The sequence below is a fragment of the Rosa chinensis genome, chromosome 1, assembly GCF_002994745.2.
Source record: "Rosa chinensis cultivar Old Blush chromosome 1, RchiOBHm-V2, whole genome shotgun sequence".
Taxonomy (NCBI): Eukaryota; Viridiplantae; Streptophyta; class Magnoliopsida; order Rosales; family Rosaceae; genus Rosa; species Rosa chinensis.
The window spans coordinates 36,634,508-36,704,298 of NC_037088.1; the positions used below are offsets into that span (position 1 = coordinate 36,634,508).

At 38.5% G+C, this 69,791-nt stretch overlaps 8 protein-coding genes, 1 long non-coding RNA gene and 1 pseudogene across 15 annotated transcripts; 6 read left to right on the top strand and 4 right to left on the bottom strand.

Annotated features, from left to right (window-relative positions):
- The first annotated feature begins 7,551 nt into the window (after window positions 1-7,551).
- On the top strand, window positions 7,552-12,170 carry LOC112182822 (probable dolichyl pyrophosphate Glc1Man9GlcNAc2 alpha-1,3-glucosyltransferase). The gene is made up of 4 exons (XM_024321369.2): window positions 7,552-8,403; window positions 9,663-9,869; window positions 10,459-10,696; window positions 11,571-12,170. The coding sequence occupies exons 1-4, from the start codon at window positions 7,648-7,650 to the stop codon at window positions 11,969-11,971; spliced, it is 1,602 nt and encodes a 533-aa protein (XP_024177137.1). The 5' UTR covers window positions 7,552-7,647; the 3' UTR covers window positions 11,972-12,170.
- A 2,465-nt stretch (window positions 12,171-14,635) lies between these two features.
- Window positions 14,636-17,075, bottom strand: LOC112181580 (metacaspase-1). Its single transcript, XM_024319960.2, has 5 exons — window positions 16,440-17,075; window positions 15,548-15,878; window positions 15,307-15,427; window positions 15,013-15,207; window positions 14,636-14,795 (listed from the first exon to the last, which is right to left on the bottom strand). Exons 1-5 carry the CDS (start codon window positions 16,846-16,848, stop codon window positions 14,736-14,738), a joined length of 1,116 nt encoding a protein of 371 aa, XP_024175728.1. The 5' UTR covers window positions 16,849-17,075; the 3' UTR covers window positions 14,636-14,735.
- Window positions 17,076-20,854: 3,779 nt separating this feature from the next.
- LOC112176120 lies at window positions 20,855-23,826 on the top strand. Of its 4 annotated transcripts, none has more exons than XM_024313950.2 (2): window positions 20,855-22,335; window positions 22,784-23,826. In XM_024313950.2, the coding sequence occupies exon 2, from the start codon at window positions 22,788-22,790 to the stop codon at window positions 23,799-23,801; it is 1,014 nt and encodes a 337-aa protein (XP_024169718.1). In that variant the 5' UTR covers window positions 20,855-22,335; window positions 22,784-22,787; the 3' UTR covers window positions 23,802-23,826. The 4 variants fall into 4 exon arrangements, with proteins under 4 accessions (XP_024169718.1, XP_024169727.1, XP_024169714.1 ...); XM_024313959.2 differs by having other exon boundaries at window positions 20,855-21,703; XM_024313946.2 differs by having other exon boundaries at window positions 20,855-21,309; window positions 21,417-23,826.
- A 3,764-nt stretch (window positions 23,827-27,590) lies between these two features.
- LOC112174231 (ATP synthase subunit delta', mitochondrial) lies at window positions 27,591-31,440 on the top strand. Its single transcript, XM_024311975.2, has 2 exons — window positions 27,591-27,970; window positions 30,712-31,440. The coding sequence occupies exons 1-2, from the start codon at window positions 27,710-27,712 to the stop codon at window positions 31,054-31,056; spliced, it is 606 nt and encodes a 201-aa protein (XP_024167743.1). The 5' UTR covers window positions 27,591-27,709; the 3' UTR covers window positions 31,057-31,440.
- A 4,359-nt stretch (window positions 31,441-35,799) lies between these two features.
- On the top strand, window positions 35,800-36,769 carry LOC112182437 (FCS-Like Zinc finger 3). Its single transcript, XM_024320959.2, has 2 exons — window positions 35,800-36,112; window positions 36,240-36,769. Exons 1-2 carry the CDS (start codon window positions 35,988-35,990, stop codon window positions 36,457-36,459), a joined length of 345 nt encoding a protein of 114 aa, XP_024176727.1. The 5' UTR covers window positions 35,800-35,987; the 3' UTR covers window positions 36,460-36,769.
- A 166-nt stretch (window positions 36,770-36,935) lies between these two features.
- Window positions 36,936-38,853, top strand: LOC112182303. Of its 4 annotated transcripts, none has more exons than XM_040507559.1 (4): window positions 36,936-37,582; window positions 37,726-38,114; window positions 38,225-38,445; window positions 38,526-38,853. In XM_040507559.1, exons 2-4 carry the CDS (start codon window positions 37,938-37,940, stop codon window positions 38,737-38,739), a joined length of 612 nt encoding a protein of 203 aa, XP_040363493.1. In that variant the 5' UTR covers window positions 36,936-37,582; window positions 37,726-37,937; the 3' UTR covers window positions 38,740-38,853. The 4 variants fall into 4 exon arrangements, with proteins under 4 accessions (XP_040363493.1, XP_024176567.1, XP_024176638.1 ...); XM_024320799.2 differs by having other exon boundaries at window positions 37,729-38,114; XM_024320870.2 differs by having other exon boundaries at window positions 37,954-38,114.
- Window positions 38,854-39,342: 489 nt separating this feature from the next.
- On the bottom strand, window positions 39,343-42,006 carry LOC112182959 (protein FAR1-RELATED SEQUENCE 4-like). Its single transcript, XM_040506304.1, has 3 exons — window positions 41,106-42,006; window positions 40,914-41,024; window positions 39,343-40,394 (listed from the first exon to the last, which is right to left on the bottom strand). Exons 1-3 carry the CDS (start codon window positions 42,004-42,006, stop codon window positions 39,343-39,345), a joined length of 2,064 nt encoding a protein of 687 aa, XP_040362238.1.
- An 8,596-nt stretch (window positions 42,007-50,602) lies between these two features.
- On the bottom strand, window positions 50,603-52,454 carry LOC112181466. The gene is made up of 3 exons (XR_005805767.1): window positions 52,295-52,454; window positions 51,193-51,793; window positions 50,603-50,741 (listed from the first exon to the last, which is right to left on the bottom strand). It is a non-coding gene; the product is annotated as an uncharacterized LOC112181466 (long non-coding RNA).
- Window positions 52,455-52,924: 470 nt separating this feature from the next.
- On the bottom strand, window positions 52,925-55,963 carry LOC112182174 (annotated as a pseudogene).
- A 7,864-nt stretch (window positions 55,964-63,827) lies between these two features.
- On the top strand, window positions 63,828-64,538 carry LOC112165959 (uncharacterized mitochondrial protein AtMg00310-like). The gene has a single exon (XM_024302687.1). It carries the CDS (start codon window positions 63,828-63,830, stop codon window positions 64,536-64,538), a length of 711 nt encoding a protein of 236 aa, XP_024158455.1.
- Window positions 64,539-69,791: the final 5,253 nt, after the last annotated feature.

Here is a 69,791-nt window from a genome sequence, read left to right on the forward strand (position 1 = left end):
TGTATGTCGAGATAGAAGCGCTAGCTGTCCAGAGGAGTGATGAGGTCGGGTTTGTATCAAGAGAAGATTTGGTTTTGATTTTGCTATTTTGTTATTTTTTTTGTTTAAGTGTTAGGGTTTCAAGCCTCTTTGGACATGCCCTATCAATTTAGACAAGGACTCGATCACACAACAGAAATTAAAAACAATGTGGTTTGAATGCATGAGTTTTAAATTTGGGATTTGTCTGGTGTTAACTTGACTTCCCCATTTGGCGAGTTGGAGAAAACTGGTGGTGGTAAATCTCCCTCCTTTTTGTCAAACTATTTGATCAGACCACAGTTATATAATTTCTCATCGTCTGATCATACATGTTGGAGAAAATTTTGGGTTTCATATGGGGTTTGGCACCACTAACACGGTGGGAAACTTGCCGCTCAATTTTTATCTTAAACATCTTCTGAACTAATTTCTAAGTTGTAACGTCCCGAACCTAAATTCACCTGTTTACTAGTCATTTGGACGGTAAACGACAATTACTTTCACTTTTTATTCTGTTTCGATACTTTTAGTGGCCCTAAAAGTTGACTTTTTGTTCGGGTCAAAATTTGAGAAAATGTTCTTCATGGAAGTTGTAGAGGACGTTAAACCGAGCGCGTGCATATGTGGTACGTAAAAATCGGAGCTCGTATGCGAAAGTTATAAGCGAAAATGTAGAAATTACTGTTCATGGTAAGTTATATATATATATGGAAATTTACTGTTGGTAGATTTCTATTTTCAGAAACCTACCCAACCGGGTAAGTTCTCTCTTTCTCTCTCCCCGACTCTTTCTCCCCTCTCGGCTGATTTCTTCCCCCTCCCGTTTCTTCCTCCTCCGGCCGACCCAGGACACGATCCGGCCACCCCCAAGCTCGGTTTCTTCCCCTTGTCACGTCTGTGGAGGTATTTCACAACGATTTGGCCGGAAAAGCTCGGATCGAAACCAAATTCTCCCCGGCTGCAGTTTGAAGTTTTTGCCGATTTCCGGCGATTCCGGTCACCTTCGGTCCCCATCTCGCCGTCGAAGGTTCGGTTTTCATCACTGTTCATTTCCCCTATGGCCTTGTATCACGATTTGTTGTGTAGATGCCGAATCGACGAATTGAAATTCTAGGGTTCTTGAGGATTTTTGGGTTTTTGTTCATTGATCGATTTCGGCCGTTTTTAATTGTTATTTGGGAATGTTGTAGTTGAGAAGTTGAATCAGTGTGTTGAGAAGGTGCTACTGTCAAATTTTGGTGGCCATCGGAGATGGTGGCGGCGGCGCCGCCACTGTGGGCGGCGGTAGCGGCGGCTAGGGTAGTTTATAAATTTCAATTTTTAGCTAGTTAAATTCTATAATTATCATAGAGCTTATATGTGAAGTTTGGTGAATTTTGGAGGAGTTTGGAATTGTTTGTGAATTTTCGAAGTTTGGAGTTTTGTGGTGGAATTATGGGAAATCCGGCCGTCGGATTTCCCTCGTTTTCTTTTTGGAATATGTAATTGAGGAATTAGAATTGTGGAAGAGATTTGGGTTGAATTTGAGAAGTATTGGAGATAGGGATTTTCGGATTTCGTTTAAGTTCGTAATTATTATATCGGATTACCGTTTATGGAAATATAATTGTGTACAGGGCAATGTCGCGAGCTACGGTTAGATGAAGGAACTCGTCTGCGTGGTTGCCCAATAGTACTGTGAGTGGACGTTTGTTTTAAATAAGTGATGCATGCATTTATTTATTAAAGCTTGTTCTATTTTATTAACGTATTTTCCGAGCATATAAAGATAATTGCGAATTATCTCATGGATTTACTTTTAAATAATGATTCTCATGAAGTATTTATGTTTTGTTACCGGTTGTGAGTTTTGGTTATGAAGATGTTATGCTCGGATTCGAAATTATAAATGATGTTGATTTTCGACGAATTGATTTTCGATGTGATTTTCGAGATTTATACTGTTTATATTATCTTTATAATCGTCGATTTGAGATTTCTGAAAGATTTTCGAAATGGGATTTCGATGGAATAAATTCTTGTTTATTTATTCGATTTTTTGGCATTGGGAATGCCTCATTGACAATCTACTTATTTCTTTAGCGTGTGGGACACGCTGTTAATTTATACGACTCTTTGAGTATTTCCGAGTACGGTTGGGAATCGTACCCGTGTTTTCTTTATACGTGGGACATGGGGAAGCTTTATTGAGTTATCGGTTTTTTTTTAACCACCATACCCAGGGTCGTTATATATACATATTATATTACTGGCTAGCCTATTAGTACTCCTCCCTACTTACTATGTGTTCGTAGGCGAGTAGAGGAGAGCATGGGATGCTCTAGAGTGTGGGACACTCCGACCCGAGCCAATAAGGCTCCCTTCTTTTGTATGGTGAAACTTCTTCCCCATATTTTATCGTTGCTTGACTAGCGGGGCTAGTCCGATTTTCACTGTAGCCAGCGGGGCTGGTCGTATTTTCTTGAGAAATGAGACTTCGGTTTTACGATATAGTTTTCGAATGTGGTGACTAGCGAGGCTAGTCAATTTATCGTTTTGGAATTCTTGGATTTAAAGCTAAATGTATTTTTTTCTAATTGTTGCATGCATCGATTATTAAAGAGAATAAATGTGGGAAAGTATGAAATCCTTTTTCCTTTAAATTGTTTATTTTTGTCCACTCACGCTAACGTTTTTCGTCTACTTTCCCCTGGGCCTTTCGGTTTCTAATGCCCAGTTTGCAGGCAAATTAGTGGAGGTCGGGCGTACATGACATTTGAGGCATAGTTGTCACTACTTCCGCAGTGTAGGATCGCTTGATCCTTTACTCTTCTTTTATATCCCTGTGTATAGTAGTATTGCTCTGCATAACCTTGGGATTAGTATTTTGAGTTTGTGTTTTGTGAAAGTGGAGTTGTTGGTAATTGGGAGCAGGGTGGCTCCAGGAGTATAAGGTTGGTTTGCTTGAAGTGTTTAGTGTGTTTTACAGGTTTTTGGGTAGTCCATTTTAGAGGTGACTCTGCCAAATTTTTGGTAGAGTTATCCCTAACGTGGGCCCCACAGGGCCACCTCGGATTTCAGGGTGAAAGTCGGGGCGGGTCCTGTCATAAGTCCCTATCACACAACAGCTCTTACAGAAACAACGTCTGAAAAAAAAAATTTCAATCACACGACAGAAAATTGCATATTGTCGTCTGAATCAATTTCTATAGTAGTGCATGCTAGCTGCCATAGCCATTTCTGTGATCAAAGCATATTGTGGGATTTTGTTGATCCCAAGATGCATGCAGTTTAAATCAACAAAACTTTGATAAGCATCATAGCTATATTTGCCATCATAACCATAAAATTGATCTTGGCCATATTGGCCATTGTAATTATTTATTGAAATAGAGCCGTGTAATTATTGAGTGAAAATACATAATATTTAATGTCTCACTAAATGGTCTAATAATATTCACCAAATGTGTTCCCACTGGGCGTGCCAAAAGATGTTCGCTAAAAAATCGTCTCGGCCACGTGTCATTCAACTGAGGTCTTCTTGACTTACACGTGTCCTTCTGGCTTGGTGACGTGTGTGCGGCCGTGCCAACTCGCCGCCAAGAGGCCAAGCAAGGTTTTGATCTAAGTTACTGAGTTTGCACTGATCTACCTTCTTATCAATTGATTGTGGGCCGAGGAAGGATCAATCTCGGCCGTGGGGTTCTCTTTGCCTTGGATGCAAGGACTTTACACGAGTCGGCCTTGCTAGCCGGAGTGTTCATGTTGTGCAACTCGGTAAGTGAATGTGAAAGTGCGAGTGACAATTGATAAATCTATGGGATGCAGATACTCACAAGTCATAGTAAAAACAAAATCAAAATATAAGGTGTTACCCTGATTCCTTGATTCAATATGGGTGCGGACGAAGAAACGCATGAACCCTATAAACATGTTTATATAATTTTTTTAATATGATTTGTGAAAAAGTAAATGCAGGAAGTAGATGCAAAGAAATTAAATGTAGGAAAAATAATGAGCAAGAGATATAAAGAACGACAAAATAAATTTGCAAGAATGTAAAGTGCAAGAAAAACAAGAACAATACCAGTAAATAAAATAATTCACGAGAGATAGTGTAAATTGATAGAGTATAGAGATGCGATAGAGAATTTGAGAATGTTGAATTTGTTTTGAGCTGTTGTGTTTTTGGTCGTGGACCTTTAACAAAGATGTCTATGGCCCCTTTTATAGTATAAAACAAATACAATCTCAGATTTAATTGTTGAGACTGGATTGATTACAAATTACATTCTAAGAATATAATTCCTTTAATATGCATAACTGGCGATCAACCATCATGACTCTTTAATGCTTATTTTTGTAACAGCCACACTTAGTGCTGTAATGTCTCTGAACGTAGAATTTGGCATTTAGTAGCTTTTATCTGCTCATAATGTCTCGTCTCTGACTAACTGAAACGAGCATTGGATAGGACTTTCTCAGCCACAAGTAAACCAGACCCCGACTCAGGTGAGCCGGACCTCGGATGAGGTGAAGTGAGCCAGGCCATAGTTGAGGTGATGTAAGCAAGACCTCGGGTAAAGTGAAGTGAGCTGGACCTTGGCTGAAGTGAGCTGGGCCTTGACTAAATACTTATTATATCACGGCCCACCATGATCCAATCCTGCCTCCTGTGGCCCTAACTTAATTATCTGCTACGTGGGCCTTGTCAAATTTAGGTTCAAACACCCCCCCCCCCCCCCCCCTCTAAGCTTAAACAATATATATGCTAGTAATTTTAGGATATGATGATGCCACCTTTTGGTGTCAAGAATGGAGTTGGACCGCAGAAAGATGGTGGCGGCGACGAACCTGGGGAAAGGCGGTGGATGGCAACAACGACGGTCTAAGGGCTCCCATGAATCAACTTTTGATCGTTGCTTCTTGTAACTTGAAATAATGGATGTCCTTGTGAAGTCTGTAGTATGCGGATCAACATATCACGACTGGGATGTCCTAATCAATTGTGCTAAAGCCAATGTGTTTGAATTCCATAGGTCATCTCTTATGACATTGTTAGATTTGATAGCTCGAATAGTGGTGACATAAAGTTCACTAGAGAGACACATAAGTCTTTCTAAGATGCATTTACGTTTGCAATCATTAGAGCTGATGCAAACAAATTCATTCCCATTTTCATGTTGTGTTTTTGCATGAAATCTATTGGCTCGAATATCTCTAAAGCTCAAAAGAGTTCTTTCGGCTCTTGGAGAGTAGAGAGCTTCGATGACTTTTATCAAGGTGCCATTGGGCAAGAGGAATATGCCATTCCATGGCATTGAATTAAATTGAATGAAACTGCCATTGTAGTCACAGATGAATGTGTAGGCAACATCTCCAAAGATAATTGCCTATTTTGAAGTGTCATGTACGTAGTTGCACTATCTGCAAGACGTTATAGTTTGCTGAAATCCTTTCCTAAAAATAAAAGCTTGAATGAATAAATAGAATCAAGAGATGGAATAAAACATCAATTTTATTCATTACTAAAGTCAATCATTACATTAAAGTTTCTGACCAAAGAAAATCTAATCCAGAGAGAAAATAAATACAATCAAAGTTCAGTACTCAATACTTTCGATAACTTTAATTAGCTACGACCAGGTAAGATAAGGTGAAATTTTGATGGAGCTAAACTCACTTGAAAACACTTCTATCGTCCAAATCTTTCCTAGCCATCATATTTAATTAGATGAGCCTAATCGTAAAAGGTTGTAACCAATGATTTACTAATAAATCTATGGCAAATGACATTATAATAATCCTTGGAAAATAAAAAGGTTCTAGTCATAATCACCAACATCCATGTTGTTGACATTGACAAAATTGAAATCTGCAACCATGAGCTCGACATCTTCAGCAGTTCGATGTGATGGGATTCTCTTGCGTTTTTCACTATCTTGTATGTGCTAGCCACCACTTTTGGTGCTCTATATACATTTGTCCAATAATCAAATGCTCCACATCAAAAACGCACCTCATTATTCATCGAATTTTGGCACGGGACACGCATGTTTGCCTTGACCCCTATGGCCGGTTGGTGGCAAATTCTCTCTATCTATGGCGGGCCTCCTCATCTGAGGCAATTGTCATGTTGGTTGTTCGATGGTTTCCTTCTTACGCTAACCGATCACACAGACAAATCGTCCGGATCTTTTGCCCTTGGTTTTAGGATTTTTCTCAAGACGACCTCCATTCGGGGCATTATTATAATTCTCTTCTGGAGTAGCCTTAGTTCCAACGAGTAGGGAATTGTAATTCTTCACGAGAATATTGAAGTGCTTTTCAGCAATGGACAGTGTTGAAATCGGCTGATGATGAAATCTCGTGATTCATCCAACTTATATATCAATGTGATATTGCTTAGCTATCATTATAGCAGAGGTAGGGAAGGTAGGAGAGTTTTCTCAATCAATTTCTCTTTTGATTAAATTTGATTACAAAATTGCATCAATGATCTTATGTGAAGGGCTTTCGAATTGTAATCAAGCACGGACTTAAAGTCAACGAAGCGGAGATTGTTTCACTTTTCATGGCGTTAGGGGAGTTAGGAGTCTTGGACATTCCCAAAGCACTCTTCAAGCACAACCTATAAATTTCTAGGGTTATTTTCAACCATATACTCGAGTAGTGTCCAATGGGCTGAAGTTGAGCTAGTATTTTGGAGCCTTAAATGCTTTCATGAAAATATATTAAATTTCTAAACGCAAAGCGCTACCAAGAAATTAATTTCCAAGAGTTTTGGATTAGACCGAAACAATGATGTTCTAATGGTCGATCATTTTTAATGTCTCTATGAACCTCTTGTTCATAGTGGCACCCCTACAGTTCGGCTTAATTATCCCACTTTATAAGAAAGGTGGGGAGGTAGAAGAAGTGATATTATAATCCCCGAATATAGAAAGTGGATATTAAATTGAAAGTAGCAACGTTTAATAAAAACTCACTTGGAATAAAGTTGCTTGATTAATTGCTTTTGAAAGGGTAGCTTGATGTAACAGTGCAGTAGCTTTCGGCGGTGGAGCAGCGGTGTACGGTGGTGCTGTGGTGGCACAAACGCTGACGCACAGTGGTAACGCTCACAGAGGGTATAAGTCGCAGTAGGGGTTCTAGAATTTTTCTAGGATTTTGGTTATTTGATTCAGGATTAGAACTTCTTGTTGATAACATGTTGTAGAACAATTGCAAAGAGAAGAGAGATTCAAGATAAGTTGTATTGTTGTATTCCATTATATTTCAATATTGTTCTGACGGTATAAAGAGACTGACTGATTCACCGGTATCCACTCCGTAGACCTGTACATGAAAGAAGTAGGTCAGAAGAGAGACTAGGGGGTGCACCGGAACCAGAGACTTCGATGGTTGGTGAATTTGGGATTACGAGTTTCACTCTGTTAGACTGTGCGTCCATCAGTCCATGACGTTAAATTTGGGGTATGTTCTAGTGTCAATAACCATAGGATAAGTTAATACACACAGTAAAATCTTTAAATGAATAATTTTAGAACTAGGGAAAATTATTACTTTAAAAGTTATTGTATGGCACCGTGGGGAAAATTGGTCCTGAATTGAAATCTCTGGTTCCCCTTGAGATTTTCCAAGTCCATGGAATCACAAAGCACCCAGAAGCTGAAAAACCCTCCAAAACCCCACAATCCCATCTCCGAGCTATGGTGGTTCTTCGCCGCAGCCACCTGCGTAAAGCTGCTTCTGATACCAGCCTACAGGAGCACAGACTTCGAGGTCCATCGCCATTGGCTTGCCATAACTCACTCTCTTCCTCTCTCTCAATGGTACTTGGACGAGACCAGCCCTTGGACTTTGGACTACCCTCCATTCTTTGCCTACTTCGAGCGCTTCCTCTCCATTTTCGCAAACCTCATTGACCCACAAATGGTCCACCTCCAGAATGGCCTCAACTACAGCTCAGACACTGTGGTTTACTTTCAAAGAGTTTCGGTTTGTGTTTCGGATTTGTGTCTTTTGTATGGGGTTTATAGGTTGACTAGGAATTTGGATCCGGTGAGGCGAAAATTGATCTGGGTTTTGGTTGTTTGGTCTCCGATGCTTGTGGTCGTGGACCATTTGCATTTTCAGTACAATGGGTTTTTGCTTGGGGTTTTGCTGATTTCGCTTTCGTATTTGGAGGAAGGGAGGGACTTGATGGGTGGGCTTGTCTTTGCTGTTTTGTTGTGTTTCAAGCATTTGTTCGCGGTGGCGGCGCCGGTTTATTTTGTGTACCTGTTGAGGCATTATTGCTGGAAAGGATTGGTGAGGGGTTTTGGGCGTCTTTTGATTTTGGGGACTCTGGTTGTGGCTGTTTTTGCAGTGGCGTATGGCCCATTTGTCTATCATGGGCAGGTAATCTCTCTGGCTATGGTATTTTGTTTTGAAGATAGTTGTTGGTGTTTGACTTCGATTTGTTTCTGGTTGATCAGATAGACTACTGTCTTTCCTTTGTTAACGTAGTTTGTCTATGTCCATATTTTTCGTATTAGCATTGTAAAGGCATTGAGTCCTAACAAATAGTTCAAAAGTTTACAGTCACTTGTTGTCCAAAAAATGTCATTTAGAGAGTCAGATACTCCGTTTAAAATAGTGACTTGAAGAGGAGTAATGTCAGAAAACACACGCATTGCTGTTTGAAGAGGAAGGGTGGATTCTTTCTGCAATGAGAAAGCATATTAAATGTCCGAGATGAGCAGCTTGATAAGACTGTTAAGTAGTTGGCTGCTGGCTTGGCAAGTTAGAATCTTCAAATGGTTCAGGAGATTGTGAGCCACCTCCGTTTGACCTAGAACTTGGTTTCGTCGGTGATTTTTTAGTTGAGTAGATAAACTGTAATGATGGAATGTGAGCTACTATATTAGCAATCAAGCAACAGGAAACTAACTTTTATTCTTTTCTTTTTGAGAGTGGGTTTGAGTCGCTTAGATTATATCACAAAAATGATGTTAAGGCAAAGACAATCTTGCAATGGGCTTTCTTGGTTTTTTGGTACCTCAAATACATTATGTTTCTTTAGAGTTCATGACTGAATTCTTCAATAGAAAATTTATGCATCATGCATTATAGATCCATGATTTACAGTCTATTCCTTATTTCTGGTATAGTTGCTTCTGTGATAGTCTTCTCAAATACTATACCACTAAAAGCTAGTGTAACTTTTTCTATGAGCATGTTGGCTGCGTATATCCTTCTGTTGACATTTCTATGTGATAGGTTAGAATGCATGCTGTAGTAGAAAAGGCCTTATAAATCCTCCCATCCCCCTCCCTCTTTCCCTACTTTTCTTGAATTACCCTTTGTTCCATGTTATGAAGTATATAGAATTAGAAAGGAGCAGGCTGAACACTGAAACATCTGCTGTGAAAATCCTTGCCTCAGATCGTTGACGAAAGATTAACTTTGGTTACACAGATATTCCACGCATTCTACAATAACTCATATTTAACAAAATGAAGCAACTACTGAATAAATAAGCTAGATCAATATAGCTGTTTATTAGTGTTGCTCCCTGGTCTTTTAATAATATGGCATTTGGAACAGGCCACTTGCATCTTCAGCAAATCATCTTATATTCAGGCATAATGAATTGATTATTCAACATTATCTTGCAGATAAAACAAGTCATCCACCGCATGTTTCCTTTTGGTAGGGGACTTTGTCATGCATATTGGGCACCAAATTTTTGGGTGTTTTATATCTTACTGGATAAAGTTATAGCTTTCTTGCTTGGAAGACTTGGATTTAAAATTCAGGCACCAGCAGCTTCATTTACTGGCGGACTAGTTGGTGATTCGTCCCCTTTTGCTGTATTGCCTCAGGTAGTTCTCAATCTTAAACCCAAAGGGAGTATATATATATATTAACATGTTAATATTTTATGTAACATGATTCTGTAGTTTATTAAAAAAGAAAAAGTGTTTGTTTGGATGCTACTGCTTGTTTGATGGTGCACAAGATCAGCCTCAGTCCAACTGCACTGTGTCTTGATTGTGGTTTTACCACAACATTATGATCTAGTAGGTGACTGCTTGTACTTACAATTATGTGGTAGGTATGGGATTTGAGGCTGGTTTGGTTCTTGCAGTAGATCTACCAGAGCTATTGATTAGTTAAGAATGCCCAACTCAATTGGGTGGCACTGTTTATCTAAATCGCCACCAATCACCCTGAGTCTAATGCAGGGTGTCATTTTCGAGTTTAAGCTTGAACATATGACTGAAAGGTAGGATGTATGCTTTCTAACCCCCTGTTTCTAAGTGGAGTGATGTTAATTAGAAGTTGGATGTTTCCATTTATGGTACAACAGACTAGGTTAATTCTCTTGATAAATACAGTTTTTGATTTCTTTAGTTTCATCTTTTTTAATGTTTGTTGGACCTAATTGTACTTTAATTGATGAAATGATAGATTACACCGGCGATAACCTTTATCATGGTTCTGCTTGCATTATCTCCTTGTCTCATCAAGGCATGGAGAGATCCAAGACCAATGATGATTACAAGATGGGTAGCCTATGCTTACACATGTGGTTTTTTGTTTGGGTGGCACGTTCATGAGAAGGCATCACTCCACTTTGTCATCCCCCTTGCTATTGTTGCAGTACAGAATTTGGATACTGCGAGGCATTACTTCTTTCTATCAATTGGTATGATTCTACCTCCATTGTCATTTATTCACAGAGCAACTAAGTGGTTGTCTAGAGGGGATTTTCTTTTCTGTGAGGGGTAATATGTGTGGGATACATTTTGAGCTTGTGTCTTATTTTTTTTTTCTCCCCTGTTCACCCCCCTTTTCTTATGCCTGCGTTTTTCTTTTCTCAGATTTCCAATTTTATTTATCTTTGTTTTACTTAATCTGTGTATTTCTCACCTCTCAGGTTTGCATTGTGCTTCTGTTAGACTAGATTTTGCAACTGATATGTATCCTAGATGACCTAGACTTAAGAGGTCAGAAGTTTAAGCCAGCTGAAGACTTTGTTAAAGAAAATTCTTTTCCATTCTTTCAGCATTGGATATTTGTAGCTATTGTCAGCACTAAATTTTTCCCTCAGAAATACAGCAGATGTGCAACATCAGTTTTGAGCGCAAAAAGACTACTCGAGATTGAATCTTATTATACATATAAAACTTGTTTGGGTTCCATTTGGGATCCACTAGGAAACCTTGTTTCAATGTTTTTTTAGGTCTCAATTCAAAGATCATCACTGCTAGGATCAAATAAATAGACCTATGAGTCCAGTATTAATGTTTTATTATCATATTGATAATTCCCATTTATTAATGTATGGTTTTTGATTCAGCTGAATTTTTGTAAATATGATCTTTAAATCGAAACCTTAAAAACTGAAATGGAATGGATGCTATAATGAAGACCTCATATGGGATATCTCAAATAGAACCAAAGAAAAATGCATTAATTTATGTGGTATATATATATTTCCCCCTTTTATCTGTATTCTTGATTCTTAATTTCCTTATACACATTGTACTAACGTATTGTATACCATGTTTGTTGTGCAGTGTCATGCTATTCACTGTTCCCGCTTCTATTTGAATCCCAGGAATATCCAATAAAGGTGCTGTTGTTATTACTACACTCCATGCTAATGTGGTTGGGTTTCTCTGCACAATTTACTAAGGATAAAACACTGGAAATGGCACCATCTGGAAAGAACAAAGATAGTCATTTGGGATTAAACAGATCCGTTACAGCTGCCCAGAAAGGAGGCTTTGATATTGGGTGGGTGGTCTGGAGCTATCTGGTTGGTCTGTTGCTTGTTGAGATTTGGGGCCAGTTTCTGCATCCTATTTTTCTTGGTGCTGAGCTTCCTTTTTTACCCCTTATGCTGATCTCTGTATACTGTTCAGTAGGGGTCATGTACTCTTTCCTTTGGCAGTTAAAACATATCCTTGTTTCATAATTTTTCAGGTTTTTACCTAATCCCCTTCATAGTAGTCTGAAGTGAACTTTGCGTTAATCGTCGACATTGTTCTCTATCTTTGACCGGAGTTTGTGAAAGTACTGCATATCTATAGGTACAGAAATACACGTGTATACCCTGACAAATTGTAAGGTACTCTGACTGGATAGTTGTGGCAACATATTCATTTATGATTTCACTTGCTGATATTCTTATTTGACTGTTTCACAACATAATCCCCCAGATTTTTTAACACGAGAATTATATTTACATCGATGATCTATTCATGGTGAGCTTTTGGTGCTACTGACTTAGTATGGTAGAAATTCTTTTGATACATACATATGAAAGAGTCTGTAATGATGATCTATTCATGGTGAGCTTTTGGTGCTACTGACTTAGTATGGTAGAAATTCTTTTGATACATACATATGAAAGAGTGTAATGATGACCTTTAAAATAAAGACTTTATGAGGATTTTTGAATCAACAGCTGTGAGATTCACTTTTTGATAATATTTTCGATAAATCAACGGTTAGATGTTTAGATATGTTGTAGATAATTTTTGAAAATTTTCTTCTAAATTACTAATCATTAAGAAGTAAGAATATTTCACCAACCAAAACCCTCTCTCTCTCTCTCTCTCTCCCCGACCCTGTGAGACTGGAGCAACCCCCTCTCTCAGCGACCATGTTGTGCTGTGCCACCGCCCTCTTGACCCGACCCACATCCTCACTCTGGGCAGCCCGAGCCTTCTCCACTGATGTCGCCGAAACTCTCGTAGGCAACCCTGCTTTCAACGAGGCCTGGAAGAAGGTCGTCCCTCACATCAAGCCCCACAAGACTCCTTTGACCGTCATGAAGCCCAGCCCCACCCCCCCCCCCCCCCCCCCCCCCCCCCCCCCCAATCCTCGATCCCCACTAAGCTCACCGTCAACTTTGTGCTCCTTACGCATCTGAGCTCTTGGCCAAAGAGGTCAGTTTCGAAGCGATTTGTTCTTAGTTTGTGGGAATTTATAATATGTTCTTCTTAGTTTGGTTTTGTATGGGACTCCATAGATTAGTTTCAAAATCAATCGCATATAAGCAAACCACTCCATTATGATTTAATTTTGATCATAAAAACCTGTATCTCTGAAAAATTGGCAAATGTATCGGCACAGAAGAGTGACAAGAACTTTGTATCCATCCTACGCCCTAGTTTGGATAAGCAAATGATCATGAGTACTTTTCATGGAAGTCCTTTCTAGATGGACATTAATGAAAAGAACTTTGTATCCATCCTACGCTCCCTAGTTTGGATAAGCAAACGATCATGAGTACTTTTCATGGAAGTCCTTTCTAGGTGGACATTAATGAAATCTGGGGTACTAATCAGAGTCTTCGAATATCTGCAAACACATCTGAACTTTAATAGAGATTTCATAGGTAATCTTGCAAGGATTTCAAACAAGATTTCTTGAGGTATGCCTATGAACACTAAAGCATCTCTTCATCGTTACATTTTGTTTTGGCGGGTCAACATGTTCAAATCAAAATTGCATACAGAACTCAGCTGATTGATTTCATAGGCAGAAACCCACTTCAACAAAAGCTCAAGAAACACAAAGAACTGGTAGTCTGCTACTAAGAAACAAAATCAGATATCTGAGATATGAAGCCTACCTCATTTGTTCCCGTATTAAAGAGCCATTGACGCCTCTCAATCAATGAGCTCGAGTCCATCGACGAAGACGAATAAGACCAATTTACTCGTTTTGTGAATAGTTCTCTGGTATTTAACAATAGCAAGATTGCAGTTTTGGTTTGCACACCAGGTGTTTAAAGAAATGACTCTCAGAGAGAGAGAGAGAGAGAGTCGTTTCTTTATGAAAAGTATTTGTCCATTGAAGACGGGTCTGCCATATTCTGTCCATCGAACTTTAAATACATAATGGTTTGTGTCCCCGAATTTTTTATTTGATCATATGTGCCCTTGTACACTCTAATTTAATCAATCATAGCCAACTCTCATCTAATCCATCAATTTTTTAACAAAATTGTTAACATGACGAGCTCGTCAAACCAATACCATGGGATCAAGTAGAAAAGCTTGACGAGCAGTTTATATTATTACGATCAAGTAGAAATCACACACTTTTTATGATATTCAATTTTCAACATCATTTGTGAAACTTGGCCAGGCAAGATTTGCAGGCACATTAGAAACTTCAATGTAATCTAAAGTTCTCAAAGCGTCAAAGCGATATGAACCACATCGATAATCTAGACTATTGGTCCATTGAGGCATTGAACTGAAAAGACTCAATAGAGAGACACGAAACATGAGCAAATTTCGGTAAAACTAGATCATTGGACTTGGCCCAACTAGAGAATAAAAGTGTGAAATGAGTTCAAGGAATCATTCATTTTATAAGTAAACACATTGTAATTTCCGTTTTTATGGATTTTCAGGCATAAAAGCTCTTCTTTGTATGTTCCTCGTCAGCTATCATTTTGTTAAGACCAGAAAAGTTACAAGTAACAAGGTACTTATTCACAATTTCATACACTGGGGATTTCAGATGCATATCCGGTTTCAACACAAACATCTTAGGAACAGAGGACATTTATACCAAAGGAAGGGAGCAGTACAGACAAGAGTAATCCTATCGATAGCAAACATAAATTTATTACTCACCAAGTAGTTTCACAATTATTTAAAGCCTAAAATACATTGAGAGATATAATCATGAAGTGTTGATCTGTGTTAACAGATAAAAGATCATAGGGCAAAAGGTTTCGTGTACACATCGAACAGCTCGCAGCCAGTTAATTGAGGCTTCTGTAACAAGCAAAACAAAATGATGCATCAATGACAAGAAATTGCAATTGTTAAGGAAAAATAAGTATATGAGAATTTAAATTTAACCGGATGCTTTATAAACTAATGAGACTCATTTGCAGATGAAGCTTGTTTTATATAGAAAGCCCATAGTGATGTAACGACGACTATCATTAAACTTCAATACCAATACAAAGAATGTTGTGCAAGCCAATACCTGTCTTAGCCTACCACCACCAACACTTCCGCCTGTTAGAAGCATGCCGGCAAGAGATGTACCACCACCACCACCACCAGAACCCATACTTCGAATGGTATTACTCATAGATATGAGTAAGCTCCCATATGTGGCTGCCTGTCCACGCTCGATTGCTTGGATGAAAGAGAAAGTCATGGCACCTGTTGATGTGATCTTGGATAACCCCAAAAAGCATTAATCAGATGTTGCGGAAATTGAAGCTATAAACATTAGTGAACTCGAGACATTTTTTTTTGTTGTTGTCAAACTTACTGATGTCTCTGCAGAGGTTTGATGGTCATCACAACCGCTGATAGATATAACTTGTCCACCACTTGTTCCTTTCCATACGCCTGATGGAGGTCGATGATCCTCCCATACATATTTTCCACCCCTAAATTAACAATGGATATCCACATATAGAAATCTTATTTTAGACAAGCACTATTCAAGTAGGTAGACATACAAAGCGAAGCAAGAAATGCATAACTTCATATTACACCCGGCCACTAACCTGTCCATTCTGCAAAGGCATGGCAAATCCAGTATGGTGCCACTATGACAAGAATCTATAATTGCATGAAGCTTGACCCCATGGGGAATGGGCCTAACAATTGCTGCATTTATCTCATCATCAACAATCATACCCTGGGTTTCAAAGTCAAGGGGACAAAGGGTTTCATCATATCCATCAACTTCATCACCATCATAATTCCTCTGCCGTGAACCATGACCGGAGAAGTAAAACAGAAGGGAGTCCCCCGATTGACATCCTTGTACAAGCCAACATAATGCCCTTCTAATGTTGTTTTTATATGGAATCTTATGTGGGTGAGTTTCTTCTTCTGCGGTACAAAATATGTAAAGAATTAACAGTATAAATGTTAGAAAATAAGAATACAACCATGCAATTTGCCAAAGGCTATTACTTTGCTTCATATTTGCCAAATGATTCCCATCAAGACAAATATGCAAGCATTTTTTTTTTGAGATGGCCGGATATATAATTTTTCTGTGTCATTTGGTTACCAGAAAAGGATGATTTCATGCTAGAAGGGGAAAGGTTATTAGGAAGCTTCTCCGTTTCCTAATTAGCTACATTTAGGCACTGGTAATTAGCTTACCAAATATGATGAAAATCACCCAAATATTCATCATACTACTACGTACTATTATCTTCTCCGATAACTAAACCATTAGCTTTCCTATATACAACATCTACTTAACAAGATATCCAACTGCATTTCCCATCTAAATTAACTGTCTCCTCATAAAAACTACCCTAAAGCTTCGAACACCTCCATTTCTCAAGTCTGAGCCTTTATATGGTCTAAAGAGTCCAATATAACACTTAAATGTAAAATTATATATAACAAGCACTATTCATGAACATGATCGATCCATACCAGTGAGCATGAGAATGGAATCTTCTGGAAACTTGAACTTGGTGATGAGGAGATACCGCATGCATTTGGCGTCATTGATGCAACAATTGAGCTCATCCCTCGAGTTTCTATACGATATCCCGCAGATGACCGCCTTCTTCCGCCCATGCACGTTCGGCGGAGGTCCTGGTGATGTATGGGGGAAGCAGGCATGTGGTGGTGGGTTTATAAGGGCATAGTAGGGTACGGCACTATGGGGGGAGCGGGGGAAGCCCGGAGAGGCGACGCGGGTACTGGCATAGCAGCGGCCGCAGCGGACGGATGTGCCGACGATGTATATCGGACTCACAGAAGGCAGCTGGATTTGGGTTTGGCAATAGCAACAGTCGACCACTAGAAGTCGTTGGCCTCCATAATTGCTCATCATCATGGAATCTGGAGGAGAAGTGCATGTATGAGTTGAAGGGGAGTGAATTTAAGGAGTTTTGAGACGAACAGAGAGAGATGGCTCCTGGGGACATGCATGAACTGGTGCATGTGGTGCTGGGAATCAAATTCTTCTATATAATGAAACTGACAACAACTGCGATGCGGGGCTGTATCTATTAAAGCTCAATCTTTGGTTTACATATTGCGTCCAAAATCGTTGGATCTTATGAAATTCTTTAAGGGTAAGGTGTTTTGCCCGACCAAGCTCCATTACAAGGCATAGAATATGATATCTATAGTTGTCTACAGCCTACTGTGAAGCTCAATGTTTTTATTTTTCACGTGCCTAAATGATTACTTTTCAATGAAATTGTTTTGTATTTGCAAGCTGCCGAACAAACTGACAAGTGTCCTCGTTGAAAAAACAGGTTTAATTAATCAACTTGTTTGTGAGTAGAGGTGGCAAACGGGCCGGGCTGGCCGGCCCGACCCATTTTAAGCGGGCCTAGTAGTGCTTCGTGCTTCGTGCCGTGCTTGAGCCGGCCCATTTATTATCGTGCCGGGCTCGTGCCGGCCCATTTACTTAAACATTAAGCCCGGCCCGGCCCATGGCCCGAGCCCATATCGTGTCGGGCCGTGCTCGTACCGAGTCAATAACGGGCCGTGCTCGTACCTACCCACTATAAAGCACGAATTTAAAATCTTAATTTGAACAAATAAAAATTCATTTTATTTAACTATTTAGAAAATTAAAATAAATTAAGTTCTACAACGTTGTTCTTAATCATAGCCTTTTAAGATTAGATTTCTAATAACTTTTTATATTTCACTATAAGAAAGAAAGGAAAAAAAAAACTCAAAATATATTGTTTTAGTATATTATTGTGAGATTAATCTTTATTAATATAATGAAGATTTAGTATTAATCTTTATTAATATAATGAAGATTTAGTATCTATTATTCTTTCCTTCATTCTATAGTTGTATTATTATGAGATTAGTCTTTATTAATAAACATATATTTAATATTTAGAAAAAATACTTATGTCAAAACAAGGATATAATGTTTTGTTTTATTATTTTGACAATATAAAAGAAAGTATTGGTGGAATTGTCATGAGATTTTAGATAAAAATGTCTCATATTCAAATCTCATCATTGTAGTTTTTTAATATATATTTTTTTTAAAATGAAATTTTGTGTTTGTAACGGGCCGGCCCACAATATGTCGTGCTCGGGCCGTGCCGGGCCCATTACGGGCTAGGGCCGGGCCGGGCCAATGGGCCAATATTCTTAGGCCCAGCCCGACCCGTTATTCTAACGTGCTCGGGTCGTGCCGGGCCACTAACGGGCTTGGGCGGTGCCGGGCCGCTTTTAATCGTGCCGAGCCCGTGCCGTGCTCGTGCTTTGTGGCCCGTTTGCCACCTCTATTTGTGAGCCTACTAAAGCACTAGAATCTTAATTAACCTATCCCTCATAACAGTAAAATTAGTCGCCTAGAGACCTCAATTGATGTAAAACTAGAGAAACTAGAATCAAGAGACAAATGGCAAAAGTCAATTTAATAGGCAAATAAAACTAAGGGAGGATCAGGATAGTTTTATGGCTCTTAAGTTGGATTTCAGCAAAGCTTATGATCGTATAGAGTGGGCCTTCTTGCTCAAAGTACGTACTGGTAAGATTTGGCATTGCACAAGAGTGGATTGATGTTGTTTTGCAATATGTTAATTCTGTTAGATACTCCTTTTTGTTTGGTGGCAATCTGAGAGGATATGTGCGTTATTCCTTGTAGAGGCCTACGATAAGGTGATCCACTGTCACCATATCTATTCCTGCTAGGGCTGAAGGTTTTTGTGCTTTACTTAAGCAGAAGCAGAGGTTGGATTTATTACCTAGAATTGTAATCTGTCAAGGAGCTCCTTTTGTTAAACAATTGTTGTTTACAGACGGCAGCATGCTTTATGCTCAAGCTTCTGTCCTGCAGCTTGTTTTCAAATCCATAATGTCATTGAAATTTATGGGAGAGCTTCTGGTCAAGTTGTGAATTTCCACAAGAGCTCTTTTTGTTTTGCGTTAGAATGTTTGTGACGCTAAACAGCTTGTGGTGACTAACTTATTAGGTGTGATCGTGTGACTAACTTATTAGGTGTTGAGATAGTGGGTTCACATGAGCATTACTTGGGATTGCCGATGTTTGTGGGTCGGAAAAACACTGCCACTTTTGAATACATCAAGGAAAGGTTGATTGAAAAAATGAAGCACTGGCAAGGCAAATTGCTTAGTGGTGCAGGTAAGGATATTTTGATCACATGTGATATTAGATGAGTATATAAATTTTCTCTCTGTTTTTTTTTTTTTTTTTTAACATTCTCTTCAATATATGTATATAAAGGGAACATTTGGCCATTTTCTTGGTTTCAAATATGTTTTTTTATATTTTTTATTCTCAAAATTTTTTTTTTTTTTTTTTGGGACATATGTTCTTAAATATATATGTACGTCTTTCTTATGTAAATATGTACCTAAGCCCACAAGAGTAATATAAATTGCAAAATAAAAAGAATGCACAAAAGAAAAAAAAAGTTGAGAAACTAAAATTAATTACTTAATTAAATGCATGTGAAATTAAATAAGGGTAAAGAGGGAAGTGAAAACTTGTCTTTTAATTATATTAATTATTTGAATTTTTATCTTAGTAGAATACACATGGCATGCAATGAATAATGAAGGTAGAAAGGAAAAGGTTGGAGGGGAAGGTTGCTAACATTCCTCCTCTGCACAATTTACTAAGGATAAAACATTGGAAATGGCACCATTAGGAAAGAAAAAAGATCGTCATTTGGGATTATACACAGGGGCGGAGCCACATGGGGATCCAGTGGGTCCCGTGCCCCACTGACTTTTATATTTTTTTTGAATTTTTGTATATGAAAATCAGAATAAGTAGCTGAGAGTTTGTTAGCTACACAACAAGCCAACTTGGTGTAGTGGCAAGGTGTGCGGTAATTGTTCAATTGTCCCAGGTTCGAATCACGCATGGTAGGAAGATTAGGTTTTTAATTTTCTTTTGCTTTTTTTTGGACATTAACACAATTTTTTCTTATAATTTTAAACTTAAAAATAAATTATGTCTCCATAACAAAAAAAAAAAAAACTTGTCTAATATCTAAAAGCAATAAAATTTACTAATAAAATATGTAATTTAAAAAATATTAATCTTACCGTAATTTTATCTAATTTTTATTTTTTATTAAAATTTTAGTATATATTTTTAATTTTTTTTTCTTTAAATTTCTGAGTGCCCCAGTTGATAGGAAATTCTGGCTCCGCCACTGATTATACATATCCGTTACAGCTACCCAGAAAGGAGGCTTTAATATTGGGTGGGTGGTCCGGAGCTATCTAGTTGGTCTGTTGCTTGTTGAGATTTGGGGCCAGTTTCTGCATCATATTTTTCTTGGTGTTAAGGTCATCTCCAGTAGGAGAGGGCTATATTGGGGCCAGGACTATAATTTAGCCTCAGAAATATTATTTTTTATTCATGAAATAGTGAACCATCTCCAGTAAGGCAGGGCTAAATTTTAGCCCTTTCAAGTGTTTTATAGTTTTAAATTATGTTTTTCAAATTTATCATTTTATTGTATTATAATAATATTTTAATTTAGACCAAAATTAATTTTTGAGACAAAAATTAATTTTTTTAAAGTATATGTTTGGATGAGGTATCTATGTGGTATTTTTTATAACATTTTCGGATAGGATTTTTTAGTGCCACATGCCCCTTCGCAAGTAAATCTCTAGATTCCCGATTAGATATAGTGTCAACGTGGCAAAACTAATCATTGTAGACCTTATCAAATTTTCGGATAGTATTTGTGAATGCCACGTGTCGCATTGTGATCAACTCCCTAGATTTTCGATTAGATTTTATGCATACGTAGCTATTCTATCTTCAGCTTCAAACCTCAATAAAAAGAGTAGTTTCGATTGCATATATCACTATCTCATCTCTAATTGTTTGTTCAGTTTATAACTTTTCCTTATATTTTGCAATGAATTCCAACTGGTTTTTTCAGTGGAATGAGAGGCAACGTGAAGACGAGGAAGATGACGAAGAAGATGAAGAATATGATGCCCCCCTTTGGTCTTCTTCTAGTAGCCCATTTTCTCCACGTTTGGGTCTTTTGCTGGGACCACCAATTTGGACTAAGCCAGCCAAATGGCTAAACTTAGCCCTCTTACCAACCCGATAGCCCTGGCTCTTTGACCATTTTAAAATTTGTTGTTGGAGATGAAATAAGGGCTACATTTTAGCCTTTGGCCCTTTGGACCTCCTTATTGAAGATGGCCTAAGCTTCCTTTTTTACCCCTTATGTTGATCTCTATATATTGTTCATTGGGGGTCATGTACTCTTTCCTTTGGCAATTAAAACGGATCCTTAATTGTTTCATGATTGTTCAGGTTTTTACCGAATCTCATTTCTATTAGTCTGAAGTGAACTTTGTGGTAATTTTCAACATTGTTCTCTATTTTTAATGAGGGTTGCTGAAAGTATTGCAAATCTATAGGCAATGGCGGATCCAGAAATTTTTTTCAGGTAAGGCAAGACAATGGCAGGTTGAAGGAAAAGGGGAATGGAGGAAAATTAGAGGGAAGCTATAGATTTTGGAGGCAATTGTGAAGATTTTGGAGAGATTTTGCCCTATTTCTGCCATTTTCTTCAACAATTCACTTGACTTTGCCCTATTTCTGTCAATTTCACATACCTTGCTTATACCAAACTTGTATAGACTCAAAAATCCAGTCTAGGCAACTGCCTAAGCTAGCCTCTATGTGGATCCGCCGGTGTCTATAGGTACAGATATACACATGTATACTCAAACAAATTGTGAGATAGTCTTACGTATTATGTTGCTAGACTCGATGGTTATGGCAACAAATTCAGATATGATGTCACTTGCTGATCTCTTATTTGACTGTTTCACAACATAATCTACTAGATTATTAACTAGGGATGTAAATGAGCCGAGCCGGAGGGAATAGCAGGGTGATCATGTTCGGCTAATTTATTTTTTATTAAGCTCGAGTCGGGCTAAAGCTTGAATTATTTTTTCTATGCTCAAGCTCGGCTCGACTTGAATATTTTTCTTAAGCTCGAGCTAGGCTTGGTTGGGCTCGATTTATTGGACGAGTTCGAGCTTGAATAGGCTCGGCTAAGTTCATTTGACTTTAAATTTAAAAAATAAAAAAGGAAGAAAGAAAAATTAAAATAATAATCCAAAATTTGATGTCTAACCATCACACAAATCTCTTTTTGTTATAAATATAATAAATATGTGGATTGTCCACGTAAATTCTCATATTTCATGTCCTTATGATGTAAACTTAACTCCTATATAAAGGAGTCTATGAGAATGAATAAGATACACACTTCTACCTCCTCCTATATTCTGTTTCTCTATTCTATATTCTCTATTTCCTACAAACGTAAGTTTCTAGTTTATAACATGTTATCAGCACGAATTTGCTCTAATTTTTCTTCTTCCTTGAACTCCATGATGATCTACAAGTCTTATGTTGCAACATAGTTGCTTATACCAAGGCAAATGATCTATGAGTTCCCTTTTTCCTATAGATAAATATCAATTTTTTTTATGCTTTCATATAATTGTTGACAATTTATATTTTCTATATGACAATAAGAACTACATGTTCCATTGCTGAAGACTCGAGTCCTCTGACCGAGTAGTCTTAGAACCTATGGTTCTATAGACATCACACGAATGTTTTTCTCGTGTGTTCCCTTTGGGATCCATTGTTCATATTTATGAACATTTTAAAACTCTGTTTCATACATGATTTTTATATCATTGTTCATAGAACATACAGTTCTAATATTATGGATCCTGATATATCTCGTCTTTTCTCTATGTAGGAAGATGACGCATCTGACAAAATTGGAATTTGATCCTCTTGAAATTTCTGGCAAGAACTATTTGAGCTGGGTTCTTGATGCTGAAATTCACCTTATGGCCAACAACCTTGGAGATACCATTAAAGTTGGCAATAAGTCATCTGTGCAAGATCGAGCCAAGGCTATGATTTTCTTGCGTCATCATCTTGACAAGAGCCTAAAAGATGAGTATCTTACGGTGAAAGACCCGCTTGAGCTTTGGGAAGCATTGGCTGATCGATTTGCTCATCAAAAAACCATTGTTCTACCTAGAGCACGGTATGAATGGACGCACTTGCGCCTTCAAGACTTCAACTCTGTCATTGATTTCAATTCTGCCATGCATCGGATTACCTCCCAACTAAAATTATGTGGAGAACCTGTCAGTGAAGATAGCAAGCTCGAAAAGACTTTTTCGACTTTTCATGCCACAAACATGGTTCTGCAACAACAGTATCGAGAGCGAGGATTCAAAAAATATGCAGACCTCATCTCATGTCTTTTAGTGGCGGAGCAAAATAATGAGCTTCTAATGAAAAACCATCAGTCTCGCCCTACCGGGTCTCAACCCATACCTGAGGTGAATGCTATTTTCACTGGTGGTCATGCCAATAGACATGGCAACAAGCATGGCAATAATAGTGCTCGTGTTAAGGGACGTGATCGTCAAAGACCTAATGGTCAAGGCCGTGGAAGCATTAACCAACGATTGGGTCCAAAGAAAAATGCCAAAATCCACAAAGGCAAGGGTCAGATGAACAAAGTCCCCAAGAACAATGAAAGCTTTTGCACCAGATGTGGTTGCAATGGCCATTTTTGGAAAACTTGTCGCATGCCAGATCATTTAGTGGCGCTTTACCAAGCCTCTATCAAAGGCAACAAAGCTGAAATTAACTATATTGATCAGTCAGATCCTTGGGATTCATCTATTGTAATATATTTTATTTTTAAATTCTCAGATTCTCTTCCAATTGAAAAGGAAAGTAATAAAAAGAATTAAAGATTTGAGATTAGAAAAATTATATTTTTATTTATGCTATAAATTCTCATGAGTTGAGTTTTAACAAATGCCAAGCTTTAACAAGCTTGAGCTACTCATGAGCTAGAAGAGCTGAATATATCATTGTTCAAGCTCAACTCATTTTTTTGTCGAGCCTAATAATGAGCTCAAACTCGGCTCATTTATCTTATGAACACAAGTCGAATGAGCTAAAATCGAGCCGAATACGAGTCGAACACAAGCTGTATTAAGCCTATTTACAGCCGTATTTTTAATGAGAGAATTATATTTACGTAGATTATCTATGAGTGTTGCTATTGGGACCTCCAAATCTGCTCATTTGACTTCACTCTATTATAAATTATTAAATGACATATATATCCTACTATAAAATGACTATTAAGGAAAATAATTATACCAAAAAAATATTATATTGATTTTCTCTGGACTTTCCAATTCAATAATATTAGATTGCATTGTTTATTATTTTCCTTATCTATTTTTATTTTCCAATTTCACTACATACTCAAATCTCAATAAAGCATTCATATTGAGTATGACTCAAACTCCAAAGAGGTGAACATAATTGATTATGTTCATCTATACCACGGAGAGAGAGAGAAACCCTAAAAACACAAAACCCGGTTTTCTTCCGTGAGATTTCGACCTCGTCTGGCGGCGCCCGGCAGGTGTTGGCCTCTGGCCTCGTAGACGTCTTGAGGTCTGCTGCCGGACGGGTATTTCGATCCAATAAGGTTCGAGGGTTTCCTTAGATGGCTGCGCTCGCTGTAGTTGCAGAGAGCCTCGACTTGGTTTTTTTGATCGCATCTCGTCCAGTGACGTGATGGTGCTGTGCAAGGCCGACGGCATGAGTTCTGCTTCGATGGTGGATCGGCATGCTTCAGGTAGGCCTGTGTTGCGGCGGGCTTGGGTCGAAGTGGCAGGTGGTCGCAGAGGCGTAGATCAGGGCGGGAGGAGCAGAGCGGGTCGGGCTGGGCTTGTGTGTACGACATGTCGTCTTGGGCGGATGGGCTGAAACCAGGTGGTCTTGATGGGCTCTGGTGGTGGACCACTCTTTGTATGCTCTTGGGCTGACTATTTTGGGCTAGGGTTTTTGCCCTAGGCCTTTACTATGTTTTAGCTTGTCTTTTACAATAAATTCCTTGTATTTAGGAACCTAAGCACTGATGTTCACCCATTGTGTCTCTAGCGTCTCTAGAGTAGTATCGAATAAGGATATCCGCTAGCTCTACGTATTTGAATGTAAAATGAGTAGGACTATATGTACGTACCACTTGTGGGTACTACCACTAGCTTCTTGTCTGTCTATGCCCTTAAATGACAGCGGAAGGGTATGTAACGGCCTATTCTGGCTTGTGATTAATATATTATCTCGCCCCGTGGGCATATTCAAAAATAAAATAAAATAAAGCATTCATATATATATATATATATATATTTAATAAGATTTAAAACTACGATTAAGATCACGTGACATAAAAATATATGATATACATGTTGAACACATATTGGTGAAGGAAAACAAAATAAATCATATTATGACTAAATCTAAGTCTATCCATTATATTTGTAGAAAAAAAATTGAGCTAGCAATTAAAAAAATTAAACAAATATTTAAATAATTAATCATGAGGTACAAAAAAATAGAGAAAATAAAATAAACAATAAGAAAAAAATGATTAATTTTCATTTTTTCTTTTGCATAGCTAAAGCAAAACAAAAAAAGTAAACAAAAAAACCACTGTTGTGGCTAGGCCCACAGCTCCTGCCAAGAAGCGCGGGAGACTCATAGGTTCGATGGATTCTCGCCCAACGAAGAAAGCGAGTTTGGCACAAAATAATCCATTAATCATTGATGTAAATAATCCATCTCATGAAGTCTATCAGAAGCAAATAGTTCATGTTATTTTCTTGTTAATTAGAAATTTAAAAAAAAAAATTAGAAATTAATTTTTAAAACTCAATACCTTGTATTTTATTTTTTTTTATTGAAAAAGATATTTATGTTGTCTGTTTAAAGAATGGATATGTGATTAAGATTTATAGAATAATTAAATCATTGAAATAACTTAGTTTTTTTATTTTAAAGATAATAGCTTGTTTGCAATTTTTATAAGTGAGGTTATTAGAGGAACTTTAGTGAGGTTTAATGAGAAATACTATATTTGAAAATTTGATAGGATGTGTAAAAAGCATAGGAGGTCAAGTGAGTAAATTTGGAGGTTCCAATAGAAAAACTCATTATCTATTCATGTTGAGCTTTTGCAACAAAAAAGAGATTTGATGGTATTGTTGACTTGTTGTACATACAATCCTTTCTACTGCTGATAATGGTTTGCTAATTGATTGTGAATGCAACTTGCTTTAGAGCAAGTCCAGCGGTTTGCTCCTGACCGGCCTCCACATAGGAAAAGCTGAGGTGGGTGACCATGAAAGCCAAAAACCCACTTCCATCAATGGGCCTATGACCGGCCAAAACTTGACATTTCATGACCCAGGCCAAGAAAAATGTCATGCTCTTGACATTTTTCTTGACCCAGTGTGACCGGTTGCCAAGCTGACCCAAGCCCAGTCGGGCCTACGTCATGGCTGATGAAGGGAGAGTTGACGCGAGCTGCATGGCGCGTTGGAAGTAATTTCTTATCGTTTAGCTCTGCACGGTGGGGACGCGAGTTGGCTGACGCGTTTGTCCCATAGTGGCGTGGTCTGCTGCTGAAATGGGACACGTGGAAGGTAGCCACGTGGTTTTTTGGAAGTTTGAAAGCAACGGTCCTTTAATCTGGACCTTTCATTTCAATTAATGAAGCAATCTAACGGGTTATAATTAATCTATGTGTGTGTGTATATATATCTCCCAAATTTTTTAATATCCAAACCGGATTTTCCATTTTCACGATCAAGCTATTCTTCGATCCTTGTTGTCATCCGTTCTACATCATTATCCATAAATGTCCATTATTACCATCTATTTACATCAAATATATTTTAATTTTACAATAAACAATTTTTTTAAAAAAATCAGTGAACAGTAACTAACCGGTCAAGAAACAAAACGGGTGGAAACCCTTATCTAGTGGCAGTGAACAGTTTTTTGACTAGTTGACCGAGTGACTTTTTGACCTTGACATTTACCTCCAACGGGTGGACTTGCTCTTACCTCCACCTCAGGCTGTCATCATCTTGGGCTTTGAATTCTTCTTTTTTTTAAATTGTTTGTTAATTCTGGTAAAATAGAAGAATATAATGAGCATTTAAAATTTTACAAAAAAGAGAGATGTATAGTAAATATATAGGGTCAAACATATAAAATTTCTTATAGAGAATTAAGCTCTAGATCGCTATAGAAAATTCGTCATTTCTACTGCTTTTGGATAATTTTTTCCTCTACGTGTGTTATTGCTTGAGCCTTCCAAACTCACGCAACTTTTGATAGGAAGCTAACACAAATAATTCAATACATTTTAGTTGTTTATGACTGTCAATGTTACTACTAATCATGGATTCAAAAAAGCAAATGCAACTTTGGCAACCGCCACCAAATTTTTGCATGATTTAACATGGGATTGTGTTGAAACTATTTTTTTTTTTCCCTCTTTTGTTTGATCCCTCTTGAGAAATTTAAAAAGCCAGAAGTAAGAACAATTCACCCTTTACATGGTGGGCTTCGCTTGTTGAATGCAAAGTCCAGTGGGTAAAAGCCCAAACCAAAACATTTCAAAACCCGGACTAACCGATTCCCCATCTCCTCCATTTCCCCAAATCGAACCATCGCACCCTAAAAAAAGCACCAACCAAAAAAAACCCTCCCCTCCAAACTCGACACACTCTCTCTCTCTCTCTATCTCTCCGACCCTGCGAGAACCGAGCGACCCCCTCTCTCCGCGACCATGCTGCGCCGCGCCACCGCTCTCTTGACCCGACCCGCCTCCTCGCTCCGGGCCGCCCGAGCCTTCTCCACCGATGTCGCCGAAGCTCCCGTAGGCAACCCCTCTTTCAACGAGGCCTGGAAGAAGGTCATCCCTCACATCGATCCCCCCAAGACTCCTCTGTCCTTCATGAAGCCCCGCCCTCCGACCCCGTCCTCGATCCCTACCAAGCTCACCGTCAACTTCGTGCTGCCTTACGCATCTGAGCTCTCGGCCAAAGAGGTCAGTTTCGAAGCGATTTCGTGGATTTATGAGCTTTTAATTTGTTCGTATTAGCTTGGTTTTGGTATGAGTTAGTTGCTAATCGTGGTTTTGACTTGAGTTGATTGGTGATTTTGAGACTGATTTGACGGTTTGATTGCGTTTTGACTTTAGTTGACTGGCTGGTTTTGGATTCTCGATTGATTTGGAGTTTATCTGTAAGCATGCAAGTAGAGATGAACTGATCAATGTAGGGGCATTGGATGAAAAATTGTTCGTGTACATCCGCGGCATTGAAACATTGGAAAACGGCTAATAGATTTATCGGGAAAGTAATGCAATGCTAGTTAGAAGTGATCCTCTATTTTGTGTTCTGTGTGCTTTCTAGCTTGAGGATCTGTGTTTTGTGCTTTTCTGTGAATGTACAACTTCTCGTAGAAGCCTTGTGATGGTATTGTTAGCTGAGAAAGTCATTCAATCTTTACTGAACTGATTTACTGATTTTAATAGTTTCAGAATTTGAATGGCGAATTTCTGGATACTCTGTTTTCCTAAGTGATTCTTTCATACTGCTTTTGTATATACTGATTTTAATAGTTTCAGAATTTGAATGGCGAATTTCTGGATACTCTGTTTTCCTAAGTGATTCTTTCATACTGCTTTTGTATATCATTAGCACATTGTTCAACATCATTGTTGATGTTTTCCCTTTGGTGTGTTTTGGCGAATTTGTGATTGAGAAACATTGGAAGAAAGTGAAACGTCATGCCTCGAGAGGTTCAAACTGCACTTAACTAGTCTTAGGCTCTTAGCACAATCCTGTCTTAATTGACTTTTTAATTTTTTATATCCTGTAAGAGTCCAAGGAAACATGAGATGTTTTTTTTTTCTTTTCTTTTTCCTATCTGGTATCTGGGCTTCTATGCAGAAACTTTCTGGGTCTTCAGTCATCTATTGCTTGGTCTGACAAACTATCTAGATATTTTGATATTTTTACCATGCTTCCGTTCATGTGTCACACCGACTTTTGCAACTGACATATATGTGGTTTTGACATACACCGCATGCCCATTTGGATGGAGTGATTCCAAATCTATGGTTGCAGCATTCAGTTTGATTATATGGTTGAATTTCTTTTTCATACTATTGCAAATCTATATATGTAACTTTTGATTTAGAAGGAGAAGGAGAAAACAGATCAACTTTTTAATGAGTCCTTGGATAAGCCATTCTGCATGTATTGCAACTAGTCATGCTAATCCATTCAATCTAATCTATTGTATTTTACTTTAACAAAAATAACAGTGTCAATTATAACTTGTACCATCCAAATTGATCCTTGATTTCATTATAACTTGATGTTGGTGAAAATTCCTGTCAATTTTCTTGCAAGGATGCTCTGAATTATTATATATAATATTTAAGTTTTGGGTTATATAAATTTCATAGTCATCCTTGATTTCATTCTAACTCAGTGTTGGCAATAGTTCATATCGGTTTCTTGTAAGGATGCTTTGAATTATGATTTAGTGTGTGTTTTCAAGTTTTGGGTAATGTAAAATTCAGTCTATCCTGTTTGCCGTGTAATTCGACTGTACTTTGAATTATGATTTAGTTTGTGTTTGTGTGTGTGTTTTCAAGTTTTGGGTAATGTAAAATTCATAGTCTATCCTGTTTACCTTATAATTCGACTGCACATTGAAAAGTTCCAGGACCTTTGACTGGTTAACTTCATGAGAAACAGATGTTGCTTTCATGATTTTATGAAACCAAATACCATTTTCTCGTCAGTATTGTTGCTCGGTGATTGCTTTAGTTTTTGTCAATACTAAATGGGTCAACGTGAGGCAGGTTTTTGATATTGTCAGAGTTAAACTTGAATAACATAGTTGGGTGAATATGTTCGTGGATGTATGCAAAATGAGTGTGACGGTCCTGTTTTTTGTTGTGTCAAGGTCCAGTTTGCCATTCTAACGGCCCTTTGTAGTGTCAAGCATCTAAGTTCTTACCGATATGCCATTCTGTCAGCTCTTTGAAAGGCAATACGCTAAACTTTGCTTCTCATATCTGGGTAGTCTTATGGTCAGGTTGGCAGGTTCTCAACCTTTTGATTCATTGGCACACTTGAAGAAGAAAATCCTAAGAGTAACAAAAAATTTGTAGGATTGATTTTGTTTTTCCACATTGAATCCTATCCTGCCTCAAATTGTAATGCATTACTTCTATGCATAAGATGTTGTGGGAATTTCAGAGAACTGAAAATTAGATTTCTCGTTTGTCTATCTTTTATTCTACATATGTCTTGTGATAAACCAATGCTAAGTAGTACACTGACAGTTGATGCCAACCATCCAAAAGCGCAGTCTTATCTCCCACCCCACCACACACACACACAAAAATTGCATGTCTTGGCGGATGCAGAGAGTGATACTTCAATGGGCTGCAATGACTGTGATTCAAGTTATGAAAATATATGGCTTGGTGAAATAGATGACAATATTAGTGAAGTATAGGATCCAAGTTCTTATATCCAGTACCATGCTTGTTTGACATAGTAGTTGCATGTATACATGATTAAATACAAGTGTACATATTCGTTGCATGTGCACACGTGCTCACTTTTCTAGAAATTAGACTTTTTGCATCTATGCATTCTGATTTGGATATATACTATTTCTGCAAGTTTAAATGAAATACTGAGTAGAAATTTTTCTCGTGAATTAAGTACTATGCCTTACATGGTTTGAACCATATCTCAACAGGTGGACATGGTCATAATTCCGGCAAGCACTGGGCAGATGGGTGTTCTTCCGGGACATGTGGCAACAATTGCAGAATTGAAACCTGGGGTCCTATCAGTACATGAAGGAAATGATGTGACAAAGTACTTCGTCAGCAGTGGTTTTGCATTCATCCATGCGAACTCTTATGCAGATATAATTGCTGTTGAGGCTGTCCCTATCGATCGAGTTGATCCAAGTCTTGTCCAGAAAGGGCTTGCGGAGTTCACTCAGAAGCTAAACTCAGCCTCAACTGACTTGGAGAAAGCTGAAGCCCAGATTGGAGTTGACGTGCATAGTGCCCTCAATGCTGCTCTCACAGGCTAGTTTTACTGGTCTTTGTGCTCCCCTGTTAAATTAGTCCATTTCTACATAAAGTTCTGCACTTTGACAAATTTGATCGGTCTCGTGGAGCCAAATATTTCTGGACGTGTACTTTTCTTGTAGTTCTGTGTTGAATGTGGGAATGACTGGAAAAATAATATGTGATGCATCATCTGGCTTACAGAGTTGAGCAAAAGCTTAAAGAAATGAGAGATTAGCAACATTGTATCATCCAAAAGAAAAAACAAAAGGTTTTTAATTAGGTCATCCCCAAGTTTTCACGCTACAATTTGCCCATCTAGCCTCTGTGATGATGTTCTATATATGTATGATGTATTTATGATGAGTGATTCACCGAGTGAATTTTGAAATAATACTCCATCATTTCAAAGTTGTCTCAGTTAAATCAAATTTAAATGTGGGCTTTCTTTTGAAAATCAATACCGTCAGATGTGTTTTCAGAATTTATCAATTCTATTGCAAGGGCTGTGAATCTGACATCCTGTTAACCCCATTGCGAGTTTTTTGTAAGGACAGAAACAAACTTACAAGCAAAAGGAAAAATCTCTAACAACTCCCCTTTCTAGCTAATCCAAATGGAATGTTGGGAATACAGAAAAGGGAAAACAATAAAATCAGATCTTAGGGTCTGATGACTTAGCCGGCTAAATGATCAGCAATAAAATTAGCTTCTCTAAAAACATGCCTGAAAATTATGGCTTGAACAGCTTAATATCTCTTACTAACAATCTGATTATCCAAGGTACTGAAGCATTGCCCAAAATGCATTCAATCAAGAGCTTTGAATCACCTTCCACAATTACATGAGAAAGCTTTTGAAGAGCAGCAGGGGAAGGTCTTCACATTGGGGCAGTAGCCTCTGCAACTAAGATTTTAGTAGATCCAATAGTCCTGCAAGAAGCAACTACAGGATTTCCATCAGAGTTCCTAATAACAAAACCAATCAAGCCTTACCATTCTTAACAACACCATCAAAGCTCAGCTTAACAAAATTATTTAAAGGAGGTTGCCATTTTATTTGGAAAAACTTAAGACAGTTTAGGATTATATCTTGAAGCATTAGCATTAGAATGTAACTGGTGTAAGATCATAGCTTCATATCTAGTTCTATCAGGAGAGAGTCTTTTTTTGTATTTAGGGTTTAGAAAGAACAGGGGAATTGAAACTAATTGTTAGTTGTTTTTGTATGCAGGGTTTAGTGAGAATGGGCATGTTTCATTACCTAAACTGAAAGTTAGTTTAGGGTTTAGTGGTAATAGGAAGTTTCATTACCGAAAACAAAAGGTTAGTCGTCCTTGTATTTAGGGTTTAGTGAGAATGGGGAAGTTCTAAAAGTCGGTTGACAATGTCGCAGAATTGACTTGATGAAATGCTAATGAAAGCTGTGAACCCAGAAAAATAGTTATATAATGAAGGCTCCTCGAGGCATTCCTTCCTGTTCTTTTCCTAGAATAACACGAGCTTGAAACGTGTATAATGAAACTAATTAAATATGATTAACAATGAAATCATAGATTACAAGAAGATTAAACAAGTGAAGAACCTCCTAGAATTATCAGACTTTGTATACGCAGCCACCAAACTGTCAAATTGTCACCTTGCCAAAAAAAAAAAAAAAAACTGTCAAATTGTCATGTCAAGGACCCGGAGGCCATTCATGGGGATATGGGGGAAGAAAGCCGCTTTCGTTGAGTTGCTTGCCTATTAGAAAATGTATAATTAGGTTACCTCGTGTAGGGTCTTATAGTTTTTGTTTCAGATCAAATGGGGAGAAGTTATTCTGTGATCCAGGACCACCATGTGGCACCATGTCAGCATGTGGTGGTCCAGGACCACGTAATAATTTCTCTCAAATGGGACTATGCAGCATAACGAGTAGTCGCATATGATAAGGCTTCAGAGTAAATATTGTATCAAAATCTTTTTATTAGTTGTCAATTAATTTTGAGGAGTCAAATTTACACAATTTTTGGTAAATCACACTCCATTTACTTTTTATTTCAAAAATAGTTATTAGTTCTTCATCTCACTCTTTTTTTTATCATATCTTTTCTTTAGTACCTTGTTTTGATTCAAGCTTCCTCAGAGGCTTCCTCTGCATTCATAATCAATTCAAGCTTCCCATTCTCTCTCCAGCCCCAAATCCAACGTCAGCGAGCCCACCGTCGACCGCCTGCTCTCTAATTACTTTGAGCAGAGCGTTAAGGAACTCGATGTTTGCAATGTGATTCACGATGGGATTGAGTAGATGAGGCAATGGCAGATGTTGTTGGAGATTGTGCTTTGCACTCTGGACCGGGACTGACCTCTCAACGAACATTAATTCCAGCCAGCAAAGAAATCCCTAATCGATTTGGCAACAACAATGCTAGAAAAAAAGGACAACTCTAACAACACAACCGTCGCCCACTGCAAACTGTCCTTTGGCCATCATTGGGCTCACATAAGTTGTATTCACCATGAATTTTGTTATGTTATTAGTAATGTGGGCTCTTGTGGCGTCGATTCTATGCCAGGACCGCGATCTCCAGGTCCACTGCACGATTCCGAGAGGACTTTTAGATTGGCGGAGGTGTTGCTTTCACTGCATGAGAGGATAATGGAGGAGTTGAAGCGCTAGGAAGATGATATGGGAGGAGACATAAGATGATACAGAAAGAGGAGCGCTGGTTGTTCTGTGAAACGCAATTAGTGGCAAGGAAAATATAGGAAGATGGTAGGGGTAATTTGAGAATTATAATGAATAAAATAGAAAATCGTAGTGTGGTTTATGAAAATGAGAGTATAGATTTCACTCCACTTAATTCTCGCTTTAACAATCCTATTTTTGCAAGTTATGTATGTCTGTGTATATGCCCAGGCATTGGTCGGTCGATCCTAAAGCCGACTGTAGTACAATTTGGATAAGTTCTTTTCCTACGTGGAAGACAATTATTTCTAATCACATAATTATTTCTAATCATTTTTTCGGTTTTCAGAGTGAGGGAATTTACGAACTATATAGCGTGAAGACACTACAGAATGTCTTGACACAATTGACAAGATTTGACCAAATCCAAATTGAGACAATCTTTCCATCTTTATCGATATATTATCCTACAAAAAAATTTCAAATTTAGAACCAGAAAAAAGAAAAATTTGAGCGCAGCCTCTCAAAAATTCTATGTGAGATTATGGTCCCATATAAAAACATTTTGCAAGTTGCAACGTCTCACATGAGCTTCCATTAGTTGACAAATATAATTTCAAGAATAATTGTTAAAAACAATAATAAAAAGAGACAAATATAATAAAGCGATAAAAAAAAAAAACCAAAAACCCTATAGACAACTCATCCAATAGTATGGTCCACGTGGAAAGAAACCACAAAACGCAACGACCCAAATAATTGGAACACTCCCTCCGAGCGTGGCACAGATTCCAACCGTCGATCTCCCACCTCGATCATCGTGGCCGTTCCAAGAACATGGTGGCGGGCAATTTTGTCTCCCGTCAACATCAACTTGCCACGTATCACGTGCTGCAATTACGAGCTGGTGCGCTGTCACGCCCGCTCGGGTCGCACGTGTAAGAGCGAAACGAAGCAGCTTGCCCGTCGGGCACGGGCGGTGGGTCCGTGGGCCCCATTGGGGACAAGGACCTCGATAGTAAAGCCAGCATGGTCCTGAGTCAGGTGGGCCCTACGTTCTCGATGATTTTGTTGGGGTGCGGGCCCTACTCCGAGTCAGCTCCACGGTTGGGGCACCATTTTTTTATTGGTTTCTGTTGGGCCGCGGGCCCCAGTGTTCCGCAAGTGGTCCGGGATCCAGAATCTAGAGAGATCAGTGTTTGGTCTTATATGCACCCAGGTATTCTCATATTTACGAGAAGTTATTTGAGGCTGTTTGTTATTCTATGATTCTGTTAGGGGTGTTATGGTCATTGGACGCATACAACTGTTGTATGGAAAATTTAAGAAGATTGCTTCTTGAAATGTGCCCATAACTTTTAGTAAATTCTATTATAAACCCACAATTTTATATATTTGAACCAAAAAGTTGTATGCTAGTTGTTACTCCAAAAAGGAACACATAAATACAAGCAGATCCAGATTGTCACAAGCAAACCAGTAAATGGCATTAATCTTTAGAAGGAATCAAAGAACAAAGAAGGAAATAATATTAAAAGCACCTATCCACATTTTTACCATAGTCCAAGGAAAAGAACCCTACATTAAAATAGCAATTGGCATAAATCTTAGGAAAAACAGAGAAGAGGAAACTGATTTTTTACCATAGTCCAGGGGAGGAGAACCTGCAAACAAAAATATTGGGGGTGGAGAACCCAAGATTAAAAAGAAACTGAAATTTATGGATGTATTAAAAAAAAGACCCCAACACAAAAGGACCAAGTGCAAAAGAGAAAAGGAACTAGAGACAACTCACAACTACTCAACTAGTGCATCAAAAAGGAAATTAATAAAAGTGAAAGCCATTTAGGAAAAAGAGAGATGCTGATGCATTGCACTAGAGTTTACAGAGGCCAATAGATTGATTGAAACTTCCCATGGAATCTTGAAAACCATCCCCACTTACCCACTGTTTTATTAAAATCGCTCATCATGTAAGAGGGCTATATTCACCTATTCCTTGAACACAAGTATCTCATGCTCCCTACCAATAGAAACCACTTCTTCTGCATAACCATCCAGAAGTTGACTCTAGCAATGATTTGATTGGTGTGGAATAGTTGCAGAAATAAACCTACAAATAGCAGCTTAGCTTTGCAAGTCCCACCCAGCAAAGTCCTTATATATAGGGCAGCTTGCACCTCATTCTCCTCTCCTCCTCTTCTTCACTTTGTAGCATAAAGCCCTCACCTTTAGCAAAACCAGTCCCTTAAAGCATCAAGCTTTTTTAGTTTTTCATTTCAATATGAAGAAAGGAATGTTCTCCTACACCTCTTATGAGGATCATTTCCAGAATGAGCCTCACTTCCTTGATGCCTGCTTTCTTTGCAGAAAGTCACTTGGAAACAACTCAGACATCTTCATGTACAGGTACTTGATTGTCTAGCTCTTCATGACCCAGTTCTTGAAATTTCATTAGCTTCAAAACCCAGTTTACAAGTTTTTATATTTTTACTTTTGGTCAAATTCTGATGGGAATTGAAATTCTTTTTTACAGGGGAAATACACCATTCTGCAGCAAAGATTGCAGACAAGAACAAATAGAGTTTGATGAGGCGAAAGAGAAGAGCTGGAAAGTGTCATCTTCTTCTTCTTCTTCTTCTTCTTCTTCTTCTTCTTCCTCATCTTCAAGCAGAGCATCCATCAGAAAATCAGATGCCAACAAGAACTCTACCACCAACAAAACTGTACGGACAGGCACAGTTGCTGTAGCCTGATGATCGACCCTGAACCAAAAATTAATTTTTGTAAATTATGTAAATCTTTTCTCGTTCCACGTGGCAAGATCATGGAGGTGAATTTTGATCCGGGGTGTGTGATCTGTAAAAAGTGAGATGGAGAGGGGAAGTACATATGAAATTTGGGGAAGAATTTTGTTCAAGTTTTTGTTGAAGGGAAAGGAAAACCATCATATCTCCTATGTAATGGTAGGGATGTGTTGTAAAATTTTGTTAATGATCTTTGTTTGCTTCTCAAAGGATTTTGAGACATTGAAAAGTTTCGAAGAGAAACTTAATTGATATCAAATCACTGATGTTCTTTTTTTTTTTTTTTTAATTCTTTTTCTCCTCCCCTTCTCCCTTGTTTTTAGCTTTGAAATGTCTTCATGGTGCACGTTGCAAAGTTATTCTCATAACTAGATGGGCCAGTCTAGCTCTCCTCTTGGTATACCATATGGCTGAGATCTGGAATATAATCACTTTTTTTCCTTTAGTAGCTGGAAAGAATTTATAGCTTTCCTTTAGTGGTAGTCCATATGAATGATGGACATGAAATCAAAATAGAAAGAAAAGAGAGGAGATGCTAGAACAGCAGAAAGTAAAGGGTGAATGGAGAAAGAGAAGGTTCTTTTTAAAATAAGAGTTTTTTTACTAATAACTACAAATAACTACGTATATTTACCATTAGCAAACTACAAACTCAATAACCCGTGCGGCCTACAATCGTAACGGTCCGTTAGCCCATTGTAAATAAAAAAACACTCAAATATTATGAAAATTACGAAAGATGCCACTGAGACTCACCTGAGCTATTTCTCCCAAAATCAAAGCAGTTTCAAATTGAAACCGTCCTAAATCCAAAATCCTCACTAAATCGACATCTCGGACTCCGGCGAAGTAGGCGGCGAAGTCAGGCAGCGAAGCAGGCGGTGACTCCGGCGACGAAGAGGAACTGCTGAGTGTCAGTAGTATACTGACCCCCAAAACGAAGCCCCAGGTCTCTTCCGGCGAAGCCCTATCCAATTCCGAGGAGGAGGAGCCGATCAACGACGAGGACAACTCCCTCGGCTCCGATGACGAGGCCGCGCCGGCCGAGAACGACCATGACTTTAAAGAAGAGGTATATTTTCGATTAGGAGAGAATTCGGTTTGTTTACGGATTTATTAGGTTTGCCTGTTGTTCTTGGGAGTTTTTTGATTGATTTTTTCTGCATGTTCCGTTTTCGGAAGCTAGAACTGAGTGTTGTCCTTTCCACCTTGAAGCAGTGATGCTCTGGTTCATGGATGTTATACCAGCAAGCTTTAGGATTAGGAGGCTTCAGATATGGAGGAGCTAGTGAGATAGAAAGCTGGATTTCAGTATAAATTTTGTGCTGTCCTCTATTGTTGTGAATGTTGACGTTCAAGTATTGTGGTGCTAATACGAATTTAATGCTACATTGGCATTGTTGAAGTATAATAATGTCTTTGAACCCATGATGACTCTCTTAGGACACTGCGACAACATATTCATCCCATTGATCACGACTGAAGACTACCACTACACAATGCTTAGGTTGAACAAGAAGGCAAAAGAATGGATTCATTACAATCCAATGCGCAAAAGAACAAATCCTGAAAAAAGCAAAGGCTACGAGAATGCCAAAGAAGTGGTAAGTTTGATGGGTTATTTGATATTTGTTATGTGTATTGACCCTCAGTAGCTTGATGGGTTGTTTGAGATTTGTTCACTCCTATGGGTTAATTGCACTTTTATATACAGGTAGAAGCAGTGACAATGTGGATGCTTGATGTGAAAAAGTTGCACAAGCAGAACAAGGAGAGGAGGCTAAAATTTGTCAGAGTGGAAAAGAAGACAACAATATATGAGGAAATACAGATTGATGAAAATGCAGAGAAAACAATCGCTTGGATAAACAAAACTGATGTGGATAACTTAAAGCTGGTTGAAGACATGTATTGTGCACAGCAACCTGATAATTCGTAAGTGAAACAACAACGTTACTGAGTGTCAATACTGTTAAGTACATTGAGTGTCTTACATTTCTTTTTTCATTTTGTAGGTTGGACTGCGGACCTTATATCCTACACTATATAGAGAATATAGCAAAGAACAGGCTGCAGATAAGCAAAGCAGATAGAGGCGTTTTGGTTGACAAGGTTTTGGGATTAGAAAGAGAAATCAAAGAAAGCTTGAAGAACATGAGAAGAACCATGGTGGAGAGGTTTCTTAACCATGACGAGGGCTGGTATTCGAAAGTAGGTTACACTCAGTAAAATGATAGATGAGGATTAGGATTTTTGTGGATGTGGATTTTTGTTTATGAGTTGAATGGATTTTGACGAAAGTAAATTGACAGAAGCGGGCTTTTTGAAGTCTTCTTTACCGGTTAATGTTAATGGAATTCAATTTTGCTAATTTACTTTCAACTTTAATGGATCCATATACAATGGAAAGAACTGCAAGTCGTGCCTGTTAGAATGATACTGAAGCTCAGTAATAAATCTACGAACCTTCAGAATGATACTGAAGCTCAATACATTAAATCTATTGTACCCTTCAGCATGATACTGAAGCTCAGTACATTAAATCTAGTGTACCTCAGCATGTAATCCTAGATATGGTCTTCAAGTCTTGCTTTGAACGAAATCAATACTACAACTCAAGAATAATAATAAGAAAGTATAAAATGGATTATAACCGGCAAAAAAAATTCCTTAACATAAATCTTTAGAAAGCTACTGAACATCAGTAGACAGTCAATAGTCATAATCCTGTTGTATCTCAGCAGTAAATGAAAGAAAACTAAAGTTACTTGTGAAACTTTAGAAGTTCAATGAATCAAAAATCAGCAACAATTGCACCTATTTTCGACAAAATCATATTGGAACATTGCATGTCTTCCTATTATGCCTCCCCAATTGGCCACAACGGCCACACGTCCTCTCCTTTGAAGACACCTCGCCAACAGACTTGATACGTTTAGTCTTGGGCCTTCCTGGAGGTCTTCTGGTCAGTGGAGGTTTGACAGATGTGCTATCAGAGCATTGGACATAGCTCTGCTCAATATTGGGAATGGGCTTAATACCAAAGGAATAGCTCTTGAAATACTCCTCTTTAAAGTAATATCGTTCGATAAACGGGTAAACCACATATCCCGCTCGCTGGATGGCAGCAAGAGCGTGAGAGCAAGGAAATGATTTAATCTGCCACTGACGACATGCACAAGTCTGGACCATTATGTCAACAGATGTTGAGCGTTCGGAGTGAACCTCATAAACAAACTCATCCGACCTAATAACTGTCCAATCTCTCCCTATTTCCATATTTTTAACAAGTTCAGCTTGCATTACAGGACAAAGAGGAAGACTCCACTTGCTTACCAATAGCTTCCTCTCAACCATCTTTGCCATCATCATCACGCGGATCTTCTCTAACATAGGAAAAATTGGGAGTTCCCGAGCCTTGAGAGTCCAACTATTAAAAGATTCCGCTGTACTATTGACCATCTCACCAAATCTATTACCTCGAAAGAAGGCATTACACCATTTTTCAATAGGTAGACCTCTAAGGAATTGCGCAACAAGATCCTTCCCCTCATCAAGAAGCTCCCTCAGGTTATAGTGATATTGACGCTCAGTAGATGAGTATGCAACCTTGTAAAACTTATCGACAATGGTGACACGGAGTGCACTGTTGTTATTACCCTTAAACAAGTTTTGGAGATTATTCTTCAAGTGATACAGGCAAAAGGAATGAGGAGACTCCGGAAAAACTCTAGCCAAGGAATTCATCAACCCTTGTTGTCGATCAGAAACAAAAGTAATGACTCTGCCTTGCGGGTCTAGAATTGTCTTCAAGATCCCAAAATACCAATTCCAATTGGCATCAGTTTCGGCATCAACAACGGCAATGGCAAAAGGGAAAAAACCTGAGGGAAAAAGAAACAAATATATCGCATCAAACGCTAAATTATGGAGGACAAAGAAAGCAGAAACATAAGACAATACTACTGAACCTCAATAACAAAGCTTAGATGACATTGTTTTGCGGGAAACCCTAAACCCTAAACCCTAAACCCTAAACCCTAAACCCTAAATCCTAAACCCTAAACCCTATTATGAAGGACAAAGAAAGAGGGAACATAAGACAATACTACTGAACCTCAATAACAAAGCTTAGATAGGCATGACATTGTTTTGACGGAAACCCTAAACCCTAAACCCTATTATGAAGGACAAAGAAAGAGGGAACATAAGACAATACTACTGAACCTCAATAACAAAGCTTAGATAGGCATGACATTGTTTTGACGGAAACCCTAAACCCTAAACCCCTAAACCCTAAACCCTAATACTTTCATGACAAAAGTACTGTTCGTCAATAGCATTAGTCTACCATCCTTTCCACAATATGAATCACAAAAATAAAACGAAAATCATAATCATACCTTGATTACCATCCTTTCCTGTAGCAGAAAGAAGCTGACCCTTATACTTGCTCTTCAGATGTGCACCATCCACGAACAATAGAGGTATGCAAGACTTGAAACCCTCAATAACTCCACCAAAACAAAGGAAAAGCCTCTAAAAACGACCAGTGGATTCATCACACTCCAAAATAAAGCAAGACCCTGGATTACTCTCCATCACGGCATCACGATACCAAGTTAACATTGAATAGGAGTCCTCATCTGAACCGTGCAACTCTTTCATTGCTTTTTCTTTACCTTTCCATGCAACACGGTATGTAATATCAAGACCATAGTTGTTCTTTAACCTATCCATAATATCATGTGCCTTGAGAGAGGGATTTCCACGAAATTCATCATTAATGAGTGTCTTCACAATAGTAGAACTCAAAAGCTTATGCTTCTGCTGCCTCAGAACACCAGAACAAGTATGCACATTATTAAGCTGCCTAATATAGAAGAAATTATTAGCAGGGCATAGTGACGCATTGATGTACCATTTGCATCCCTCAGATAGCTTGTTGAAACATTCAGCAATTACCCTCCATTTGTCATTTCTCACATAGACAAAGACAAACCCAACCTCAATTGCATACATACACAACTTTTGCCGAAACTCCACAGCTCCACCTCTAAATTTTTGGTCCCCACACTTAATATACTCCCTCCACTGCTTAGACATGTAAACTTTGGGATCTTCAGGCCTAAAATCACCCAAATAATCAGGCTCATCAATCACCGTCGATACCACTGACACACAAGAAGAAGCAGCAGCAGCGGCAGAACATTGAACTCCATCAGCAACACAATTTGCACCAAAATCACAAATCCTCACCAAAATGTCAACTGAAGTTCTCTTAAACTCAGCTAAAGACCTAAACATCAACCTCATATCTAAATCAGAATCGAGAGCACAAGAAGGGTAATCCGGAAGGGAATACTTCAACTCAAACAAGCCTGGCTTCAAACCCTTAAACCGCATGCAAATTTCATTGAAAAAATCGGCGAACCTTGTCGTACCATCAAGGAAGACCATCACAGTCTCTGACATGTAAGTGCACCTAGCTGTCATCTCTGAATACATATCTCCTAGCACAAATGCACTACAAAAAGTAAGAACAACACATATAATTGCATATATTTACCAAACCTTCTGAATGTTAATAACATTAAGCACTCAACTAGCCCTTCTTCTAATCTGCTGAATGAAACTAACTGAAATGAAACATTTACGAGTAGTTGAACACAAACCTAACCAGATTAATCGAAGAACAAAGCTATTAACAACTAAATCAAAAAAAAAAAAAATCAAATACAATGTAAACAAATTGAAACTGATCAAATAGAAGGAAACTCATCAAATTCACTATATACAACTAATTGAAGCAAATGCAAAACACGAATCGAAGAAGAGGGAAGCTAATCACTAAATCAACAAGATAGAAATTCACAATTAAGCTCGAACCTGAGCTTGTGTTTGGATTTAAATTCTCCATGATGAACGGAGGCTTCGATTACATTTAGACGCACAGAGCACTCAGACCTCCACCAGAATCAGAGCTCCGATGTACTCCGGCGGCTTCAATGACGCAGAGGTTGAACCAGCTTTGAAAATCACGATAACTTTGTGGTCTGAAGCCTTCGTATCTGTTTAGGAGTTCGTTGAGGTTATTTTGGTAATATCCTCATTAACAGAACAATTCAAAAAATGGAAGGAAAATGGCCGCATGGGCTTGGACTTTGCTATTGGTTCAGCTACAGTACCGCAAGGGAATTGGCAAAAAATAGGCCTGCTATTGGTAATAAATGGGATGAGATTGTAGGTATTGGTAATTTGCTATTAAAATAAAAACTTGGATTTGTTAAAAGCAAAAAAAATAAAAAATAAAAAATAAAAATTATAGTAATGCTAACTCGCTAACGTAACCGGGGTAGAGTTGGCTTGCTACTTCACTCCCGATAAAAAAAATATAGAAATAAATGTTTTTCCTTAAGAACCCCTGTGCGATTTTTATGTATCAATAAAGAAATGGGATTCCATTTCAAAATTAGCTAAAGATATTTTTAATTGCTAGGGTTTTTGAGAGCGCCGGCCATGGCCAAGCTTCTCTGCACCTGCCTCCATCTTCGATGGAGAAAAATTCTGGCCCTTCCCATGGGGTCGCAGCTATCGAGCACGGCTCAGTCCGTCCCTCTTGTCTCTTTGTTTCTCTCATTGACGTCGAAATCGGGGGTTCTTTCTCCTTCTCTATTTGGTTCGCTTCGAGGTTTGAGGCGGAACTCCGTTCGGCTGCCAACTGAACTGGTGGTTGCTGGTGGTTGGAAGATTTGGGATCTAGGGTGGTTCACGGATTCGACTGAGCCAGGATTGGATCGGGTTCGGCTGGAGTCCGTCCCCTACGGATGGTAGCGAGGGCGCTTTCAAAGGGACCAGGTTGTTGGGACGGCGCTGAGGTGGTTGGGCGAGGAACTCGTGTTCGCCCATCGTGGTGGCGCGGATCTGCTAGCATGGGGCTTGTCGGGTTGAGGCTTGGCTAGTCAGAGCCCCTTCGATCTGAGAGGGAGTTGGGTATGGCGGAGCATCTCCACAATCCTGTTTTGAAATAGGATCAGGGCCATGGAGGGCAGCGCCGGTGAAAGTGTTTGGCGTCGTGGTGACGAGGGTGGGATCGGCCTTCTCTGGTGGATTTCGGGTGGGGATATCGATGCGGCCCCTAGGATCAGTGGTGTTTGGGTGCGGAGGCTCTCGGGTGCCCGGAGAAGAGCTGCTGCTAGGGTGCCCATGAGCTTGGGTGCCCTTATCAGATTCACATGGGCTTGGGCCTTTGTCAAGGGTGCTTTGGCAGACTTGACTTTGGGCTCGGGCCGGATTTGGATCCGTATTTGGGATCCTGGTCGTTTACAAATCCAGATCTTGGATCCGAGACAGTTGCTCCTATTGATATGGTATTGGTTCTGGTTCTTAGGAGTTCGTTTGCTAATTTTCAAGTTTCTGACACCCTCGGTTACTTTCGAACTCCTGGTGGGTGAATCACCTCTTCTAGGTGATCATATCACCGGTTACGGTTACTGTTACGATTACTGTTACATTTACACTGCTTTTGTGACATGTGCAGTGCAGCGATGTCGTTCGACATCGAGTCACATCCTGGTTACCTTTCACTCTAGATGCGTCTGTGCATCTTATTATCCTTTATTGTTTTTTTCTTTATTATAGATGAGTCTGTGCATCTCGTTTTTCTTTATTGTTTTATTTCGATGCTTTTGCATCGCTCCATGTAACCTTCTGTTATCATTTAATATAGTCTGTCGTCTTTCCTTCAAAAAAAAAAAAAACAAAGAAATGGAAAATGAAAAATGATTTTTAATTTTTAAATCCCAAATCATTTAGGCCAAACTGTCCACAACGAACCTTTCATGGGGGAGAATGTTAAATCATTTGTTGGAATAATTAGGTGCAATATCTAAATGTCCAAGCATTTCCAATTGAATTATTGAAATTTGATTGGTAGACACCGAAGTGCTCGTTGACAAGCACTTTTGTTGGTTTCTGTAGAGTGACAGATATGAGAATTTACTTCGAATAGGAAGATCAAGTTTCTCAAATAAATTGACATTTCCACTCCTCGCTCTTTAGTAATCCTAGTATTAGTGAACTTGGTATATTATCGATCAAATATATCATCTTTAACTTTTAAAAAGAAGAAATTACAAACAAAAATTTAAAAAAGCGAAGACTATAAGCGATAATAAGATAATTGACATCGTCTAATCAATAAAACACTTTTACTCCGATAATGTGTAGAAGCTACAATGTGGCTAACTGCTTATGCAAGAAGTATTATCAACTGAATAGGAAGAACTACTTGAGGTTTAATAAAACTTCTTTATATTCTTATGTCAAAGGTATATTATATAGGTAGAATTGCCTAATGTATTTATACTACTCTCAAGCAGGTGATATACCAAAACCTCAGAGAACTTGATCATCTAATAAGATATAAGTTAACAACATCAACAAACAAGACTATAGTTTCCATACCAGAAGCCCTTAAAATCTGGTGGTATCAATCATACCTAGAAGGTATGGATCTAGGTATGGACAAGATGGTTGGAAGGACAAAATTTTGAGTAACTCATTAAGCAAGCCACACCAACCAGAAATAGAGAAAAGAGGAGAGATTCAGAGCAGGTGAGGCAGATGTCAAGGTGAGTTTTTTTTTTTTGAGAATGATGTCAAGGTCAACACAGTTGTAAGAAAAAAGATTTCTTCTATACCTAAAAACCACCCAAATGAAGGATCATGATTGCTCACCTTCTCAAAACTAAAGATCTAGCCATGCAAAACCCCAACTGTAATGCATATTTCATTTGTTAAAATCCACCCTCAAACATCATTGGCTCTTGCTGATCACACTCAATTCCATCCTTGATCTTGTGGCAACTTTGAACGAAGGGGTAGGGCACTTTCTCTGATGAAGAGTTTCCAAAGTTTACAAAGAGAATCACATTCTGAGTCCACATATTTAAAGATTCAAATCCAATTCTATAGCTACTCTCACCTACCCATTACCCACATTAACCTCTTGACTTGGATTGGTAGTTAACACTTCCTACATAGTTGATTATTTGTACCCAACTATATGTCTGGGGTGAAAGAAGTGGTGACCAAATTCAACTATAATACTGTCAGCTGGAAAAAGAGGAAGAAATACACCTTGGTCCTTTCCTGTGTTGTCTTAGAAATTAACAAACACAAAAATTAAGAAATAGGTGCCTTTATTTTAGCTGGAGATAACAAAGCCATCCAAACTCATACCAACATCTCCTGGAGGGAACTCAATGTAAGTTTGTTTAATTAGTACAAAAAAATATTGAATGAAATAGAAAGAATGATTTGCCCTCAGAATATGCAACTGCAAATAGTAATAACAATCCCAAAAGTTGATCATCACTCATAACTCGGTGTCTAGCAAAACTCGAAATCTCTGTAAACATTGATGTAGGAACTTCCACCATAGTTGAACCTAATCTCCTGAACTTGTTGCAATTTAGTCACAGGAAACCAAAAAATCTTCTTTCCATCATTCACCTGGTGTCACAATATGAACTACACCATCTTCCATCTTAGTCCTTTACCTGTTTACCATTTGAGAGGTAAACAGGTAAAGGACTAAAGGGAAAAAGGCAATTTATCAAAAACAACAAAACCTATTGTTTAATTTTATTTTATGTTATTTTTGTGACAAAGTCAGCATTCTACACTTCCCTACTTCTTTATCATCATAAGAGTTAAAGTTTCTTGAGTCACATTCTAAGTCCACCTCCAAAGATTTCAGCCTACCTCTATTGCCAAAAGAAAATAAAAGATTTCAACTCTCACCCATCCATCACTCACATTAACCCCATGATTTAGGTAGTTAGTTGACATTTCCTATTAGGAAACCATTAGCCCCATAAAAGGTTTTGTAAATAGAGTAGAAAAGGCAACATCTCGTTCAAAATTTTCTGAGACATTGCTTTTGATGGGAAGGAAATAATTTATTTTATTTTATTTAATTTTAATCATAATGCATGTGAGTAAATGTGAGGACCAAATTCAACCATAATGTTATTCTCACTGCAATCGAAAATCCAATGTGAGTCTTAGGAAAAAAAAAAAAAAAAAAAAAAAAAAAAAAAAAAATATATATATATATATATATATATACAGATCCGATCCAGAGCGGAGCTCCGCTTTGGAATTAACGTGTGAAGTTCGAGTTTTGGGTCACTTTTCGGTCGCATATCCACATCTCGACCGTTCAGTTTTTAGGTACTAGTGTATAGATCATCTCTGCAAATTTTCAACCAAATTGATGATCGTTAAGGTATCTAACTCGCTTAAACCAATGGACGGACTGAATCTGTCAACCTGAACCGTACTAGCTTTAAGGCAGTTATCAATGCCTTAACGATCATCATTTTGGCTGAAAATTTGCAGAGACGATCTATACACTAGTACCTAAAAACTGAACGGTCGAGATGTGGATATGCGACCGAAAAGTGACCCAAAACTCGAACTTCACACGTTAATTTTCAAAGCGGAGCTCCGCTCTGGATAGGATCTGTATATATATATATATCAAACATATTGTGACTTTGTTAAAGCTCAGGGGAAAAAGAGGAAGAAAGACACTTTGGTTTTCTTGTGTTGTCTTGGAAACAAAAAGGAAACTAAAGAAATAGTTGCCTTTGATTTCAGCTGGAGATAACTTCAAAGCCATCCAATATCAATGAACAAACCAGCATTTCTGAAACAATTTAGTACTGAGACAATTTAGAGGGAGGGAGAATTTAGTACTGAAACTTAGACCATGTTAAAATATATATCAGCAAATAGAAATAACTTATAAAATGTTGGACTGCTTTTATAGACTCCAAAACAAAATGTTGCTGCAACATGTGCATGTCGAGCCAGCACCAGCAGGATAATAGGATTACAGATTCAACTTACGAATTCAGGATGCAAGCTGCAAGGTTTTGGCACACTTGTCAAAGTTATTACTATACAACTTCACCACCAACATGACAATCAAATGGATCAAGAACAACAAAACCTTCAAGAAATTTAAAAAAAAAAAAAAAAAAATTCTAATATTTACCACATATTTTTCCTCAATTCATGCATTTCCACCAGGTCCTGCCCATCATCGAGTTGTTTCAATCTTTTCCGACAAGGTTCTTGTTCTTGATGAATACAAGCACTTCCTGCACTACTAGGCCCTGCTTCTCCATCAGAACCATAATGTTCAAGGGCTCGCTTGGTAATAATGCCACCTGAGACAGCTGCAGTTATTACTGCTGCATTCTGAAAATCGCATTCAGGGAATTCTAAAGTCTCCTCAGAAATGCTAGCATTGCCCTGCCAGTATCTTTGCTTAAGCTTTTCCACATTTTTTTGTATACCATATAGATTCCGCATTTCTTCACTTCCCCCATTTCCAGAGCCTCACAGCCTTGGGCAAAATGCTTGAACCAAAATGAAAACTCAAGCTTATAGTAGATATCCTGCCAGTCATTTTTGAAGTATCTATCCGCAGGCACATAAAGTAACCAAAGGTGATCTGACACAACTTGGCCCCACTTTTCCCCATGGGGTAAAGAAGGTTCAGGAAACAAGTACTCTTCTCCATTGACTTTCAATTTACAAACAATCATAGCATCAGAGCAAACCGAGCTTAGTTCCTTGTCTGCAAATACAGCACATAATGCAAACCCCATCCACTTACTACTAAACCAACCTGGATGCAGCTCTATACTTACAGAAGATCCTACACTTTGATGATTGAACCACTCTGGAATTTCAATTGCAGGAGCCACAAAGTCAAAACGACAAGATTCATCATAAGGAGATTTGGGTGTGGTTTTGGGTTCTTGAAGATATCCTATTAGCAGTGATAATGTCATACTCTTGAACCGTTTCTTCTCCACCAGTTTAAAACAGTTAAGACAGTTGGCTGATATACCTGAGTGGCTGAGTTGCATTGTTTTATTGGATCGGACAATGCAACCAGTGAAGTACAGTTAGCAACATCTACATATAGATCAGAACCAGATGGAAGCTCTGACAGTGATTGAAGCCTGTGGCAATATTCCAACCGAAGATATTTAAGTCTAGAGAGTTGACACATGCTCCCGGGTAGGCTAACAAATTGGTTTTTGCTTAGATTTAGATCTATTAACGAGGACAGGCAACCAAGATAATTAGGGATTGATCCATCCAAAAGATTACAGTCACTTAGATCTAGTTTTGTCAAAGAATGCAATCCAGATAAAGAAGGTAGTGACAAAGCTGTGGGAACCAAAATTATCTTCAGCAAAGACTGAAATGGGTGGAAGATCACATTCCACGATTTGGGCCATTTTCCTTTACATCCGCAAAGAGATAAATCTTTAAGATTTTTTAAGAGACTAATAGCTTATAGCAGTTCCACTCACATCAAGCTTTTCCAAACACACACTCTAGAGTCTAGACATCCCAACTGTTGTGACAAATTTTTCATCTTTGAGCATCCAGAGAGATTAAGAAATTTAAGAGATCTTAAGCTATGTAAACCGCTAGGAAGACGCACAAGATTTTTGCAATCTTTCAAATTCATCAAACTAAGTCTTTCAAGCACTTCAATTGATGGGTCAACATCATACAATCATGTACAACCTTCAAGAATCAAAAACTCAAGATATGGCATACCTCTAAAGTCTGGGGTGTTGTCAAGATTTAGTGAGTGACTGAGGTTGATTCTGTTCAAATTGTATAAAGGCTGTCAAGTAAAAAAGTTATGAAAGTTAGCATCAATGATTAAACAATTCGTGCAGGCAATAAAAGATCAAGTAATAAAATACCTTTAATCCCATCCCAAGATGTTTAATGCAACTATGAGTCTATGACGCATGTTAAGTTCTAGTAGCTTTGCTGGATTGAAATGTGATGGAAGAGATTTTAATGGATAACCAGTCCAATCAAGAATCCTTAGACTATTGGGAAGATACTGAAGACCTTTAGAAATGTTCACATTATTAATCTCGAGGTATCTCAGTTTGTTCAGCGTTAGAAATGATTTACTATTCACCTCCACCTTTACTCCTGGCTCAGTTGATTGCACAACTATGCCTTTGATAGCTTCAGTTCCCTATTAAACATGAACATACAGAATGGTGAATATAACTCAAATCAGAATATGTTAAGAGAACAAAAGGGATCATTAATTAAAACATTGACTATGATGATTTAAGGAAAAAGGGTCAGTACATTCATATAAGATATCTAAAAATAACAACGAAGATTATTCTTGTACAAAATCCCTTACAGTATTTTTGCTTAACACATGATTATTCTCAATGAGGCCTTTTATTCCAATAACTGCAGAAACATCACAAGCAATCAGTATTTCTGTAAGCCGATCTTTATCCTCCCCGTTGAAGAAACATGCAATATCTACGAAGATTTTCTTCTCCTCATCATCAAGACAATCATAACTCATCTTAAGTACGTCTAAAATTTCTGAGTTACAAACTTTTCCTAGTTTACTCAACGGACTCTTCCATTCAGTTATCCCCCTGCCATTCAAAGAAGCTCCTAGGACTTCAACAGCTAGTGGAAGACCATTGGCATAAATCACAACAGAATTAGACAAACCAAGAAACTTTTTTTCCGGGTACTCTTTTCTAAAAGCTTTCCGGCTAAAAAGCTGAAGAGCTTCATCATTGTTTAGACCCCAGACCTTGAATCTTCTCTCCACTCCATGCTTGATTAACAAATGCTCATTTCTAGTTGTAATGATAACTCTACTCCCAATACCAAACCACTCTTGCTTTGCAGCCAAAAAATTTAAATGGTCTGGATGGCTCACGTCATCAAGAATGAGAAGAACTTTTTTATGATGACAAAACCTCCTTATAATTGCGGCTCCTTGATGAAGGTCCAATATGTCATCCTCTTTCATCCATATCCCACTGAGAAGTTTCTTTTGTAGGTTAACTAGACCACTTTTCTCAACATTACTTCTAACATTGGTAAGAAGGATACTAAAATCAAATTCATGAGAGGTTCTCTTATATACAACTCTTGCAATAGTTGTCTTACCAATCCCGCCCATTCCCCATATCCCAATAAGGTGAACGTCATTCACTCCTCCACCTAAAAGCAAATTGATTGGTTGCAATCTTGAATCAATTCCAACTACGTTCTCCACAGAACTACATAATGTAGGGTGCAATTTTGTCCACAAGACTTCAACAATATATTTGATGAGCTTTGACTCGTACCTTCAACAAAGAATATACCAAATTAATCATTAGTTGTATGGATATCATCAAAATAGGCAAAAACCATTATGCTTGTGACCTTAAATCTGATCAAAGGATTGATATATGAAATTAATGACTCCAAAATATCCTTGGATTGTACTTAATTTCTGCTATATTCTTTTAATGACATTTAGCTTCATTCAGGCCATCTGCCTATTTCCCTTCTGAACTATAAGAAACTCATCCATTGTTAGTAAATTCATATTTATTCACCAAAGTACTGCAATATTGAATCTATTCATGTTGAATTCATAAACCCTACAAATACAATTGGTTCTATTTCCATCCTGATACATTGAATGTCATTTTGTTTCTAAATTCCTCTCGAGAAGAAGCCATTTTGTTCCTAAATATAAAAAAAAAAATTCAAATGAAAGAAAATAATAAAAATAAAGAAAGTAATGTGTACCACGCCTTTGAGTTCCACCCAGAGAAACTTGCCACTTCTGTCAAAGCATATCTCTACCTTTGCACCTTCTCTGTGTCATCCCTAAACCTTTCTTCATGTCTCGTGAAGGCTTCAGCGAAACTTCCTGTTTGTTTTCGTACATCACAGGGATCGACATCATATAAAATTGGCATCACTGTTTCTCTTCCTTCCATGCATTCAAGAATCCTTAAGAGTTCATCTAGACACCATGTTGACGATGCATAATTTCGTGAGACAACAATGAGAGCATATCTTGACTCTTCAATTGCAGTCAAAAGTTGTGGAGAAATAGCTTTCCCCTTTTCAAGCTCAGGATCATCCTTGAAAGCTACTATTCCCTGATGTTCCAATGCACTATATAAGTGGTCTGTCAAGCCCTTCCTAGTGTCGTCACCTCTAAAACTCAAGAAGACATCATATTTCCAATGAGGGGTTCCAGGAGGGAGACATGTTGAGGTTCTTTGTATGCTCATTGCCAGGAACCTACTTTCTTATTTGTCACAGTTACTGGAGATTGGGATCAAGTCCAAGGACCAGAAAGTAATCGCGAAAGATTTGATCATTATTCTAAGGCTCGGTACTGCATAGAAAACAGAAAAGATGAATAGTTTCCCTGTGATACAGCTATAGACATCATTCAAACAAAAGATGTGTAGTCACTTGTACTATGGAGAAATTAACGAATTAGTTAACTAATGACTATGATGGATCCTATTGGAGAATATGAGGGTATATGTGATCAAATTAAAATTTAGAAGTTCGGGGCACAAACGATTTTCGGTATAAAGTTGAACGAGGTAATATGAATTTAACCCATTAAACATGTAGTAGCATCTGTAAGAAACACGCATTATTCTACAGTACCAAGGCAATACATTGTATATTCCACATTTTACAAGAAGTTTTGGAGAGAAATCCATGATCATGTTAGGAATCAATACCTCTTTTACAACACATCATCAACAGAAACATCAATTATAGAGAAAAGACATAATTATGAAGAGAAAAATAGAACAACAGCGGAACAAGTCCAGAAATGTAAAAAACAGTTGCCTAGTCCAGAAATTAATTGAAGGTTAACCTGGGTTTCTTTGCAATTTCAAGCTGAGCTTGAGATTAGGATTCTTTGAGACTTGATGAGATTAATGAGACAGGCGGAAAGGGAGACGAAAAGAAAGAATCTTGATTCTGTCCCGGGCAGAGACTCAGAGAGTCAGAGGTAGAACAGAGGTTCAGCCTTCAGATAGTGTATGATGCTGGGTCCCTATAGTTGGCCGGGAAACCCATTTTGCCCCCAAAATTTTCAATTTTCAATATGATCTAACATTTCCTACATTTATCATCCATCGGGTCGTCGTTTGATATTTTGGTCACTCAACTTTAATGAATGACTGAGAGAAGTAACCAAAGTGAGACAAAATGTTCATTTGGTGACTAGAATGATTGATAGAGTAATAGATGAGTGACTGAGGTAATATATTTGAAACTTAAGTGATGAAAATGTCCAATGAGTTATAATTAAGTGACCATCTATGAAATTATGCTAAAAAAAAAAAATTTATCAGAAAAATGAATTCGTTAATAACCCGGGGACTATACATCTAAAGGTGGCCTCATGACTTCCCGATCCAAGGGCAAAGCACTCATTTTGGTGGGATATTCAAAGCCTTTAATCACGCATAGGAAAACAAAAGAGGAAAAGAAAAACACGAGCCAAGCATAAAATTTCTCATCAAAACATCTAAAATGGAAAATGGTTCATTCTCTCGCAGACCCAACTTTTATAACTGTCCGATTAACCACTTTACAAGTCTAACAATCCAACCGATTCCATGAAATTCTCCATTTTTCATATGCTTTTCAACCTTTTCTACAGTACATGTTCGACCCCTTTTTCCCAAAAAAGAAGCCACTAGACTCTACCAGTAAGCAAAACACAAGAGTACGTGGTAGATGATCTAGTGTCAAGTCACCTTTGCCCTCTGCATAATCATGAATCTTCTTCTACTAGCACCCTCCACATGCTCTCCTAGTTTCGCCAGGTGAGTCATTCGTCTTTTCCACGACTCTGAGGCCCCTAATTGCTTCTCCTTTGTCCCGGAGTCAACTTGGTCACTTTCTAAAGATTCAGGACTTCTCTCGGATCGGTTTCCTTCTTCTGAGTCTTGGATAATCTGCTTCAATGTTTCTACCACCTGACTCATTGTTGGCCGGTCTTTTGCACTCTTTGACAGACAACTATCAGCCAACTTGGCAATTTTTCTTGCTGCACTGCTAAAATAACTGCTTCCAAGTCGAGGATCTATCATCAAGCCAAACCTTTTGCTCTCAGGAGGAAACTGTTTCACCCAATTTAAGAGTATCTGTTCTGTTCTTGGCCGGTTTCTCTCTAATGATCGCCTGCCTGTAAGAATTCATACAACACTACACCGAAGCTCCAGACATCACTCTTAGTTGTCAGATGGCCCGTCTCAATGTAATCTGGAGCAGCATATCCAAATGTTCCCACTACCTGTCGGAAATGAATTCTCATTAGCATTATAGTAGTCCTAATAATTTGAGGTTCTTTTCGAAATATTCCAACTCAACTCGATTGTTCAGCATTTGATGCAGTACTCTGCAAAAATCACTAATGCTTGCTTCATATTAGTATAACAAAATTTCACTATTACATGACAAATCATATTAAGTAGGAATCTCATGACAGCTGCAAATGCTAGTGAGAAATAAGTGCACAAAAAAAACTCACTGCAGTTGACACATGAGTATGCCCAAGCGTTGGCCCCTCCCTCGCTAGCCCAAAGTCTGAAAGCTTCGGTTTAAAATTCTCATCCAATAACACATTTGAACATTTGAAATCTCGATATATTACCTTCATCAGACCATAAGAAAATTAGAATAACGATCTTATAAGCTTGAAGCGGAAAATAAGTTGAAAAAACGATGTGAGATGTAGAAGCAGTGATGTTAATATTAATGTTTATAGCAAACCTGAACTTCCAATCCTTCATGAAGATAAGCTAATCCTTGAGCAGCTCCCAGTATTATCTGTAATCTTGTCTCCCAAGGAATAGATGGGTATGTCCTGTTAAATAGATGATCTTCTAAACTTCTGTTTGGCATATATTCATAGACGAGTAGTCTTTGAATTCCTCTTTCTCCATCCACAGCACAGTATCCTATTAGTTTGACAAGATTCGGGTGCTCCACAACACTTAGAAACTGAACTTCTGCCACCCATTGTTTGTGACCCTAAATCATAAGCACAAAAATAATGAGGAAAAATATTCAGAAACATAAAAAGAAGTTGACCATAAAGGCATAAGCTTCCAATTCCATCCACCATCATAGTCATATAAGTAAATCTAAATCACCTTATATGCTACGGAATAGGAAGCATTACCCTTCCAACTCAACAAGAATCTCGACATTGTAAGTAGCCAAAAACAGGACAAAAAAAGACTTAATAGACAGAGTGGCCAAAACAAGGATGCTGATATCATTTAAAAAGTGTTCGATCATGGAACAGGGGGGATAGTCAGAAGACTAAGTATTTAATCTACAATATTACATAGACCAATTTAATACTAGAGCTTAGAAATTTAATGAGAACAAGTCAGAACGTATCCTCGGCAGATTAAAATACAAATCAAAGAGATCTTGATCACACTACTCAACAATTCAATTCAATATTAATAGGAAGTTGCTTGAACTCTCATACCTGTAAGCCGTCGTTGTTGAGCTTTTTAATGGCGACCACAACTGGATCGCCCTTGGACTCAGCAGGCTTAATTGAACCCTTATAGACATTTCCAAATCCACCTTCTCCAATCTTAAGCAACCTATTGAAATCATTTGTTGCCTGCCTCAGCTCTTGGAAAGTAAACACCCTTAGATTATGAGCCTTTTCTTCATACAATTCTGGTATACCGCGCGGTGAATTTGCTGAGCAGGAAGACTTAATGACCCTATCAGCTCCTGAATAATCAGAGCTGCTTTGGTCTTTTAGCTCAGGAGCTGATCTTTGTTCCCTGCTCTTAGACTTTTCCTTAAAGTAGTAGAAACACTTCATTGTCTTGAATCCTATAGCAACTGCCTACCTGAGATTAAGTGTGATCTTTCTCTGCTGCATTGAATCAACTGTAACATATATAGAACAAAGTATCAGCATCTTTCTGCTCATATAGGCATAGTTAAAATTCCCAAATGGTTGAAAATTGATAATAATTAATGAAACATTGAAAAATAAAGACCAAGATAATCATAGAGAAAATGTTTGCATACACAAAAGATAAATAAACTCATATGCAGATGATGATCAAGAGATCACACATGAAGAAATGATGGGCAGAGTACAGAGGAGGATCAAAACAGAGAAAACCCAGATGGAACGCAGACAATCATGACCCATATGAGCAAAACCAAAAACAGAACAATGAACAATTGAATAAACCCAAATCATAAACAGAATACCTTGTCAAATTCTCTTGCATACAGTTTTCAAAGGGGTTGGGGTTGGAGAGACATTCAGATATGTCTTTGCTTGCTTGGCTTCTCTTTCTCTTTGAAATAAAGGAGCTAGCTTAAATGGTTAGGCAACCGGTGTAGACTCTTTTGAACTGTGTGCCTTTGTCTGAAATATGTTTGAGGATTCAACGTTGGGTTAAAAAGAATGAATATTAAGCTAAACGTTTAAAAGTTGACAAACTAGTATTTCCAGAAACTCTCCTCGCTTTCTCTCTCACTCAGGCAGACCTGACCAAATATTATGCAAGAGTCAAAGCCAAGGAAAGGAACTAATATATGGGTCAACTCTGTGGACGCAGATTAGGATCTTTTTCTGTCTACATTTTAGAAGATAAGAATTGTGCAAAAATTCATACACTCCGAACATGTTTTATGTTTCTATACCCATGCTCAGGAAAAATTCAAATTTTTTCTAAATATTCTGTGTTTTAGAGTACGGAACAAAACTATCAAAATTGCCAAAATCAAACTCTAACCGTATGAAACGAAGAATTGCAATAGTTCTTTTGCTGCTAGCAATTTATTAATTCCATAATATATATGAGCATCTTTAGACTTTAGCAGACTCTTGATTTTTGGAGAACATGTTTAACTTTTTATTTATTTTAACAGCTGCACCAGACTCTTAAGTGGCTTTTCATTATAACTTTTAGGTACATCGCTTCTAAATATATATAGCGAGATGAGGCTTTCTATAGCTGAAAACATTTTTTTTTAGTTATTTTATGTAATTTAGAAATATATGTAAACTATTTAATTTTTATTAAAAAAATAATATAAATATAAAAATAGCTAAAATAATTTATGCATCTACATGTTGACTTTGTCAGTGACCTCCCCCTATCTCATGATAATGATCTAACCCACTGTTCGTTATGGGGTAGTGAATGGTACTTCAACATTTGTTCCGGATTTTGTCCAAAGTGTGAGAGCATCAACAATGGCTCTTTCAAACAATTGTCAAATTTTTATATCATTTTATTCTTTCATTGCAACAAATGTGTGACCCCGCATATTTGAAATAATTAGAGAAATAAATAATCATTCACTCTTTTATCTGTCAAATTTGACCGTCCAAAACCTATCCACTATCCATCTGGCATTTGAATGATGGGTTGGAGAGTCAATCATCTGCCATTTATAGTCATTATAATTTCACAGTAGATTTTGACACTACTGCTAGAGATGCTCTAAAAGAAGTCATACTTTGTATTAAATGTAGCTATATTTGTTTTTACAATAAGCAAATCCTAATATCTATCGAGAAATTTTTATTTATTAAATTCGCCGCCTAACATTTTCTTTTCCTAGCTAATTAAATTTGAGGATAGGGTGATGCGATACACAACCATGAGGTTGTCGAAAGTTGTTGTGGAAAACTATATATAAAATATAGGTGACTGTATGTCTTGGCAAAGAAGTTTTCAAAGAGAGCCGTGCATATGAAATCTGATCGGAAAGTGACTGGAGGACAAATTAGAACTCAAAACTTGACCAATTTTCTTTATTTAAAGCTAGTAGATGGGCCTTTTTGTTTGTTTGTATGAGAAAATGCACATGAGCTTTGGAGTTTATTGGATGGTTGGATAGGAAGTCACCTGTTTTTTCCAAATCACCAGACATGAAAATTGGAGCTATGTGACTCCTGTCTCTATTGGGAATAATACCCTAAGCTTGAGGAGAAAGGGACTGAGGTCCCATTTGAAATTTAAAACCATATAGACACAAAACCTTTGTTTGGGTCATATAAATTTTAGGTGTTGCTTCGTGACTTTTTTATTATTCTTTAGAGTTCTAATTTGAAGCAAAAAGGCCCAACCCACACACTCATCCATGCAACTCGGACCAGCAAGGACAAGACCTCCTGTGAGGTCGGCGGCGGCATTACCGTGGAATCAATCCGGAGACCTCCCTAGTCAACAAACCATGGCTGCCAAAGCCGCTCAAAACCCGAAGCTGCCTCCGCTGAAATCGAGAGACGGGTTGAATCTCCACCCTCGAAGCCCCGCCGTTGCGCGCAAACTTGACGACAACCAATAGAATCTTGTCCTTTGCATAACACCATGACCACCCCAACGACACCGAATCCCCTCAGGTAAGACCCGTCAAACCGAGAAGATCTCCGCCTCAAAAAAACAAATCCTCCCCATCAGCTGCCCTGAGATCTCCACCAAAATTGGTAGCCTCTTCCGAGAGTAACACAAGAACAAAAGCCAGAAAGTGACCCCGTCCTTGTCCTCTAAAGCATAGCGCCAAACGGTGACACTGATGGTTGAAAGTGAAGCCTGACGCTTTGCCACCGCCCTGCTCTCAAAACCCTAAGACTTCGTTTGGTTCATGGAATGGAAATGTTGGAAAGGGAAACTTTATTTTTTCCTGTGTTTGGCACACCCAAAAAAATGAACAACTTTCCTACATGAAGGAAAAATGTGGGGGGAAAATTGATCCTCTCACACCTCATGGGATTCATTTTCCCTCCTACTTTCCCTACATTTATTGCATATTCTAAAGATTATTTTAATGGTTGTTATTACTGAATTATCCAAGAAATTTTTTAATCTTGAATTGTTTATGTTTTGATAATAAGGATATTATTGAAAAATTGATGTTATATACTTTCTTATTCATGCACAAACCAAACATCGGAAAGGAAAGTGAAATGCATTTTCCCATTACTTTCCCGATGTTTCCAAACATTGGTAGGGAAACTAGTGGGAAACTTACTTTTCCAAGCTCATGGGAAAGACCGGAACCAATTTTCTTTCTGACAATCAAACGAGGCCTAAGAGTTCAGTCTGATTTTGTTTATATAAAGTGATTAGCTATCAATTACACATTCTTAATTAATATATTGTATTGACAATGTAACAACAATTTTTATCGACCTTTTCCCCACTGAGAACTTAGTTAATAGAAGATTAGATAATTTCCAATCAATTATATGAGAAGTAGGCCGGAAAGGAACATTGAAGCTAGTGTAGGAGAGGAATTCGAATGGATCTTCAACCGACAACTGAAAGAATAAATGGCATGAGTATTATATTATCTATATATTTGATGAGTAGTAGGAGGGACCTAGATCGCCATAACATGCATTGAACTCCCAACAATTCCAACAACTCAAATTTAATGTACCGGTAATTGTGAAATTATTGACATATCGTGTCATCAAGTCAGATTATATTTGCTGGATTGGCTGTGGTCGCCTGAAGCTTGGACAATATTCTCTCGAAGTTTTACTTATTTGTTCATGTTTTCTTACGAGGCTTTGGTTGAAGGACGAATTCCCAGAATGATGGAAGCCGATGAAGGGGATATCATATCCTTCCAAATGGAAATTGGACTGTGTATATGTTTGTTAGCATATTAAAGCAACTCCAACAGTTTTCCCATATTTAGATTTTTCTCTACTTTAGAAAAAAATAAGCCTCTTTTGCTCCAACAGATTCCCTATAATTATCTCTATTTTAGAGAAAGTGAGGAAAAAGAAAATCAAATTCTTTATATTTACAGCAATCTCTAAAATTTAAGAAAGAATATGGAGATTTCTAAAATGTAGAATAGAGAATCTGTTGGAGTTAGAAAAGAAAAAGATGCTAAAGCTTTGACTTTTGCTTCCCTATTATACAGAAATTATAAGGAAGCGGTTGGAGTTGCTCTTAGAGCAACTCTAACAGATTCGTTATGTTTTGATTTTACTCTATTTTAGCAAAAAATACAGATTCCCTACAACTATCCCCATTTTGGGGATAGTTAGGAAAAAGAAAACTAAATTTCCTAAATTTACAGCGATCTCCAAAATTTTAAGGAATGATTATGAAGATTTTAGAGATTTTTGTAAAATAGAGAATATGTTAGAGTTGGAGAAGAAAAAGCGGTTAAAGTTTTGACTTTTGCTTCCCTATAATACAAAAATTATAGAAAAATTGTTGGAATTGCTTTTAACATATGTTGATGACTTTGACATGCCTCATACCTAATTACGAGTTATTTATAATATATGATCTGTAAGATGTCTATGAATTTTATCTCTGATGTGAGAAATCTACATGCAGTGTGTAAGCGGTCGTGTTGGCGATAAAATCCTACATCCGAAAATATAAGCTTTACAAAAGTTACAAAAAAAAATATTAGCTTCTCTGTCTATAGCTATAACTAGTTTGTGTTGAATTCCATAATATTTTTCATATTATGCGAAGTTATACAAAAGAATGACTTACCTAAAGTTACAAGTTTGAAAATCTCACTACCTAAACAAATTCATAGTACATTTATTTGGTAGAGACTCTTGATATCATTTCAGGACGGTCTCTAGATGTTTAATGTAATCAGAGGTTTAGGCTCAATGTTCGCCCCTTTGTATTCGGCAGTTTCATTAATCAAAACCTGAGGACAGTTACACCAACCCTTTATTAAAAAGAAAAAAAAAATTACACTTACACCTACTCGATCAATCGGTGATAGCACAAAGACTGACGTAAAATACCAATTATAAATCTTAGGACTTCTAACCATTTTTGACATTTTGACTCAAACAAATAGAAAAAAATAAAATTGAGATAGACACTTAAGACCGCTTAAAAATCACACATCATGCGAAAAATCTTGAACTGAGAAAAGGACATGACCCTAGTTGATCTAATAAAGAATATCAATCTATAATAGGAATCAGAACTAACATTTGAAAACTATATGCATTGAATCCCCAAAGATCTCTCACATTTCTTGAAGTTTATTGGAACCCCTATTTACATGAAGACGTTCTATTTTATTGATTACAGCTGGAGTGGCAATTAACAACTTCAAAATGAAGCCCGCCTACACATGCGAGCTACCGAAAGCAATGGATCGGAACTGGTAAAAAGTTTTAAAGGTACGTACACATTCCAGTGAGCTATATATGTATTAATATGCCATCGAAACTTCTCGAATGACACAATTTCTCATACAAACGAATGCGCGAGAGATCTTGGAGCTGGGTTAGCAAGCTTGCATGATTTACTAAATCTTGTGATAGTACTAAGATTCATGGGACAATATATTTCTTATTTGGACACACCACGAGAAGAATAAGATCTGATGTTTGATACTCTGGTTGTCGATTAGTGGGGTGGTCAATTCATAAGTCAGAGGAAAAAATGTGACTCTCGATTCCCCATGTACATTCATGCAAGTTTTTTAATGTTACACATTCACAGAAGTCGATTATTGGAAGATAGAACTGTAAGTTGGAGAAAAATTAATAATTAGTACTTCCCTGGAACAAATGATGAAATGTATGAAAGAAAGTGCTGGAGGAGCAATTTTGTGGGATTGTTCATCTTTTGGGTTTCGATTGGGAGTCTTTATATGGTAAATTGTCCGATATATGCTACTTATTACAGTTTTATGTTATGCAGTGGTGTTCACCTGGTCAGTGATGTTCTATATTTAATTTATTGGCAAAAAGAAACTATGCACCAACGAGATTCCCTTTGATTCTTGTCTAACTTGGATTTAGCCCAACGGTGAGGAGTGTAGTGAACCGTGTAAATTAATTGACTAATCAAAAAGACAAAAACTAGAAATAGTTCTTGAAATTCTGTTAACATAACTTTATTTTGGTATCAACAAAAACATATACATTCTGACCTAGCTGCGTTTCGCACTAGGTTGACTTTCTAGGGCTGGAAAGTAACTATCGGCGTCCATGGATCTGGATTTGCTTAGCTGGAATTGCATAGGCATCTGCAATGACGTAACAACTAGGGCGCTGAAGGACTTGATCTGTCAGAACCGTCCTCAGATTGTCTTTTTGTGTGAGACAAAGATTAGTAGGCAAGGAGACTTTGATAACCTACGGAGGGCGCTGGGTTTTGCTCATGCAGAGGCAGTTCTCAGTGAAGGCCAATCAGGTGGATTGGGCCTGTTTTGGAATGATGATGTACGTCATTTAGGCACGAAGTCAACGCATCATATGGATGCCGTAGTGGTGGGGGAATATGGTATTCCATCTTGGAGGGTAACCAGGTTTTATGGCTATTCTAGAACAGGAGAGAGGGATCGCTCATGGCAGTTCCTACACGATCTTTCCGACTTGGATTCGCTGCCTTGGATCGTCATTGGAGATTTTAATTAAATATTGAATAGTGAAGAGAAGATTTCTGGTCCGATCAGAGTGGAAAGACAGATGAGGGGATTCAGGGAAGCTCTGGGCTACTGCGATCTGTTGGATCTAGGGTTCCATGGCGTTATGGCTACTTGGTGGAACTCAAACACTCTCTTGCAGTTGGACCGAGCAGTATGTACGCCGACATGGTTTGATCTTTTTGGGCATTCCAAGCTCTTTCATCTTCCACCGTTTGATTCAGATCATGTTCCCCTTCTTCTGAAGGCTAGAACTTCGCCTCTAGCTCATCGTTCTTGGCGACACCACTTCAAGTTTGAAGCATTTTGGCTACAACACCCAGAGTGTGATGATGTGGTAAAGGAGGCTTGGACAACGGATATAGCCGGGGCTCCCATGTTGTGTGTTACACAAAAGATAACACATACGCGTCTACAGCTCGATAAATGGCAAAAGCAAGTGTTCAGAGGCAGGCAATTGCATATGTGAGGTATACGTTCAAGATTGGAGATTCCAATCTCGCTTGAAGTGCAACACGAGAAGAAAGAGTTGATGGACAAACGCTAGTCTTTATTGTACTAGGAGGAGTTATTCTGGAAGCAAAGGTCAATGGTGACCTGGCTTAAGGAGGGAGACCGAAATACGGGATTCTTTCATCGAAAAACTGAGATCGAAAGAGGAAGAACACATTAAAGGGTTTGTTTGATGAAGAAGGGCAATGGCATGATGATGACTCTGGGATGGCGGAGGTGATTAAATCTTACTTCTCCAAGATGTTCAAAGCTTCAGAGATTGATTATGAGGTAGTGGACAAGACATTAGAAGCTATCACCTCTATCGTGACTCTAGAGATGAATTCTCTTCTTAATGCACCTTATTCCAGGGAAGAGGTCCGGTCTGCTCTTTTCCAGATGTATCTGACTAAATCACCTGGGCCTGATGGCATGCCTCCTCTATTTTTTCAACATTATTGGGAATATATTAGTGGTGATGTGTTTGAAGCAGTTCAAGGTTTTCTTTAAACGGGTCATCTCCTAAAACAAATAAATTTTACTCATATTTGCCTCATACCATAGTTTAGTAATCCTGAACAAATGTCTGACCTGAGACCGATTGTGCTTTGTAATGTAATCTATAAAATTTGTTCGAAGGTTATTGCTAACAGACTGAAGGTAGTGCTACCCTCAGTGATTTCTCCATTCCAGAGTGCTTTTGTGCCAGGTAGATTGATCACTGACAACATATTAGTCGCAAATGAGATTGCTCACTTTGTGCATATATAATAAAAGGGATGGTAATGAGGGTTTTATGGCTTTGAAATTAGACTTGAGTAAAGCTTATGACAGAATGGAGTGGGTGTTTTTGGAAAAGGTGATGGTCTGTTTTGGTTTTGCTCATAATTGGATTCGTATGGTGATGTAATGTGTCAATTCGGTTAGATATTCTTTCTTGGTGAGGGGGGAGACCACGAGGATATCTTATTCCCAGTAGAGGATTACAACAAGGGGATCCTTTGTCTCCCTATTTATTTCTTATTGGAGCTGAAGGTCTTTCAGCTTTGTTGAAACAAAAACAATTTGATGGTTTGTTGCCAGGTATTGAGATTTGTCAGGCTGCCCCTTCAATCAATCATTTGTTGTTTGTGGATGATAGTATGATTTATGCTCAGGCGTCCTTTGAGGCTTGTTATGAGTTGCAAGATGTCATTGAGACTTATGGGCGGGCATCAGGATAACTGGTTAATTTTGGTAAGAGCTCAGTGGTTTTTAGCAAGAATGTGTCTAAAGTGATGAAGGAGGAGGTTTCGGATTTGTTGGGGGTCTAAGTAGTGGCATCTCACTAAAAGTATCTTGGGCTACCTACATATGTGGGGCGTAAGAAGACCTCGACTTTCCAATATATTAAGGATCGATTGGCGAAGAAGCTATCTGATTGGCAAGGTAAGCTTTTGAGTGGAGCAGGGAAGGACATTCTGATTAGGATGGTGGCTCAGGCACTGCCTACATATGCTATGAGTGTTTTTCAGTTAACTAAAAGTTTCTGTGACGATCTGGAACAGATGTGTGCAAGGTTCTGGTGGGGTAGTACTTTGGACAAACGGAAGATTCATTGGAAGACATGGAATGTGTTATGTAATCTGAAGGAAGAGGGTGGATTAGACTTTCGCAGCTTATCAGAATTCAATGCAGCTATGTTAGCAAAACAAGTTTGGCGGGTACTCAATAACCCTACTTCACTCATTGCACGCTTGTATAAGGCGAAATATTTTCCTGATGGTTCTTTTTGGGATGCTTTGCCCCATGCTTCCCTGTCATTCTCATGGAGGAGTATTTTCTCCACCAAAGCACTTTTAGAAGATAGTTTCTGTTGGCAAGTCGGTGATGGCTCTAGTATCTCTGTTTTTTCAAACAATTGGGTCTCCGCGTTGCCTTCTGGAAAGCCTTCAGTTTCAAGTATGGCAATGGAGGAGGTTCAACATGTCAGTGACCTAATATCAGTTACAGGGGTATGGAATGATACATTGATTCACAGGTTATTCCCGGAGGAAGAAGCGGCTCTGATCACAACAATACCTTTGAGTAGAAGAAGCGTTGTGGATAGATTGACATGGAAGTTGTCAAAAGATGGTAAATTTTCTGTAAGGACTGCTTACTGTTCTGCTTTTTCGCGTGCGTCCAACTACACTCCTTGACATTACCTCTTGGAAGCTCATTTCGGAAAAATATGTGGAAGGTCTCTATCCCGAACAAGGCGAAGATCCACATATGGAGGGTGTGTCTGGATATCCTACCATCTCTTAGGAGTCTTGCTTCTAAAAGAGTGGTTTTGGATTCTCATGTTTGTGTGCTATGTGAGAGTCAAAGTGAAACTGCCCTCCATATTTGCAGGGATTGGCCCTTCATGACATCAGTAGTGCAATCCAACGCTGTACTCAAACAAGTGTGCTATAAACAATTACTTGGCTGGTTAAAGTATTGTGCCAAGGAACTATCTTTCGCTACCTTTGGGGAACTTATGTTTCTTTTATGGGGAGTGTGAAAGGAGAGGAACAACAGAGTTTGGAATTAGAAGATGATGACAGCTTTGGATGTTAGTCTACATCTTGTATCTTGGCTCCAGGAGTTCAGATTTCATAATATGATACAGGCCCAGAGCCAAACTCCTAGGACCTGAGCTGTGTGTTGGTCTGTGGATGGTTCGTTCAATCATGTGACCAGGAGGGTGGACTTGGTTTTGTAGTACGTAACGAGTTTGGTTTCATGTTGGCTAGAGGTGCTTGTCCTCTTCGTGGTTTAATATCCCTGAAACATGCAGAGGTGCTGGCTTGCATGAAAGCTGCTATGTTTGCATTGGACCAAGCTTTGTTGCCGGCAGTGTTGGAAACTGATGCTCTGGAGGTCCAACGGAAACTTACCAAGCATAACTCCACAAATACATCTTCATTGGGAAGACTCTATGATGACTTAGGCTGCTTGTTGGCAGCTTCTACAAATCTTCGGACGTCTTATGTTAATCGGAATGGCAATCAGGTTGCTCATGTCATGACTCTTTTTATTTTTCTACACCATCGTTTCTTCAAGCTGCAGTAGGAGCTGAGTATTGTAATGTCTAGATACTTTTGTTTTCAATAAAGGGCTGATACCATTGATTCAAAAAAAAAAAAAAAAAAACTTTATTTTGGTATCTCAATTTCATATTAGCATTTGGGGTAAAGTTATGATACATTAAAATTTCTCATGCATGCCAAATTTCATGTAATATTTACCATTTTGAGTACTCATGTTACCACTCTGAAGACTCATGTGGTAACTAGAAAAAAAAAAAATCTTGTTAAGGTAAATAAGGTTCTCGTTAGAGTAAAGTAGCTAACTATAAAAAAATTCTTATTAAGGTAAGTAAGATCTTCGTTAGATAAATATATTATCATTTGAGTAATCAAATTCTAAAAGTTATAATTGTAGTAAGTTCTCATTTAAGTAATTAAATCTTAAAAATAATAATATTGTTTTAGGGAATCAGAGATTGAGAGGAATTTGCTGTGTATTCTCATTGATAATAGGGGCATCTTTATATAGAGGATTACAATGCATAGAATCTCAATCATACAAGGAAAGTAATTCTACATTGATTAGGATTCTAGATCCTTCTAATTAAATCCTATTACCACTAGGTCAAGTAACCTAGAGTTTGGGCTAAACACAAATTAGGTTTTCCTTGAACACTCCCCCTTGTGTTGCCCAAACGCAGTGCTTCTCTCGTTGCCTCGTTAAAAACCTTGCCGGGTAACAAAAACCCAGTGGGAAAAAAATAACCTTGGTCAAAGGGGAAAAAGAGCACAACACACCCTTCACGATTCGAGATGAACATGTAGACATCTCCCCCTGATGTCTGCGCCTCCCCCTGATGACTACGATCATGGGAGTTCAGATAATTTCCGCAAGCTAATTCTTGCCACATGTTTCTCGAATGTGGATTTGGGCAATGACTTAGTAAACAAGTCTGCCGCATTGTCCTCAGATCGAACCTGGTTCACTTTGATCTTGAGGAACTTCTGTTGTTGCTGATTGTAGAAGAATTTCGGCGATATATGCTTGGTGTTGTCGCCTTTGATGTAGCCTTGCTTCATTTGTTCAATGCAAGCAGCATTATCCTCATAAATGCTCGTTGGCTCATCTGTGGTAGACTTCAAACCACAATTGCTTCGAACATGCGTAACTATGGATCGAAGCCATATACATTCACGAACTGCTTTGTGAAGAGCAATAATCTCTGCATGATTCGAAGAGGTAGCGACAAAGGTCTGCTTTGTAGACCTCCAAGATATCGCGGTCTTTCCCATGGTGAAAACATAACCAGTTTGGGAGCGACCTTTGTGTGGGTCGGAGAGGTACCCAGTATCAGCAAAACCTTCCAAAACACTTATATCGTTTTGGGAAGGGGAGAGGGAACGCGGTCCACTATGTGTGGCGTCCCTGGCACTTGATGGGTCCGAATCCATCTTCTCTCTGTAGGGATAGAACAAGCCCATATCGATCGTACCACTTAGGTATCGAAAGATATCTTTAACACCAGTCCAATGACGTCGTGTAGGCGCAGAGCTATATCTAGCTAGCAAGTTCACAGTGAATGAGATATCCGGTCTTGTGCATTGTGCCAAGTACAATAATGCGCCTATTGCACTTAGGTAGGGCACTTCCGCCTCTAGCACATCTTCATCGTCATCTTTTGGACGAAATTGATCCTTCTTTGGATCAAGACTACGGACGACCATTGGGGTGCTTGAAGGCTTAATTTTATCAGTGTTGAAACGCCTAAGCATCTTTTGGGTATAAGCTGATTGATGAATCAGGATACCATCTCTACGGTGCTCGAGTTCTAAACCAAGGCAAAATCGTGTTTTCCCAAGATCTTTCATCTCAAACTCGGATTTCAAGTGTTCAGCGGTTTCCCTTAACTCTTTAAGGGTGCCAATTATGTTCATGTCATCAACATAAACCGCTACTATTGCAAATCCGGAACTTGTCCTTTTTATGAACACACATGGGCATAGTTCATTGTTGACATATCCCTTCTCAACCAAGTAGTCACTTAGACGGTTATACCACATCCTTCCGGATTGTTTCAATCCATATAGTGAGCGTTTCAATCTAATCGCAAACGCGCTCCGTGGTCTAGAGCCACTTGATTTGGGTAACTGAATTCCATCTGGAATCTTCATGTATATTTCTGTATCTAGATCCCCATATAGATACGCAGTAACCACATCCATAAGCTGCATGTTCAGTTTTTCAGAAACTACCAAACTGACAAGGTAGCGGAACGTAATGACGTCCATTACGGGAGAATAGGTCTCCTTGTAGTCGATTCCTGAGCGTTGTGAGAAACCTTGCGCCACAAGGCGAGCTTTGTACCTTACAATCTTGTTTTTCTCATTACGCTTTCTAACGAATACCCATTTGTGACCAACTGGTTTGGTGTTGGGTGGTATTGGTACAACTGGTCCGAATACCTTTCTTTTCGCTAGAGAATCAAGTTCTGCCTGGATCGCATCTTTCCACTTTGGCCAATCGGCTCTACGCTGGCATTCAGCAACGGAGCGTGGTTCGATGTCATCGGTCTCAATAATCTCACGCGCCACTGAATACACGAATACATCATCAATGATGATGGAGTTTCTTTCCCACGTCCCATGTACACTAGTGCAATTAACAGAGATCTCTACGTTCTCAGGGATAGGTTCTGACATTGAGGCATCCCCCAATGATGTCTCATGGACATAACCATAATCCGGAACATTCTCATAGGACGGATTTTGAGTATTGATGATCAAAGGATTTGTTTGTGCCTCATTCGCTCTCTTTCTAGGGCGAGTATCCTTCGAACCAATTGGTCTACCGCGCTTCCTTGCGGGACCTGCGGCCATAGATGCCACATCATTGCCATGTTGGGCAATGGCGCCATCCCCTGATGTCACAGGAGTGGCGTAATGTCCAGTATTTGGGACATCGATCCTTGCAGGCATGTTTGCAGCAGGTATGTGTGATCTCGTCACTTTGGCAACATCAGAAAACGCATCAGGCAGAGTGTCTGCTACGTTCTAGAGCTCGATTATTCTTCGCACTTCAACTTCGGATTGTGCGGTACGGGGATCGAGATGAGACATAGTGGGGACAGACCACGACAATTCCTGTCATTCCTGTTGAACATCTGTGTTCTTATCTCCCCCTAGCGATGGGAAGGCTGTCTCATCAAAGTGACAATCCGCAAATCTAGAGGTAAAGAGATCACCTGTCAAGGGTTCAAGGTAGCGGATGATCGTTGGAGATTCATATCCAACATAAATGCCCATTCGTCGTTGTGGACCCATCTTAGTACGCTGTGGCGGCGTAATAGGCACATAAATGGCACAACCAAAAATGCGTAAGTGCGAGATATCAGGCTCGTACCCATTCACTAGCTGTAACGCAGAGTAAGATTGGGTGGCAGTGGGTCGTAGACGAATTAGCGTCGCTGCATGCAATATTGCATATCCCCAAGCAGAAACAGGGAGATTGGTGCGCATAATCAATGTCCGTGCTATCATCTGTAGTCGTTTGATAGCAGCTTCTGCGAGACCATTTTGGGTATGAACATGGGGAACTGGATGTTCGACATCAATCCCCAGTGACATGCAATAGTCATCGAATGTTTTCGATGTAAACTCCCCAGCATTATCAAGTCGAATGGACTTAATAGGATGGTCAGGGTAGTGGGCCCGTAGACGAATAATATGGGCGAGGAGTTTAGCATAAGCAGCATTTTGAGTGGACAATAGCGCGACATGTGACCAGCGTGTCGACGCATCAACCAATACCATAAACCATAAAGTATTTAAAAGGTCCGCATGATGGTTGAATTGGTCCACAGATATCCCCTTGGATTCTTTGTAAGAACGGAATGAGTATTTTGGGATCCTTTGCGTAGGACGGTCTCGGTCCTAATTTCCCAAAGGAACAGACTTTGCAGAAAGAGCGAGGGGCCTTAGAAGCAACCAATGAGGATTTTGGTTGGGCCTGAGCGTCCGTAGCACTATTAGAAGCAAAGTGTGTGACTACATCTCCCATTATGGGGTTAGAGCCATGGAAAGTGGTGTGTGTGGCGTCATGGCCACTAGGAGGAACAACCATGGCGTCATGCTCATGGTTGGCGCCATTAATGGCGTCATCACATGGGACGTGGGCGGCCTTATGGCGCCCCAAGACGGCTGCAGCTCCAGATGCTGCAATTGTTGCGGTCTTGCTAAGTCCTGGAATCAATTTTCGATTCTTGCTTCTTCTCACTCTGAAGAATGGATGTCCGTGTAAAGTCTTTAGTATACGGAGCATCATATCACAACCAGGATGTCCTAGTCGGTCATGCCAAAGCCAATATGTGTCTGAATCCAAGAGATCTTCTCTTATGATAT

Excerpts from the sequence above, each read along its gene's own strand:
- LOC112181580 (XM_024319960.2), bottom strand. The coding sequence starts at position 16,848 with ATGATGATGAGCAATTATGGAGGCCAACGACTTCTAGTGGTCGACTGT. Across the intron at positions 15,879-16,439 it reads TTCCATTCTCATGCTCACTG|AAGAAGAAACTCACCCACAT; the intron begins GTATGGATCGAT and ends TTTGTACCGCAG. Across the intron at positions 14,796-15,012 it reads GTGGTGGTAGGCTAAGACAG|AAGCCTCAATTAACTGGCTG; the intron begins GTATTGGCTTGC and ends TGCTTGTTACAG.
- LOC112165959 (XM_024302687.1), top strand. The coding sequence starts at position 63,828 with ATGGTGGCTCAGGCACTGCCTACATATGCTATGAGTGTTTTTCAGTTA.
- LOC112176120 (XM_024313946.2), top strand. The coding sequence starts at position 22,704 with ATGATTTTTATATCATTGTTCATAGAACATACAGTTCTAATATTATGG.
- LOC112182303 (XM_040507531.1), top strand. The coding sequence starts at position 37,938 with ATGATGACTCTCTTAGGACACTGCGACAACATATTCATCCCATTGATC. Across the intron at positions 38,115-38,224 it reads ACGAGAATGCCAAAGAAGTG|GTAGAAGCAGTGACAATGTG; the intron begins GTAAGTTTGATG and ends TTTTATATACAG. Across the intron at positions 38,446-38,525 it reads GCACAGCAACCTGATAATTC|GTTGGACTGCGGACCTTATA; the intron begins GTAAGTGAAACA and ends TTCATTTTGTAG.
- LOC112182822 (XM_024321369.2), top strand. The coding sequence starts at position 7,648 with ATGGAATCACAAAGCACCCAGAAGCTGAAAAACCCTCCAAAACCCCAC. Across the intron at positions 8,404-9,662 it reads CATTTGTCTATCATGGGCAG|ATAAAACAAGTCATCCACCG; the intron begins GTAATCTCTCTG and ends ATTATCTTGCAG. Across the intron at positions 9,870-10,458 it reads CTTTTGCTGTATTGCCTCAG|ATTACACCGGCGATAACCTT; the intron begins GTAGTTCTCAAT and ends ATGAAATGATAG.
- LOC112174231 (XM_024311975.2), top strand. The coding sequence starts at position 27,710 with ATGCTGCGCCGCGCCACCGCTCTCTTGACCCGACCCGCCTCCTCGCTC. Across the intron at positions 27,971-30,711 it reads CTGAGCTCTCGGCCAAAGAG|GTGGACATGGTCATAATTCC; the intron begins GTCAGTTTCGAA and ends ATATCTCAACAG.
- LOC112182437 (XM_024320959.2), top strand. The coding sequence starts at position 35,988 with ATGAAGAAAGGAATGTTCTCCTACACCTCTTATGAGGATCATTTCCAG. Across the intron at positions 36,113-36,239 it reads TCAGACATCTTCATGTACAG|GGGAAATACACCATTCTGCA; the intron begins GTACTTGATTGT and ends TCTTTTTTACAG.
- LOC112182959 (XM_040506304.1), bottom strand. The coding sequence starts at position 42,006 with ATGACAGCTAGGTGCACTTACATGTCAGAGACTGTGATGGTCTTCCTT. Across the intron at positions 41,025-41,105 it reads TCGTGATGCCGTGATGGAGA|TTATTGAGGGTTTCAAGTCT; the intron begins GTAATCCAGGGT and ends GTTTTGGTGGAG. Across the intron at positions 40,395-40,913 it reads AGGAAAGGATGGTAATCAAG|GTTTTTTCCCTTTTGCCATT; the intron begins GTATGATTATGA and ends TTTTTCCCTCAG.